The 68,039-nt window shown below is 35.0% G+C and overlaps 2 protein-coding genes across 2 annotated transcripts in view; both read left to right on the plus strand.

Annotated features, from left to right (window-relative positions):
- LOC142350760 (uncharacterized) overlaps window positions 1-8,334 on the plus strand; it is a 24,196-nt gene extending 15,862 nt beyond the window's left edge. Inside the window, exons 3-5 of the mRNA XM_075402713.1 lie at window positions 1,443-1,609; window positions 2,264-2,397; window positions 7,641-8,334. Coding sequence (XP_075258828.1) covers window positions 1,443-1,609; window positions 2,264-2,397; window positions 7,641-7,976 — 637 coding nt within the window. The 3' untranslated portion in view covers window positions 7,977-8,334. The remainder of the gene's footprint in view (window positions 1-1,442; window positions 1,610-2,263; window positions 2,398-7,640) is intronic.
- A 15,860-nt stretch (window positions 8,335-24,194) lies between these two features.
- LOC142350820 (uncharacterized) lies at window positions 24,195-60,269 on the plus strand. Its single transcript, XM_075402779.1, has 5 exons — window positions 24,195-24,282; window positions 48,072-48,207; window positions 54,786-54,952; window positions 55,727-55,857; window positions 59,761-60,269. Exons 1-5 carry the CDS (start codon window positions 24,234-24,236, stop codon window positions 60,133-60,135), a joined length of 858 nt encoding a protein of 285 aa, XP_075258894.1. The 5' UTR covers window positions 24,195-24,233; the 3' UTR covers window positions 60,136-60,269.
- The last annotated feature ends 7,770 nt before the right edge of the window (window positions 60,270-68,039 follow it).

The following is a 68,039-nucleotide window of genomic DNA, read 5'->3' on the forward strand; positions in this document are numbered from 1 at the left end:
GCAAACGCTCAAAAAGTTTTGCTAGTGAGCTTGTAATCGATATTGGTCTGTAGTTTTCAGGCAAAGGGTTTTCTCTTTTTTGGAAAATTGGAGTAACAACAGCCTTTTTAAGATCTTCAGGAAAAAGCAATTTAATTGGATCAGCTAAAAAGAAAAACCCATCTTTAAGAGCCCATTATGGGATATCTGATGGACCTGATGGCTTGTTTAAGTTTAATTTTTTTAGAGTCAGGAAGACTTCTTTTGTGGTTACGAATCTAAAATCAAAACTGTTTTGGGATGTCCTATGGTTGGTGGGAAAAAAGTTACAAGCGCTTCCAATGTAATCGCCTTATTTAGAAAAATTATAATTGAGCAATTGGGCCATTTTTTAGTTATCAGTAATAACATAATCAAAGCAATTTTTGAGGTAAAAGATATTTTGGGAGAACTTAGTAGAGTTTCTTGAGTCATTCATAATATTCCACTTTGTTGTTTCCGAATATGCTTTTTTAAAGATGCTGTTTATGAAATCATTGCCTACCAAATAATTGAAATGTCCATCAGGATACTTTGCGCATTAGAAAAACATTTTTTGATCAGCTTTTATTCATCCGACGGTTCGGAAATATTGTTCGAAAATATTGTAGAAATTTTATAATTGGCAACTTAACCAGCAGTAGGGCCAGAAGTTTCCGCTCCATATAAAACAGTATCAATATTTTAATTTTGCTAATGACAGGTCATGTGTTATTTGGTAGGCAATTTCTGCTTTCTCCGCAAAATCAAAAAGAATTGGAGTAAGTTTAACAAGGAAGAACATGAAGCCGCAGGACGTTATGAATCGTTAACAGGTAAAAATTGTTAAGTAGGAGTCATTAAAATTTCATTTATATTTTTTCTATGACCACTGTTCAAAGCATGGCATCATCAGACATTTTTTTAAAAAATCAAGTACAACTCTGAATTAATTCTGAACAAATGAACTTCAATTCCGTATTTACCATGAAAATTATGAATTCTGTGTCTGTTTTTGAACTGAACAAAAAGCCTTGGAGAAAACTCGATAAGCAATGGCAAGAATTAATTCGGCACCGATTCTGGTTAATTAGAAAGACGCACTACTGATCCTCTAGGAAGTTTAGGTACGGGCCGTGTTCACTGCTATTGTAACTTTATCGATCAAACTTTCTACTTGACCTAGTTTCCAAAATTGCTCATAATATGAAAAAATTACAGAAAAACAATGTCTCCAGAAAGCTCTACGTCTTCTCGCTGTTCTTCTTAAATTAAACCGTTCAGAAATCTTCAAATTTGCTTGTTTATATTTTATTTACTATTAAATAATAGTATTTTCATCGGAAAACATCATAGTATAGAAAACTCTTTAATATTAACAGAATAGCATATATTAAAACTAATTATAAACATTATATATTCTAGTAGAAATGTTGATATTCCAGCAAATATTACTGTCTTGACTCCTACCGCACCCAAGCGCGGGAATTGCCAGTGGGTGTGAACATAATAGAGGATACAGGGCTGGACCCGGCAGTCACCAGGGCGTGGTTCTCAGTTCTCATCAAAGAACAATGGCGACGAATCAACATGATAGATGACAAAGATCCACGTAAGATTCATTTCCCATTGCACAGGTCAAAGTTCAGACAGATTAAGTCAAAGTTCAGACTGATTAAGTCAAAGTTCAGACTGATTATTATATTACGGTTGAGACTAATAAGGTCAAAGTTCAAACTGAATAAATAGAGGCTCAGACTGATAAAGTCAAAGTTCAGAATGAATAAATAGAGGTTCAGACAGATTAAGTCAAAGTACAGACTGATTATATTACGATTGAGACTAATAAGGTCAAAGTTCAGACTGATTAGGTCAAGGATCAGACTGCAAAAGTTATGTTTCAGACTGATTTAGTCAAAGTCCAGGCTGGTTAAGTTAAGGTTCAGACTGATTATCTCGAGGTTCAGATTGAGAGTTACCTCTGATTAGACTCAAATCAAGCGCAAACTGAGGCATCTACAGGAGAACTTAGCCTCTGGCCAATTTCAGTCTCGATAATAGTTTAAATTGGGTCTTAAAGGCATGTCGTTCCTGTCTGGGTTTCATCAAATTTGATTAGAGGTCAACCCCTTATAGAGACCCTCTATTTATTTGTTAAAAATAAATATGTTGCAATATTTTTTTGTCTATTTTCTATTCGATAAATTTAAATTTACAATTATTTGCATCCAATTTTCACCGGTTATATTTTTACCAACTGTTTCAGAGAAATGTTGCCTAGCCCAATCTTCAAAGTACGTACTGAATGGTCACGTGAGGAAAAAGATGGATCCGGAGCAGTACTTGGAAAAGCTGATGGATTACCAGAATGAAGACAATAAACCTCTTAATCTCATAACAGTTAGTTCTACGCTACCAATGTCATATACCCCAGACGAACAACTTCAACGGTTATATTGCAAGATCGTGCAAGATTCCTGCAAATAACGTTTATCTTGCCAGATGTTGTGTAACAACCCAACTGTGGTATTAGCTAACTCCATTTGCTCCTAAAGATTTACAGCTTAGAGTACTCGAACCTACTATCTCCAGAACCGCGATCAGGCATGCTACCGTTGCACCAAAGCTCTACTAAATTATTAACTTTGTTAGCTTGATATACCACAAGCTGGGTTATTACAGTTGCAAAAATCTTGCCGTTTATGCGGACGCTTATCTTGACGAGAATCCTACAAGATCTTTCAAGATAACCAACTAAAAATTTTGATGGAAAAAAAAAATCAGTTTTATACTTGAAACCATTCAGAAAAATTGATCTTACGTTTTGCGTAGCGGTAAGACAGATCAAGTTCAGACATATTAAGTCAAAGTTCGGACTGATCATATTACGATTCAGACCGATAAGGTCAAAGTTCAAACTGAATAAATAGAGGTTCAGACTGATAAAGTCAAAGTTCAGAATGAATAAATAGAGGTTCAGACAGATTAAGTCAAAGTTTTGACTGAATGTGTACATGGCAAAAATCGTAAATAGTCAAATATGTTAACGTTCAATCCTTTTAAGAAACGTTCTATGACAGAACGGCACTCCTATCCAGTAATTAACAGTAAAAAATTGAAAATAGGGATTTAAGGATCAGCAACAGATGGTTTGCTGCTATTAGTACATATCCAAATTAGAGCGCATGATCCGGAGATTGATTTTCACAGCTAAATTCGGTTTGGTTGTTTTCAAAATTTTTGTTTAAATCAACACCGCTTATTGCTATTTTTGTTAGTTAAACTCCAAAAATTTAGTTTTGTAAGAACAACTGAGTCAAAGTTTTGAAATCAACATCCAAAGCACCACTGAGAGAAGGTGTGATTGCGTCGTAAAAAATGCTTTTGTCAAATCTCTTCTGAACTTCTCCAGATTCGGGACTTGTAGAGGTCTGGTAAAATTTTAGTTTCATTTCTGTTCGGGGGAATCTAGTAAAGGAAAATCGTGTAACCTTTTGTCCCTTCCCAAATGATTGAAGTTCCGTCGCGCTATGTTGACTAATTTTGTGCCTGACAGGGCTTTGGAAGAACTTAATATAACGTTGAAGAAGGTCCTGATCTAATGACGCATTCGCTCGATAAAATGAATCTTTTTGATCTCATTCTTGTAAACTCAGTTGAAGGCTCTGTCTAACCAAATGAGCTTGAAGTAGTAGCAGGTCATTGATTTCCTTTCGTTTAAATGACACCACATTTTCATCAAAATAATCTAAAATGGCTTATTTAGTAGCAGAAAGTTTGGGTCTTTCCCATTATAGCCCCCCCCCCCCCCCCCAGCTTAGTGGTAAGATAACCTATATCCCCCCAATCATGGAAAATATACCATAATGGGGGGCTATATTTTCATGGGGGGGGGGGGGGCTATAATGGGAAAGACCCGAAAGTTTAACCGTTTTTAAATTAGTACTCTTTTACTTTTTTTCAGTTTGTGAGTGCGTTCAAAAATTTTGTCATGTTTTCTCTTAATAATGTCATGATTTTTTTCTTTTTAGTTTGTTCACAGATAAATGATGTTGCAATCAGGCGTCTAAAAAATTTCAGATCCAATTCTGTCCTATTTTGTGTCGGTTGAAGTTGAATTCAGGTCAGAGGAGGTCTAAAGGGCTTATTACAATTCATATGAAACCCCTCAAAAAATTACCTTAAATCTTTCCTGGGGGACTGTAACTTTGTCCCCTTTACGTTGGTCTAACTCGTCTAACCTGAAGATCAATGACGTCTTCCTCTGTCTTATAGGTGAAATTAACTTGTCGATACCACAATGATGTCGCCAATCGAGACCAAGACCAAATTTTGACACCCTGAGTTTGCTCTTCCGTACAAATAAGTGTTTAAAACCTTTGCCACATTTCTTTGTTTTTTATTTGGAAATAGGACCACTGGATCCTTTTTCTACCTTGTATAACCAATTGTAACAAGCAGCGTTTCTCACTGCGTCCTGTCTCACCGTATGTTGAATGACGTGGCTTTGTCCTTCGTTGCCAAGCGCATTTGGCCCCTCTCACCAGAATGCGCATTTTTTATTCGCTTCCACAAGAAATTGAATTGTGACCTCTCTATAAATTTTTGGAGCATTTGTTTCACACGTTCCCAATCTTGGCTCAGCCCTGTCCATTTGGTTGTGTATCCTCACTAAAGCTAACGGTCTCAGTCAAGGTTTGTAGATAATATTGGGTCCCACCATCTCCTCATTACAGAGGATCCTTCGACCGATTTTTCTTATTCAACATCTGAGCTCCCTGTCTTTCCCTTCAATGTTGTTTGCCGTTATTGGTCTACGTTATATGCGTCATGCCATATTCCACTGCGCTTGCAGAGAAAGCACTGTGTCACTTTTTTTGCCAATTGCTCTGCAACCAACATCTGGTTGCCAGCTCTCCAGATATTTTGTATCATCTTCTAGCAGGTCAGTCGTAATTAATTTGTCAGGAGTGGTAATCATTTCAGCCTACCCACGTCTTCAATTGCAAAAACGTTGCCTGAGATGGTTACATAAAACAATTATCGCCGTTAGGTTAACTCAGAAACTTTTATATGGGTTTTGGGTTCAAATTTGCTGACGTCCCTTTTTTTTACTTCCTCATAAAGACCGTTAAACCAAAAAGGAATTCAATATAAGGAAACATTAAGGTTGGAACCTCTCATCACGCATGCTTGGACAATTTCGTCTGCTTCTACTCTCATAGTCATGGTTTTGAGACTTGATGGATGGAGAATTGCTTCTCTTAAGTGATTCATTAATTCAAGAAGTCTTGAGACAATGAGCAAGCATCTTTCTATCACCAGCAGTGTCTTGTTGCACCTATCACCTAATCCATTTGGATGTTTTGGTGTTTGCGATACACAAAACATCAGTTTGAGTAAGACCAAAAAGTAATCGAGTCATTCTATAAGACATAATTTTCAAATTCAAGCATTTTCAAAAGTTGTGAGGCGAACAGAACGAATTTTTTCTTCAACAAATTTTGTGTCGGGATCCATTATTGAATTTCATGCAGTTTTTTTTGAAAAATAGACTCCCGGAAACTATATCTTAACTGCTTGCATTTTGAAGCTGAGAGATTTTTTTTTATAGATTCATGAAGACAATTTAAAACATTTTAGTTTGGTTTTCAATGGGGGTATTCTAATGACCCTTTGCTTTAGGGCCCAGTCCCCATATTCCCGGAAAATCTGGCCATCACGCTCGATTTTCTCCGTTTCGTTCTCCGACATTAGATTGAAGTGGCAGTAAGTACATCAAAGCATCAATGTTTGTTACTTTTTGATGTCTGTAACCGCTGTTCACAAGCTTGCTTTCTGTCTTTCGCATGATAGGATGCTAGGTACTCCTCGTCTGGTGTTGTCAGTGTCGGGCCCAATGTCACTGACTCATGTTTGCTTCCTTCTATGGGTCTTCTGCACGACTGTTTGTGTCTCCTCTCTTACTCTCATCACAATTATTCTTGAAATTCTTAGTCTTTTTTCCCTATAGTCCTTTCAAAGTTTTTAGTGATCAAACACGTATCATTTTCAGCTCTTGGTTCCATATGTCACCACTCTGCTGTGCTGTGCTGTCCCGCAGGGAATTTTATTCATTCTGCGAAGTTTGTTGCTGGTTTATTGCTCTTTTTTGAACGGAGCTTCTGTACATCCTTGGCCGCATATTTAGGACCAAAATACTAATTAGGATATGTGATTCCGCGTAGCCTGCTTCTACACAACATTATATTTGAGCAGCTCCTGTCAATTGATGAAGATGCAACTCCAAATTCTGAGATTCTTCAAATTTCATTCAAATCAGCTCTGCCACCATTGTCACCACTGACGATGAGACTCTGAAGTCTCTCTTTCAAAAAGCTGCAAGTCTCAAGTGAATTATTAACTTGAAGTTAACTGTATGTAGATAGTTCCCTAGGGCAAATTTTTTTTTTGAATAACCTTGACTTCCGAACAGCATTCTCATGTGCATTCTTTTTCACTTTGTGGGCTTTTCTGATTTATCAGTCTGCTCCTTTGACTCTTTGTGGTAGTGATTGGTTTGCTCCTTCTGGCAAAAAGGTAACTTTTATGGCCTTGTTGTTTGGATCATCGACACAATTTTCTTCCTCCCGATTGAAAATTCTTATCTTTCCTGCATGGGTCAACACCTTAGCTGTCTGTAAGTCCATTGTGGTTTAAGGAGGAAGGAATGTTTGAAAGAAAAATAGTGGGAGCTCTGAAGCTGACTGAATGTCAGTAGCTGACCAAGGAATCTATTGTTGGAGAAAATTTATCAATAGAATCACCTTGTGTTGGGGAGGGAAAATTTCAACACCAGATAAAATGAAATTATAAGCAATTATTGTTTATCTAAATCAAAGCAAATGATCAGCAATATGATTGATCTACTGGACTTCTCAGCTGAACTTAGTTTGTTTTCGTTCAATTTTTCCGATACTTTTGAATCAAATTCGCTAGACATTATCTTGGAGTGTTAACTTTTAAATTTACTTTTTATGAGAGGATTTTTTAAGTTTTTTATGAGTTGGATTTCTACCTTTTTTTTGAAAAGTGCTTGAACATATTTGTAAGCAAATCTCACATTTGCGTTTTGTCGCTGGTTTTATTAATGAAACAAAATCCCATTTGGATTACATCTCCTTAAAGTTGTGATAGTAATTGTAGTTAACAAGTTTAATTAAGAGCACATGTATAAGCATGGGCTGTGATTTTCACTAAAAATCGTGTCTACAGATGCACAATTCTTTTTTTTTAATTCAAACTTTGCCATGCAGGCTGTAATGTTAATTGATTTCACAGTCTCCTGACTTGACCTGATTCTTATATCGTGAAATTTTTCAAGAAGAGTAGTTATGGGAAGTCTTTCTAGTCGGATTTACTTTTCCAACCGCAGATTTATTAATTGCTTATTTAACCGAAGAATGATTTAAGAATCCAGAGATCTGATGGAGTCCTCGTTAAAGCTATTAAGCCATTATATCAGTGATATAGTGGGTGAATGTATTCAAATCATGCAAATTCATGCAAAATGATTGAAAAATTGCAAAACAAAAATCTCACAAATGTCTCGAAAATATCACAAAGAGCTCTAATAATGCTTACTGAGAGATTGATCGTTTTAGGCTACGTATTTGCCAATGATATGCTCAAACATGATTATTGAGTTGGGATTTGGACCTGGAAATTTCCGCCACAATTTTGCAAACGTCTCGCCCGGAGATCCCTTTGTTATCCTGGGTCGGGAATACTCCGAGTTTGGATTACCATACGTCAACACTCAGTATTTCGACTACGACAATCCTGGCCAAAATCTGACTTTTCACTGGTTCAAGCATAACATAATGTGCAAAGAAAAACCCTGGATTTGCTCCGGAGGATCTTCTAGTCAGGCGTCGACAGGGTCCAAAAAAGGAAAAGGCAGCAAGAAAAATAGACGAAAACATCAAACTGCTTCTTAGCAGCAAATCAATTGCTCAAATGAAAACCTGGACTTCGATGCTACCAAATAGACAATGTAATGTGCGGTCAAATTTCTACTATCAAAATTATTAGAATTTTGGTGTGTAATCAGATCAGTGCTAACGTAGAACTTGACAAAATATTTTTGCTGTACCAAAATTACTTTCCGAAGTTTTAAATTATCCAAAGTTATAAATTTCAGTTGGTATCCGAAGGTTGAATTTCAAGTAGAGTCAGCGAACAGAAGCAAACTAGAACCCCTGGTAAAAGTAGAATTCTGATCTTCGTCATCAAATCTTCTTGTGGTCAAATTATCGGCAATTCGTTATCGGATTAGATGTTCTTGTAAGCTGCAAAACGCTCGAAATTATTGAAAAAAGTCAAACGATGGCCTGATCAGAGATCATGTGGAACTGAAAAAATCTGATCAGAATTTATTTGCATCAAAAAAAGTCTAATTTGAGATCACTTTTTTTCCTAGTTGAGATCTAGGTATAGTAGATAGACTTTGTGAAAGGACCCAAAAATCGTAGGGTACCAAACTACAGGTCAAGCATATACCTAAGAGTCAAAAAAATTTTTTTCATGGTCAATAAGCGGTCTTTTCATAGATTGAAGTCCTCGATTTCACTCTCGAGTCATGGTCTTATCATAGACTGTCATAGTCAAGAAAAAAAATTTCCAGGGTTTGCAATGCATCTAACAAATTTTTTTGCCCTGGCTGTAGGATTGGAAAGTTAAACTTTCGGAAAAGAACCAAATTAATACTGACCTTGAATTATTCCCAACACAAAAGCGAATTCTAAATTTGAAATTGTACAAAGATAATAATGGTAAAGAAATTAAAACTGATGAGAATGGTTGAACAAGTAAATATTGACTCTGATAAAGATTATATCATAGATTGAACACCAAAATTCTCACCCACGTAATATTGGATTAGAAACCCAAATTAAGGGCCTAGATTATCAAAGTCATGAATGACCTTCTGAAAACTTTTCCCAAAAAGGTATTTTTCACACAAAGATTTGGAACATGTGGTAAAAATAGGACTAAACTATCATAAACAAACATAGACAAGCAGTAAATATACGGCTCAGTTTTAGCCAATTTTTGTAACCAAAAGCAGTCTGAAGATAATTATATTGTCGTGATAATCCGAATTGCGGAGTAAAATTTATTAGACGTGTGAGTTAACAGATCTCTGTCGTGGTACTGAAAATTTTAATAATTGTTTGAATTGGTATACTCTGGTAACTATACTCTTCGTTAAATTAACTTAGCAAATTTTCCACTACTTTCTCTTTTCAGACCTTTTCCTATAACTTAGTAGAAATTAAACTGGTATCTCTTAGGTATTTGCAAAACGCTTCGATACTTTGCACTCATAGGCATTTGTAACTAATTGTTCTGAAGGAACCATAGCCTTGTAATTTTTAAGATTGGGTAAAACTTAATCGTTTCTTTCGGTTTTCTGTTAATCAACAGTGTAATTGTACAACTTTAGTAACTTCAAAATACATCTCTAAGGATCTGAAATCATACTCAATCTAGCTTCAATTTATTGGATTTAAATTAGTTTGGTGACTAGTAAAGTAGTGATCAACCAATCAATAATTAGGTTAAGTTAGTTTAACGAACTGGAGGACAGCATCGAATCCCGGAAAACATCAAGACGATTGATTTCTGAGAGTATTAATCGGCCAAGCTCCTTCTAGGAGACCGCATAGTGAAGCCAATCGGAGGGTAGGCCTGCCTGCTCGTAGAGGACTTGGCAATTTAAGTTAAACCATGTAGTATGGAATGGTGAACTAAGTAGACAATTAAAATGGTCTACAGTAACCTGAAGTACCTGATGGGCAATGTCTTAACGTTCTATCAAGTTGGTTAATACTCGTCTGGTTGGGTTGTGGAGTGAACACCGACGAGCTCTTCACGTCATCTACTATTTGCTTTAAGTATATTGTTTGATCGAATAATTAGAAAGTGAATTGAGGACCTGGTATAATTCTCAATCTTAGAGTCATTTCATTTGGTAAAACACTTCTTAGAAGCTATAATATCATACAACATAGAGAGGCATTACAAACCTATTCTAATGTCATCATTATTATTGGCAATTGACTACAGTTCTATAGCGCCTGAGAATACTTTCTTTAGGACATGAACGGAGGGCCTGGTATAACCCTTTAGTCTAGTTAAGAGTAGTAGGTTTGTAAAGTTACTATCCAGTCCAGTAGTTTTCTCTAAAGATAGATTCTAGGAACAATTGTGGAATTGTAAATAGGATAAAACATCCACCCTAAATATTCAGATTCTATATTGGCGACCTTTCATTCTTTATTGACCTTTCATTCTTGAAGAAATACGTTTCCCCTACCGTTTTTTTGAAATTGGCTCTTCAACATCGGAATCCAAAAGGATTTCGAGGGTGAAAAATAAATCAAAAGACAGGAAGCTACCTGGACAGAGAACAGAGATGTCAGACGCCACCCCCAAAGTCCCGCCAGCCTTCCACCGGAGGGGAGAGAGCTTGACAAGCTTGGCAGACAGGGCAGTAAAAGTTTGCCGGAAAACGAACCCAAACATCAGCACTCCAGAACTGGATCGGTGGTTGTTTTTGGAGGGACTTAGAGACGAACAACTCAGGCAACATCTGAGAGAGATGCCTTATATTGGATTTTCTGTAACCCTAGGCAAAGCTATGGATTTGACCATGAAGCAGGCCAAAGACGACTCGGACAAGTGGAGAACTACGGCCATTGTCCATCCTACTCCAAACAGGCCTCAAGATGCTGGAAGCTCTGATGACTTAGGTGCGAACCAGCACATAGATGAGAGCGTCAGCAGTACGGATCTTTTCCGAATGCCAGAGCTACTCCTCAAAGAACAACAGCAGCTTCGAGGGGACATGCACTGGTTGCTTTAAGGGCAACAGAATCTAATTGAACAGCAGCAATCAGCCGCAAGAAAAATAGTGCGCTGCAGCAACTGCGAGCAAATCGGCCACTAAAGTAGAGGTTGCGCCCAAGCTACATGGCAAAGTTGAGACCAGAGCAAAAGAATTGGAAAACCAAGACGTTCAGTTACTCTTTCTAAAATGCAACATCAAATAGACTGCCAAAATATTGTTGTTCGGTGATGCTTGAAAATCTAGTCGTTCAATTGTCGTTTTGTTTTAATTCATTTTAGTTATTGCTCTCAAATTTATTCAAAATAAAGGAGTTTTTATATTTTGTCATTTTTTTGAAGTATTTTCTCAGGAAAGGACCGTAAGCAATCAAAACGAAATTGTTTTTTTTTTTAAAAAAATGCTTTTGAGCAACAACAATATCCAGGAACTTAACGAACCACTTGAGAATTGTCTAAAAAAAATAACAATGAGAATTTTCGAGCCATTTTCCTATCAAGGTATTGTTTCGTTTGCCAAAAGACACAAAGAAGTTATTGCTTTTATTTTCAAAATGTGCTAAAGGCTAAATCTAGTAATAGAAGTTGTTTTCTTTTCTCCTAGGTTTTATGCACTGGCGATGATTGCAGGGCCAGAGAAAAGCAGCAAGGGAATCAGTTCAACTCTTTGGATTAGAATACTTTTTTTTGAACTCGAAAAGCCAACTCTTATCAAAAAAAATTGGAAGCGAGTATTCGACCTGAAAAAAAGAAATCCCAAACCGCAAAATAGAAACTGGATTACTTGGGTATGTAACAAGGGATTCCAAAGTCACTTTAAAAGTCTTTTCAACCGCGGTGCATTCGAACATTGTCCACACTGATTAGAGTACTTTTCCTCCCAGTACTAAACCATTTATTCTAATCAGCCAAAATTTAATATCGTTGTTAATAAATGCGAGTTTTAATAAAAAAATATAGCACGAACGAAATTAAAATGGGTTGTTTTTATTTGGATGATATTACTCCTCAAATGCAACGGTTTAAAAAATAAAAATTTTTTCAGAGAAAGGGGTAACAACTGGTAACAAAAAAAATAAGATGGCAAAACCTCTGCAGTTTTGCTGGATATACAAAAAAAGACCTCTTGCAGAACTCTGTAGTATTCTTTCTAAATATATGGAGAGAATATTACTCAATCAATTGGCGCAGTAACCAACCTAATTGATTAGATGCTTAAATTTCATTTGATTATATTTGAGTGAACGGTACCACTGTGGAAGAACATGCATTCTCCAATAAAAATCTCTCATCATTTCCTCATCTAAAACCATGGCTACGAACTTACACAGTTGACTTCGGATTTTTTTGAGCAAAGTGTAGGGAAACAGACAACCTGTTCAGTGGATCAACTTTATTTCCACTCAATATTATATCAACCTTGCATTAACTCGCATCTTCAGTGTTGTCTTGACAGTTGAGGCTTTCGATTGGTCCACTACTTTACATCAGTTGTAATACTCTACTTTCATGATGGAGGCCTAAACAAAGCTGACCTGCCTTGTCGTCTGATCACTGGAGCCTTCTGTTCGTGACGACAGCCAGATGTTATGCACAGAGAAGAAAACAACACACCACGACGTTGACCACTGATGACAGAGCAGACTAAATTGAAGTCCTGGATTGTTCTAACTTCATAACAAATGGCGTTTCCAAAATTTTATCATGGATGCGTGGATTCCTGCTTGCAACCCATTTGGAAGTGGAGAAACCTTACATTTTGAACAAAAAGAGAAATCCGATGGAGAGTCCGCCCACTGATCGAATCAAAGATGCTGGGAAGGCAACTCATACGGAAGAAAGACTTGATCTTGTAGAGAGAATGCGAACCAAAAGACTCTCAAGTCCAATAAAAGTGTTGTACCGCAAAAAAATGATGATGGTGCTTTTATATATTTTTACGTTATACTAATTTCACTGTATTGTACTATTCAGGAGAATAGTTTAGTCCGAATGGGTGGGAAGTAGGAATGGAAAGTTAAACGTAAGAGTTTTTTGGAAAAGAACCAAATTAATACTGACCTTGAACTATTCCCAACACAAAAGCGAATTCTAAATTTGAAATTGTACAAAGATAATAATGGTAAAGAAATTTATACCGATGAGAATGGTTGAACAAGTAAATATTGACTCTGATAAAGATTATATCATAGATTGAACACCAAAATTCTCACCCACGTAATATTGGATTAGAAACCCAAATTAGGAGCCTAGGTTATCGAAGTCATGAATGACCTTCTGAAAACTTTTCCCAAAAAGGTATTTTTCACACAAAGATTTGGAACATGTGGTAAAAATAGGACTAAACTATCATTAACAAACATAGACAAGCAGTAAATATACGGCTCAGTTTTAGCCAATTTTTGTAACCAAAAGCAGTCTGAAGATATTTATATTGTCGTGATAATCCGAATTGCGGAGTAAATTTTATTAGACGAGTGAGTTAACACATCTCTGTCGTGGTACTGAAAATTGTAATAATTGTTTGAATTGCTATACTCTGGTAACTATACTCTTCGTTAAATTATCTTAGCAAATTTTCCACTACTTATAACTTTTTAGACCTTTTCTTATAACTTAGTAGAGCTTAAACTGGTATCCCTCAGGTATTTGCTAAACACGTTGATACTTGGCACTCATAGGCATTTGTAACTAGTTGTTCTGAAGGAACCATAGCCTTGTAATAATTAATATTGGGTAAAACTTAATCGTTTCTTTCGGTTTTCTGTTAATCAACAGTGTAATTGTACAACTATAGTAACTTCAAAATACATCTCTAAGGATCTGAAATCATACTCAATCTAGCTTCAATTTAATGGATTTAAATTAGTTTGGTGACTAGGAAAGTAGTGATCAACCAATCAATAATTAGGTTAAGTTAGTTTAACGAACTGGAGGACAGCATCGAATCCCGGAAAACATCAAGACGATTGATTTCTGAGAGTATTAATCGGCCAAGCTCCTTCTAGGATACCGCATAGTGAAGCCAATCGGAGGGTAGGCCTGCCTGCTCGTAGAGGACTTGGCAATTTAAGTTAACCCATGTAGTATGGAATGGTGAACTAAGTAGACAATTAAAATGGTCTACAGTAACCTGAAGTACCTGATGGGCAATGTCTTAACGTTCTATCAAGTTGGTTAATACTCGTCTGGTTGGGTTGTGGAGTGAACATCGACGAGCTCTTCACGTCATCTACTATTTGCTTTAAGTATATTGTTTGATCGAATAATTAGAAAGTGAATTGAGGACTGTGAAGTTACTAAAGAGTAGTAGGTTTGTGAAGTTACTATCCAGTCCAGTAGTTTTCTCTAACTACAGGTCAAACTACAGGTCAAGCATATACCTAAGAGTCAAAAAAATTCTTTTCATGGTCAGTACGCGGTCTTTTCATAGATTGAAATTGTCGATTTCACTCTCGAGTCATGGTCTTATCATAGACTATCATAGTGAAGAAAAAATATTTCCAGGGGTCGCAATGCATCAAACAAATTTCTTTGCCCGGGCTCTAGGAATGGAAAGTTAAACTTAATGGTTTTTCGGAAAAGAACCAAATTAATACTGACCTTGAATTATTCCCAACACAAAAGCGAATTCTAAATTTGAAATTGTACAAATATAATAATGGTAAAGAAATTTAAGATGATGAGAATGGTTGAACAAGTAAATATTGACTTTGATAAAGATTATATCATAGATTGGTCTAACGTATCTAACGAAACCCTTCTCGTGAATCAATATAAGGTCTTTTCAAGGGCTTTACTTGGCTGCATTCGGCGACTGGTTGAATTGAAATAGTTAATCAGCTGTCGTAAAATCAGAGTTAAAAACCGACTTACGAGATTTTCCTGTAAAAGGTTTGTAATTTTACCTCCTCTTTCGTTCTTCCGGTTTTGCAATCGATAACGGAAGAGTTACTAAATTGAATTACAAGTAAAACTGATGCATTCATAGTTTCTCACAACAAAGAGACAAGAATTGATAAAAAGGCACAACAAATTAAAACAAAAATGTAATATAGTTAAATAATTTTCGGAAATGTTTTCGGCGTTTTGCTCGAACTCAGAAGCTACTTTGGTCAGGGAAAGAGCAATCAGGTCTCTACTCGGTTGGAAAAAGTTTGCATAATGGTAACACAAAAATTGTTTAAACACGCTCATACAAGTTTTAATTTGAAGACAGTCTCCAGTGCCATTAGCAATAAAAGTACGTGCATGCTTAGCTAAAGGTTGAAATATTTGTCGTGGTGTCGAGCACTAATAACAAGAATATTATTAATTTAATAATTGAATTCGAAATGGCCTAAATGTACAAAATTTCACAGGTATTTATAATCCGTATCAGTATGAAAATTTACAGATCCGTCTAGATATAGATAAACTGATATGTGTTAATTTACACCTTAGTTGTGAACAAGTTTTTCCCCTTGCCGTATATGGCAAGTACTAATGCAGTTTTTTGCACTTAACACATTGTTCTCCACACTCTAGAACATATCATTGCTATCTACTGGGAGGGTCGGAGAGTTGGTTACTGATCGAGTTTGGTGGTGGGAAGGTCGAATCTATCTCACAAATTTATGGTTTATGTACATTGATAAACTTGTGGTATGAACAAATTTGAATCGACGATTCGGTTCGAATTAGAAGCCATTATTCAATTTCACTTCACCAAACATCAGGTAAGAAAGTTTTCTTTATATATCGAAGTTTTAACTTAGGTTGCTAAGTTCGCTACTTCTCGATATATCACATCCTCCCTTCTTTTTTAAGCAAGTTTGTAGGAATAGCTTCTCCAAATCTTTCTGACTGTTTTTTATTTCTGCTTGAAGTTCTCGTGGCCACTGAAAGTTGTTCCCCTTCAACTACTGAGGTTTCTTCAGTAGAGTTGGGTGATGCCACGTCTATGTCGTCCCTACTGCTCTCAGACTGTGAGTCAGTAGATTCAGTCTTGATGTCGTCAGGTTCCAACCGTGCAATTTGGTTGTCACTAACAAGAACTGTCTTGTTTGAATTCTCCGGCTGGATGAACGAAGTGGTCATTCCTTTGCGGATAATGAAAGTAGCTGGAACCGTTGGTGAACTGTTCGTCGGTTTGAAGAGGACTCGTTCACACAGATCAAAATCAGTGACTGCTGGAAGTCTTATTTTGCGTCTCACTAGCAGTTCTACAGGAGTTTTGCCCCGCGTCTTGGAAGTATTCCGATGTGTTATTAAAGGCCGCTGTAGGAAAGCGCGAAATGACACATTCAGATTTGGACTCCAGGCTTGAGTAGACCGTTTCACTGTTTGGACCGCTCGTTCAGCAATCCCATTTGCTCTTGGATGGTAGATGGGAGATTCCATCTTTTTAATCCCAAGTGATTCACACCATTGCTTTAGGTCACTGCTCACAAACTCAGGACCATTGTCTGATACTAATGTTCTTGGTATCCCAAATCTTGCAAAGATTTGACTCAAGTACACTTTCACTGTTTGTGAGGTTCTTTTTCCCGCAGGGAAGGCTTCTATCCAACCTGATCCCACGTCTACTATCACTAAGATATTACCTTGATCCTTAACGTAGCCCCAGTCCATGTGGAGTCTCTCCCAAATTTCAGCTTCCGGCCAAGTAGATACTGTTTTCCCCAGGCTAGGCCTGTTTTCTTGGCATTCCTTAAATTTACTAACATATCGAAGAACATCTTGACTGATGCCGGGCCACCAAGCCATCATTCGAACTGCTGATTCAGTTGCATTTTCGCCTGAGTGAGTCTCATGAGCTTTGGCCATCACCATGGGTCTTAGTTTGGGTGGAATGAAAGGCACAAGTCCTCGAAAGATGATTCCATTGTGAATGGTCAAGGCGTCTTTCTGTTGTTCAAATCCTTTCTCTGCTTCTGAGCACTGTTTCCAGATGGCACTTTTTATTCGTTTGATGACATCTTGAAAGAGTCGATTCGATTCCAGCTGAGTTTTGATGTCTGACTGTGTCACCAGGTCTGATTGGACGAAGTATATAATTTCAAGAGCAAAGCAGACTCAATCATTGTCATCGTCATCATCAAAGTCTAGTCTGCTCAGAGCGTCAGCGTGGGGGATCTTTTCTCCAGGTGTATACTTCAATTCGAAGTCAAATCCCATCAGCGATATTGCCCATCTTGTAATTCTTGCTGATGCTGTTTTCGGAATTTCTTCGTCTGGGGCGAAGAGATATTTGAGAGGTTTGTGGTCAGTCTGTAGAGTGAACCTTCTTCCGAGTAGGAAATGTTTCAATCTTGTGACCACAAAGAGGATTGCAAGTGCCTCTCGCTCAGTATTAGAGTAATTTTGTTCGGCTTGTGACAACTTTCTCGATATGTAGAGCACAGGATGTCCTTCTTGTGAGAGTACCCCGCCTATAGCTTTCTCTGAGGCGTCTGTTGTCACGGTTGCTTCCTATGTCAAGCTGTAAGGCCGTACAAGAGGGTTAGCACATAACTCGTTTTTGATGTTTTCAAAAGCATTTTGCTCTTCCTTGTCCCATCTGGATTCTTCTTTTCGAATTTCGTTTAGGGGTAGCATTTTGGTTGCAAAATCCGGTATCATTCGACCATAAAATTTTGCTAAGCCGACAAAAGACTCGAGTTGTTTCATATTTGATGGCGGTTTTGCATGTTTGATTTTCTCAACATTTTTAGGATCGGGTGCTATTCCTTCTTTGGAAACAGAGTAACCAAGAAAATTTACGCTTGAAACTGGTTTTGAGTTGGATTTATTCTCAGTGATGGTGAAATTTTTTTCACGTAGCCGAATGTTGACTTCAATCATTCGTTTCTCGTATTAATCCTTTGTATTTCCATATACCAGAACGTCGTCTTGGAATATGACCACACCCTTGATTTCTTTGAGACTTGACTCAATGAAATTCTGGAAGATTGATGAAGAGTTCTTTAGGCCCTGGGGAAGCCTGCACATCTTGAACAATCCTTGCGATGTGTCGATTGTGCATATTTCTTTTGCATCCTCGTCCAGCTCAATTTGATAATATGCATCTGATAAGTCAATTTTTCCAAAGTAAGAGGCCCCATGGAGATTATGAAAAATAGTCTCCATGTCTGGGATTGGATAGTCCTTGTCCATAACTTTGCCATTGATGTGAACTTTGAGGTCCACGCATAGTCTCATAGCTCTATTTTTCTTCCGCTGCCACACTACTGGTGATGCATTTGTGACCCCACCAGGTTGTACTGGCTCCAAGATGCCCTGTCGTACCATTGTCTCAAGCTTCTCTTTGACCCTGTCTCGGAGAGGTAGAGGTATCTTTCTGGCTTTGCAGAACATTGGCTGTATGAGACATTGGATCCCGGTATGAGTTTCACATGCGCTTTGTATCCTTTGACTGCAGGTAGTCTTTCATCACTCACTGCATTGATGCCTTCTTGGGTTAGTATGTCTCTCCCAGGTAGCCCAATTTTTTTGTCATCTGCTAGTTGTTGTTGCCTATACTTGCTTCCGTTCCACTCAACATCACATGTTAGTGATCCCAGAAACGTCAGTTGATGACCATCATAGGCCTCAAGACGTCTGACTTTCCCATTTAACTGATGTTTACCAAGCTCAGTCCAGATTAAGGATGATATCACGGTGCTATCAGCACCGGTATCAACTTGCTTTTTTATGGTCTTATACACGTTTTCCCGTGTATAGTACATTCCCATCTCCATTTCGGATGATGATTGACCAGGCAACTTACCCTCTTCCTCGCAGAAATGGTTGTGCTGGTCAGACTTACCTGACTTAGGCTGGGTTTTACTTCTGCACATTTTTGAAAAGTGCCTTACTTTTTCACAGGTGTTACATTTCTTGTTCAAGGCCGGACACGGCTTGCTGCTGCGTGGCTTACCTCCACATCTATTACACAAGTTACCATTGCCTTTATTACCAGTGAAATTTTCACTAGGTTTTCTGAAGGTCTTTTTGAAGTTGTATCCCACTTCTTCTTTTATTACAAATGGTCTATTACCTGTTGAGGAACTCGCAAAAGCCATTGCTTGACTTCTGAACTGTAAGTTTTCTGTCATATCAGACAGAGACATCGTTGGCTTATTTTTAATGCCGTCTAATAGTCTTAATTTGGTCTCAGGGTCTCTCAAATCTGAGATAAATTTTATTTTCACCAACTCTTCCTCAGGGTTGGTTACTGTTTTAAGTTTTTCGAAGTCATAATAACGTGCTTCATCTCTGAGGCGCGCTAGAAAATTGTCGTCAGATTCTCCAACGCCTTGGACAACGGACAGAAATTTAGACCTTTCTGCCGTTACTACTCTCTCCTTAGGTGAAATATAGTTTTGAACAGCTAGTCTGATCTCTTTAAAAGGAGTGTCTAACAATTTTTTAGGGCTCATAAGGCTCCTAAGTTTAAGAAGTGCGTCCTGGCCGCATATACTAAGAAAGAGGTTTGTTACCTGTAGGTCCACGATCGCACCGTCGTTGTTGACTTTATCTTCTTTCTTCTCTGTGCGAGATTTCGCCACAAAAGACATGATCCACGCAGTAGAGGATTCAGCATTCTGCAGATCTCAGGTTTGTCGGTCGTTTGGTGGTCTGGACACCATTGTCGTGGTCTCGAGCACGAATAACAAGAATTTTATTATTTTAATAATTAAATTCGAAATGGCCTAAATGTACAAAATTATAAATGTATAATCCGTATCAGTATGAAAATTTACAGATCCGTCTAGATATAGATAAACTGATATGTGTTAATTTACACCTTAGTTGTGAACAAGTTTTTCCACTTGCCGTATATGGCAAGTACTAGTGCAGTTTTTGCACTTAACACATTGTTCTCCCTACCTGAGAACATGTCATTGCTATCTACTGGGAGGGTCGGAGAGTATCGAGTTTGGTGGTGGGAAGGTCGAATCTATCTCACAAATTTATGGTTTATGTACATTGATATCTATCTCACAAATTTATGGTTTATGTACATTGATAAACTTGTGGTATGAACAAATTTGAATCGACGATTTGGTTCGAATTAGAAGCCATTATTCAATTTCACTTCACCAAACATCAGTTAAGAAAAATTTCTTTATATATCGAAGTTTTAACTTAAGTTGCTAAGTTCGCTACTTCTCGATATATCACAATATTCAAAGCTTTTAATTAGGTAACTTTGAAATAGCCAAATGTGTCTTTCAAATAGGTATTTCTATGATTGGATGTTCGAAAGTGACTATACTTGAAGTCACTAAAATCTTCAGGCATTTATAAAGGAACTCACAGCTTTGATGCTCAGTCAACAGCGACTAATAGTTAATGTCCTTAAGAGCAATAGCGAATCAACATATATGTTAATCGATATGAACTGTTTCTGGTTTTTATGACTTGAATCGAGCAGCCATAAGAAAAATTGCATCAAAAGTAGTGGAAAGTTGAAATGATTAGATAAAACTCTGCATCAAAACAAAACTCAAAAACAATTAATTTAGGCAGAAAATATAGATAACTAATTTTATTATAAATGTTAGATAAACGAAATTTGGAACAAAACAACAAAAATTACTCTTTAAACATCCAAAATATCATGTTAGTACGAGAAGTACTTTCCGAAAAGTCTGAAATACTTGGTGTAATTATTAATGTCAAAATTTTTGAAACAAACAAAATGTTGTTGAGTGGCAATCTAATAAATCGGGAGAGCTGCTATAAGTTGCGACCAGCATCACTGGTTCAACATATTTATGCTTGCTATTATTATTTAATTATAAAGTACTGTACCTAGACTGAGTTCCACAAGTTTAATCAGTCTATTTTGATTCCTTTTGTTTTTTTGCTTTTGGGTTGCTACGCGTTTTTGTTTTATTATCCGTATTAACGGATTTCAATGATTCATATTCGTCGTTTGAATTTGATTACAAATCCATAGGATAGCGGGGATAGATTAATATCTGACGTGCAGAAAAGTTCAAGAGATTTTTAGACGTTATCAAGAACCACAGTTAGTGATTTTGTAACAAATAACATCGAAATCTCTAATACCAAGACAAATGATACATAAATATTGGATCAACATCTTTGTGACAAAATGGTAGGAAAAACAAAAAACCCAAATTTTGTTAAGATTGGACAAACAACATCACCATTTTTGCTAAAGTTTTCAATAAAAAACGTGCAAAGCTTGAACTGTAATCGTTTATTCAACTTTCCTCGTGACGCAGTGCTCAGAATAACCAGAAAAAATTGAGACATGTGCTGTAGGAAGTGTTCAACCAGTGTTTTTTATGCGCGCTTAGCCCAACAGTAGGAGACAAAAATGTTTTTTGTGCTTGTGATAAACATTTAAAAAAAATTGTCTTTAAAATAAATCTGAAATAGTTTTTAAGCAAATCAATCAATTGAAACAGAATAAAAATGAAAGCATATAAATTGTATTTTAAAACTATTTCGATCTCGATTAATGAAAATAATGGTGGAATGCTTCTATTATTGCTGTTAAACTCAATCTGTAGCACTTAAGTAGTAGTAGTAGTAGTAGTAGTAGTAGTAGTAGTAGTAGTAGTAGTAGTAGTAGTAGTAGTAGTAGTAGTAGTAGTAGTAGTAGTAGTAGTAGTAGTAGTAGTAGTAGTAGTAGTAGTAGTAGTAGTAGTAGTAGTAGTAGTAGTAGTAGTAGTAGTAGTAGTAGTAGTAGTAGTAGTAGTAGTAGTAGTAGTAGTAGTAGTAGTAGTAGTAGTAGTAGTAGTAGTAGTAGTAGTAGTAGTAGTAGTAGTAGTAGTAGTAGTAGTAGTAGTAGTAGTAGTAGTAGTAGTAGTAGTAGTAGTAGTAGTAGTAGTAGTAGTAGTAGTAGTAGTAGTAGTAGTAGTAGTAGTAGTAGTAGTAGTAGTAGTAGTAGTAGTAGTAGTAGTAGTAGTAGTAGTAGTAGTAGTAGGAGTTGGATTTTTCGCTTATTTGAAAATTTTATTTTAAAACGTCTTTTTTTTCAATCGGATCTTAGAGTTGTCGAAAGCTAACGAAAAGCAACGTAGGAGTCCCACTTTTTGTGTGGGTCGTAGTGCAAAAACAATTTTTGGTTTAGCTTGTATAGAAAAAAAGTTAGTCTCTTAGTTGTTTTGGAGAGAGCTTTTCGAGCCTAGTTTTTTTGCTAGTGCTCTGCTCAATTCTCCTATAGTTGTTTGTTTGTAACTCCGCCGTAGCCGGTCCCCAGCCTGGTTGAGAAAAGGAGGAGGGGAACACACCCAGAACATATTGGAAAATCTCAAAAAGTTGATTTTTTTAATCAACTTGAGACAATTTTCCGACAGTACTTCTATAAAAAGATGTTTAAAAAGTGTATGGTGCAGACTATAGCTCGCCTATGATAAAGTTTCTAGCTCGTCTATGTTGCAGAAGTGGTGCGTCTATGGGACAGTTTTTGGCTCGTCTATGTTGCAGAGTTGGTGCGTCTATGGGGCAGTTTTTGGCTCGTCTATGGGGCAGACTTTGGCTCGTCCGTAATTACTTGGTGCGTTTATGTTGCTCGTTCAAAAAAATTCCTCGCCTGTGTATGTTTGAACGCACCATACCCCCTGTGTGCGTTCAAAAACGGTCTGCGTCATAAACGAGCACAAACGATAACCTCGACCTGGGTTGGTATCAAAAAATGATTGATCAAACAAAAATATTCAAACAATGATCAAACAAATGGTCAAACAAAACATTCAATGCAAAATTGGAACTAGATTGGAATAAGGGCCAAAATTGACTAAAACTTGGCAGTAAGTAAAATCGAATTTTGAAGAAAAAGTTAAATTTACCATAATGTGACAAAAAGGCATGGAGTAATCGAAATATTCAGCTTTCGACTGGATTTCGAGCGAAATTGAACAGATTATTGAATGTTGATAAAAATCTGGCCAGAAAATAAATACTTTTTAATGAAATACAAATAATGGAAGATTTTAGAATATTGGCAGTCTGGCAGTCAACAGGCCCAAAATTGAGCAGATAACAATTCAACCGAAAAATAAAGCAAACTAAAGTTTCTATTTTCGGTTTCTGGTTGAAGTACGTAGATTTTTTGATGGATCAACGTATATTCATAGATATTCAACTATTCGGCAATAAAAATCAACTATTCGGCATCTTGAAATTAAAAATTCAAATAAATGATTTTGGTTAATTCATGAAAGCCAAGTTTCATTGACGACTCAGTGTAACAGCTAAGAAGGGTATTCCTTTTACCAAAAACTAAAACACGCAGGCGCTGCTGCTGTTCCCTTCAGCGTATTCCCAACAATAATAAACATAATAATAACAACGTAAAAAACTCCCTAGCCAAGAAGATCAAACAAAAACGACGCAAAAACGTTCGGCATGTTCGCTAGCTGTAATGAAAAATATTAGAAGGAAACTCGATATGACGGAAGGTAGGACGTAGAGGTATTTTGTTCAACGCGAAGTCCTGAATTGTCAAGGGGGGAATCAAAAGGAAAAGAACAAAATTTTGAAATATAAATTTAGTTTCTAAGATTCAGAGTAAACCATCAAAAAACCATAGCATGACACAGAAGTGTTAGCCGTTATTTCATTGCATTTCTTGGGACACTTTTTCGTTAAAGTGGAAGGCTAATGAAGCCCATTATGATCAATCGCTAGGCTTTTAAGATATTTCAATGATTCAAAAATGGGAATCGATGTTGGATCTAAAACCTGCCCAATATTGTCTTGGTTACTCATCTATTTTATATGCGTTACAACTTTCAATTATGTTTTATAAGAAATGCCGGTGCAAATGCTCGCAGAGGTCACCATCTGAGAGTAAGAAGAAAGGTGCTGAAATAAATCACTTTTGATTGAACAAATAAGGCAACTTTAAAATTTTATTTTGTTTGTTTTCCAATCTTATCCGTTCAAGAGAAATGCTTCCAATCTCTCTCCAGTTTGTCTGATCAAAAAGATAAAAAGGACTTGACTAGATTCTGTCAACCTACCGGATGAAATTCCGTTCATTTTTTTCTTTTCAACTTTTCTCTATGCTTAGAGCATGACATGTTTTTGAAAAGTTCAATACTTCTCTAGCATTTTATTTATTTTTTGAAAGAAATATTTTCTGTTTAAGTCGAACTGGAATAAAAATCATGATCTCATATATTGCAACAAGTTGTACGTATCTGGATTGAAATTCAACAGAGAATATTCAAATATTAATTGAACTGAAGACTGATTGACTCTATCGAGTAACGACAAATGGAGGTCGAACTAGTTATTCGGTTCAGCAAACATAACCACGGAAGACTAGGTCTTGTATTATTTACTTTTTATGTTATTATTTATTATGTAATTCTTGTTAATAAACAACTCTTTTAGCAATGGACAACTCAGTTTGGCTGCTGTTTTCTCTACTGGCTCTAAAAACAGGTAAATGACCAAATAATTCAGTCAGTCTTCGTTATCCTTCATGGCGGAGACCGGATTAATTGCCAAACGAATCTGTTCATACTACTTTCTGCGGAAAGCGGTCTCGAAGCCTTATTTGGCGAGTATTTTTTACCAGCTTATACGTCAGGGTATACGTAAATGCTGATCTTCCTATGGTCGTTTTAATCAGCTATTAGTAATCCGAGATATTTTGCAATTATTTACCAATAGGGGTTTTTTTCTGTCAATTTGACACTGTCGAAGATCATTACAGCTAGGAGTGACAAGAGCGAGTAATGTGGATATTAAACCTGCAAAATCTTGCTATAAAATGATATCGTTACGATGTTGCAATACAATGATAATCGGGCAAGGTTTTGCATGACTAATTTATGATTAATTTTTAATGAATTTAAAAGGGCAAAACAATTGAGCTGACAAAATCTTTCAACGCATTTCAACAAGAAAAAGGAACAATAAACAGAAAAGCACATCAGTTACCACAACTCAATGTCTTTTAAAAGAATTTTTAGTAGAAAAACCAAAAGAGCATCAGATAAAACTTAAAGCAAACAAACTAATTAGTACTTCAATAAAAAGCAAAGCGAACTAATTTTTAGAGTGGCCAGAAAAAAGAGGACAACAAAACGAATAAAAATGGGCAGAGTTCAAAAATCCTTGGGAAAATTTGAAACAAAACAACTTTAAATTCCAAAACAACAAACAAATTCTAACTAAAAATGGCAGATGTGTACTGAAGTGTGCTACACTCAGTAACACTATTTGATAATCTTAGTGCTATTTTGAGAATTTACGTTATAGTGCGTGAAGCACAAACTTGAATTGGACAAAGTCCATTTTAACGTGTGAACAAATTACTAAGTAGTTTTGAATAAGCTACTATTTTAAGATCACTAACTAAAACTGAGAATACTATGACGTGATATTATCACGCCACACAGATAACACCAAGTTAACCTTGGTAACTCTGTCGACACTGTTATCTCTATCCAATAGGATACTAGAGAACCACGTGTCCGCAAGTATAAAAGGAGCTTGCACGCTCAACTACCAACACTTTTTGGTCCCTGATAACTTCTGAATAAAAATCAAACTCCCGTATTGCCCCCTTGCTCAATCTCAGCTTACTTGAGATATTTTTCTAACTTAGCATATTTTGTGACTTGTTCTTAACTAAGAACTCTCTAAGTCATAAAATATTAACTTAGCACAAATTTGGAAATCAGGTAAGTTCAACTTAACTACTCTAAGTTATAATTTAACATCTCTTAAACTCTATCTAAGCTAAAAGTTAACTTAGAATATTTCAACCTGTGCTAACTTGTACTTTCTCAGTCTTAATAACCTTAACTATTCTATCCCTTCATGCTCGGTTCATATTTGATGCTGTTTAACATAACTTATTAATTCATATTTGCATTTAACTTTCTTTAATACTTAACTATATACCAAGAGTAGAACTAGGGGTTGAACTCTCAAGTTATACATGTGGTCCCGCGATTAACCCCGTCGTTTAAGTATCTAATGTACGGACCAGCAGTATAAATGGTGGTCCCAGAGAGGCTACTTCAATTTAACTTGTTCGAATAATATAGAGAGGCTACTTCAATTTAACTTGTTCGAATAATATAGAGAGGCGACTTCAATTTAACTTGTTCATTTAATATAGAGAGGCGACTTCAATTTAACTTGTTCATTTAAACTATCAGAGAAGCCTGCCTAAATTTAACTTGTTCACTTATTGTAGAAAAGCCATTAAATTAACTTGTGTAAGTTAACTAGTCAAAGGGCTTCTCACTAAAATCCTTTTTTGATTTTGATTTAAACTATTCCTCTGTTATTAATAATTCTAATACAATAACTTCAATCCTTCAAACAATGGCCAGTCCTGGTGGTAGTACTCCTCCACCTGCCGTTACTCCCCCACCTGAAACTCCCATAACACATCCAAATCTTTCACTTGTATCTTTTTCAGGCAATGATCCTAATCAGGATGCCACTTCTTTTTGGAACTCTGTAGAAAACAAAATACTCTTTTCACTAGGAACTAGGCCTACAGCACCCGCTGCACAAACTAGCTATGATAAAAGGCAACAATCCTTATTTGGCTCACTTTTAACTGATACAGCACTAGAATGGTTTGAAAGTGAAGTCACAGATACCACAGATTGGAATACTTTAAAAGATGAATTTATAAAAAGATTCACAGACGGTAGAGACCAATTTAGATTTAGACTTGAGGTTGAGAACACATTCAGGCAGGAAGGAGAATTATTAAAGAACTATCTACATAGAATAAAAAGTGGTGTTGATAAAGGTTGGCCAGAAAAGATACCAACAAGTATTGAAGGTGATGACAATATAAGAAGGGAGAAAGAAATCCAACAAAGACAACGAAGTCAGAAATACATAGATTTTGCTATAAGAGGACTAAGACCACAAGGTTTAAAACGCAAAGCGCACGAGAAACTTATTGAAAATCCTTCAATAACTTGGACACAATTTGTTGATCACTTAGTCGTAAAAGACTTAACATTTTCTGTAACAACAGAGTCTAGTGGAGCTACAGGAATAGATAAACTTAAAACACTCGAGAGCAAAATTAACGATTTAACCAGTCTTTTCAAAAGCAACGAAGTGAATGCTATAGATACTTCTAGGCCAAGAGACCCTAATATAAAAGGCAGACCTAACAGTACTAGATTCTGTGATTATTGCAGAAGCAATGGTCATTCCATCTCTAGATGCACAAAGAAACAGATAGATGATAGCGTTAACAAATTGAGAAAGGAACTTGTTGAACCAAGAAGGCCAAATATAACATTCTCCAATGATTACAGAAAGAATAACCGAGGCAATACAAGATTCAATGGTCCTAGAAACCAAGGCTATCAACCAAGAGGTGGCTACTCAAACTATAATCCTAGGTTCAACAAGCCTAACTATCAACAACAAAATACATCTTTTAGCAGCTATGGCAATAGATTCACTCAACCATACGAACAAACCTTCCCTCAGCAAAACACCTATAGAAATAATGAACCAAATCTTGAACAACAATCACCATCACCACAACAACAGCAACAGCCACAACAAAGTGCTAGCTTCTATACACCAAGTAGAAATAACAATCTACAACAAAGACAATCAAAACCCAACAATATTCAGCAACAACCAAATCAAATAAGTTTCGTTGAAGGCGACGATGACTACGTAAATGCTATAACGGACTTCTTTCCTTTAAACTTTTGAAGTCTCCGAACGCTACTAAAGAAAGTAGTACTAAGTCAAGAATTTATCTCAACTTATGTCACTTTGCCACCGGAGACATTAAAAATAATAGTGGTTTAGAAGTAGAATTCATGATTGACCCAGGATCAGCCTGCACTATTATCAATCATCCTACATACCTTGCACTAGTAAACCTTGGACAAAATTTGCATTTACAAAATACAAATTGTGATTCAAAAACATATACTGGTTCATCAATCAGAATGCTTGGCTACACAACTATTCAATCTAGCTTCGAAACTGACGGTAAATATACAGTCCCCCATAAAGTATTCGTTACTAAAGAACAGAGACAGAACATAATAGGTATCGATTTTTGTCATTTGTTTTTAAAAGCACTTCACTTCGATATCCCCGCAGTAGAGTTAAAAACTGAGAGAAACCTAATTTGCTACGGCTCACTCAACAGTGAGAAAGATTACCCATACATAACTGAGATGACTGCTTTAAACATAGCTCAACCAATCTTTCTACAACAGAAAAGTACACAATTGCACAAGCAAAAGCACCCCAGTCAACCCTTATTTCCACCAGGAACATATTTCATGCCCCATATTAACGTTGCAAAAACTGACCTAGTCTTTGTGAACACACTTTGTCCACAACCTGAAGAATTTCTACCCATATTTATGGAGAATCAAAAGAATCACCCAATACAGATAAATAGAGGAATAATAGGTTATGCTATGTGCGATATAACTGACAAACCTATACAAAGATACAATATCAAAAACTGTGCCAAATTTACAAGTACAATACTAAATGAAAGTGAGGACTATAACAATTGCTTCATACTGAACACAGTAGTAAACAATTTACAAGAAGGACAGCAAATCCAAACTAATTCTTGCATTAGATATGTAGACTTTCGTACCCAATCTATATTTGACTCTAATATGCCTATAGCGCACACGATATCCTCAGATGCAGAAATGAAAAAAGGTTTTGCTAACACAATCTCCAAAAGAATACCCTTATTAAAGGACTACTGTAAAAGTAGAAACTGTGATATAGGTGACATAATAACTTTCAGAGCAGATAATAACTTAGTATATAATCTCATCACTAAGGCTAATCATTATGAAAAGCCAACAATTGACACAATCAAAACAACACTACTGGCCATGAGAGATCATGCACTAGGACTAAATTTACGCTGTATAGCGATGCCAAAAATAGCTTGTGGTTTAGACGGAATGGATTGGAGAGAGATATCTTCTCTAATTGAACAAATCTTTAAGAATTCAGGAATAACTATCTATGTGTATACAAGCAAGGATGATATTGATAAACTACAGAAAGTAGAGACTAATACACTAGAACAGGAAGAGGTGCTCGAAATTATTGAAAGTGAGTTAATAGAAAAATGCAAAGAAGATGAGAGAGAACTAGCCACAGACTTCTCTACCGAAGCAAAAGAGTTATGTAGACCTAAAGTCAACGAACAGTTTCCTAAGTTCAGAGATAAACTACAAAGCAACCGAATCATAAATAAAGCAGTGAGTGATTTTGTAATTAAGCAAAACAGAAATACAGTTCAAGACATAGAGTATCTAGAAAGGTTCTTAGATAACTTTGATTTCACGCAAAGTGATTTGACTGATGATGAATTGTTTGAGTTGATAGAAATAATACTTCAGGATAATGATGTCTATTCACATCATAAGTATGATATTGGCAGAACTAAACATAAGTTCCATTTACCCTTAAAAAAAGACGCAACCTTTAAAAAGCAACGACCAAGCAAAATACCCATTCATCTCAGAGATAAATTAGAAAGACTAATGGATGAATTAATTCAAGCAGGGATAATCAGAGAGCTCAATGAGAACGATGATATGAATAGTTGGTTTGTCAATCCCGTCATCATATTACCTAAGAAGGATTATGTAAAACTAGTCATTGATGCTAGATACCTAAACTCTATAACTGATACAAGTAATTCTAGTTGGCCACTCGAACCACTAAATGTTCCAATGACAAGAATAACTGGAACTATATTTACAAGTAGTGATTTATCATCGGCTTATAATCAAGTACCACTAACTGAAGATACACAGAAGGTTACAAGTTTTATTGTAGGAGGCAGACAGTACACCTATCAAGTAGGATTTTATGGTCTCAAGCCATTACCCAGTTTCTTTAGCAAACTAATGCGTTATGCATTTGGACCCCTTATAAAACGTAAACAAGCCATAACATATATAGACGATACTTTATTACAAGCTAAAGATAAACAAGAAAAGTTCACAATAGTAAAAGAGTATCACTCTTTGCTTCGAAAGGCAAACCTTAAAGCAGCCCCCGATAAAACAATGTTTTTCCTACGAAAAGTGAGATTTCTAGGACATGTTATATCTAAGAACGGACTATCGCCTATTGCTTCGCGCATAGATGATATTAGAAACCTAAAAACGCCAGAATCGAAAACAGAAGTTTTAAGAGTTTTAGGAATGATGATTTTCTATCATACCTATATTTTGAACTTTCAAATTGATGCAAAACCTCTATATGACTTAACTAAAGATACAACACTATTCAAGTGGTTACCAGAACACGAAAAGGTATTCACAGACCTTAAACAAAGATTCTGTCACGATATTTCTAACGCGTTTCCTTCTAATGACTATCCCTTTCATATACATGCTGATTCATCTAATTTAGGAACAGGTTGTGTTCTTATACAAGATTTTCCTGATAGAAAACGTATGATTTCAGCAAACTCGAGAGTATTTGACAAAGCTGAACAAAAGATGTCCCCTCAACATAGAGAGCTATGCGGAATAATATCTGCATTACAAACTTATGAATTTTATGTTATTGGATCCCCTTTTCCAATTTACCTATACTGTGATCACAGACCAATTCTATTTCTTTGGTCACGACGAGGACAAATGTCACATCGTTTCTTTAAGTATCAAGTTGTAATAACTAAGTTCCAAAACTTGCAAATTATATACACTGAAGGCAAAAACTTAGCGTTCCCTGACATTCTTAGCCGAAACGTTTCTTTAGCAGATGCTAAACTTTATCAACTAGAACACAAAGTGATACCTAAAGATATAAAGTTTCATATTAACGGAAAAGAAGTTAACTATTCTGTATTGCATCAAGACGATAAGGACGCAACCGCTAACGACTGTTATCCAATTATTGCTCAAGTCACAGGCGAAAGAAAGAAACTTATTAATATAAATGATGAAGGTGACTTTAGCGTAGATGATGCACCAGACTACATAAATGAACACTGTAATGCTATACACAGTTTCTCTGATTGTTTTCGCTACGGCACACAAATAAATCAAATAAAGAAATTAACTTCAGAACTAACTAGCGAGTATGATAATCACTACTATTCCGAGATAGAAGAAATAGCTGAAATAAGTGATGACCGAGAAGGTTATGATGACCAAGATTGGTTAGATCTAGTAGAAGGAAATATTGAAAATTCACTTATTGAACAATTAGAATCTGCTAAAGCCGACTATATCAGACGGACAAAATTTAAGAAACTTATTGAACCAGAAGCTTTTCAAAACATCTCAGAAAAGGATGTCCACACAGATACATTAGATTTAATAGCTAAAGTTACAGATTTTGCAAAAAACGCTAATCTTGACACCGATAATATTCTTGAAGAACAAGCAAACGACTCCGTGATAAATAAAGTTAGAGATTGGCTAAAAGTAGGCAAAGCTCCAGAAAAGGACTACATTATTAAACAATCTAAAGCACTACAGACCTATAGAAATAATTTCAACTTGTTGTTTTTAGAAAGTCAATATGATTTACTCTGTTATTCCGAACCTTGTGAGGACGGCTCTTTTGACGTTAGGATATGTGCACCACTTTCGCTATTTATAAAGATATTCGAAGTCGCACATACGCATGAACTTAGTGGTCATAGAGCAGAAAGCACAACTTACAATAGAGTTAAGCGATATTTCTATTGGCCCGGTATGTTTAAATGGATTGAAATGTTAATGTTAGATTTCTTAAGTTGCCAAACTAATAAGTCAGCACGCAAAGACTTGAACGAAGCACCCTTAGAACCATGGGGACAATTAGAAGCTATACCCCTACATACACTTCATATTGATCACAAAGGTCCACTACGACCACTTAGTAAAGGAAATAGATTTTGTCTTGTAATAGTAGACGCTTTCTCTAGATTTATACAAGTATACCCTAGCAAGGATGCTGATGCTCTCGAAACAGTAAATCAACTAGAGAAATTTATAACTTCTTTTGGTATACCGCAACAAATAGTACATGATAACGGCAAGGCTTTTATTAGTAATGATTTCGTTCACTACACAAATGAAATGGGAATTACACTATGCCCCCGAACTGCATATTCACCGTGGACTAACGGCAAAGTAGAAGTACAAAATAAACATTTGACTAATTACCTAAGACATTTTATTAGTAAAAGTGGATCTAATTGGTCCGAGTACACTAGTAAATTTGCATTCTCACACAATACTGCAGTAAATTACAGTACGGGATATACCCCTTATGAAATACTATTCGGAACGAAACCACAAATACCCTTATCACTAAAGTTAGGACTACTACGAGATAATCAAAAGAAATGCACATCAGAGTATTGTAATAATCTACCGCCACACTCACATAGTGAAGAAACTTGTAATAACAAAAAGATAGAGAAATTATTACAAAACAGATTATCTAACGAAATGTTAAAGCGAGAGAATACATTTAAAACTATATACTCGAATACCTATACTAAATGTAGACAAACTACGAATAAAGCGCACAAGTATAGAAATAGATTTAAACTCTGAAAGCCTATACCTGAAGGTAGAAAAGTACTACTAGAAAATCACTCTAAAGGACTACTAAAGTCTAAAAAGCTACAAGAGCTACGCTCAGGCCCTTACACCGTGAAACGAATGCTAACTAATACTACATATGAAATACAACATGATAAAACAAATGAGAAGAAAACCGTGCATAGAAATCATATAGTACCTTATTACCCGAAAGAAGAAAAAATACAAGAGTTAGTTGAGAACTATATAGTCCCAGATGATACGGATGATTATTATACTCAATATAATAAACATAATATATCCAAATCTAATGCTTATAGAGGCGCACAACATATTGCTATTTCGCAGTGGCCCTTAGTAGAAACACAACCTACTATAAATCCTAATACTACACTACAGCCACCTTATAATGTTGAGGCTACCCCAACAAAGGACTCAGGCTTAGAATCGCTACAAACACGAGCAGATAATACTACGCATATACAAGGCACAAGCTCTTCTAATTTTCTACCCCCACGCATTTCAACCCCCTACCCTATGCAAAATATGTATTCACCTAATAGCCCACAGCAAGAAAATTTTTCTACACCACCTGATAATACTAGTAAATTTAAAGCTACACGCAAATTATTCCCCCAAGCATCGCATAATAGCCCCACATCATCACCTCATAATTCTACAGCTACAGCTTCACCTAATGTTTCTAATTTACCAGACGCAAATGAAGTATTAAGCAGACCTCAACGTAATAGAAAAGCACCTACATTCTTTGGTGAACCTATTCCTTCTGACTTGATACAGAAACTCAAAAAGAAATAGAGACACAAAATCTCTTTCAAATAATACCTTTTATATTGAAAAGCGCCACCGCGCACAAAAAAACAATAAAAATAATAAAGTTAAAATATACAAAAATAATAAAGGCGCAAACCAATAGTAAATGCGCAGAAGTTAACAAAAATATTTTATTGAGCGATTTTTTGTTTCTCTCCCCTTTTCAATTGCTTAGATGCTGCATGATTACACCTCTCACGGTTCTGGCAACTAAGCTCTCCGTCTCAAAGACCAGACACTCCTTGTAATTGAGCTGTATCATTTTCAAATACAGCTCCTGTAGAGTGGGCCCTGTCTTTGGATCCCACCACGCATCCCTCAAGGTCCATAATTGGTTTTCCCATTTCTCGTGCTTGTCGCACCACTTTGTCATGTCTTCTTCCCCCCTCTTAGCATATAGTTTTTCACAAAACTAAAATAACAAATTTTTATTACTAAAAGAAAACTACTCAGTCATAATCTCCGGACCCCACTTTTATAGTTAAATTCTTGCAACCCCGATAAAGACCTAAATTAACTGCTAGTTAATTTGAGTAAAATTAACACTCACTTTTTTTCCGAAGAAGAACTCGATGACTTCTACAGTGTGCTTAGAGACACACTGAGTACACCTCATTTCCCATGGACTGTAGCTCCCACGTGCCCTCAGTATTCCCCACACCTCGTCGTCAGATAACACGAGAAACATATATTTATAACTTTGAGAAAAGAAATAAATAAATTCCACTGGCCCTAAACCAGAAGTATCTTCATAAATAAAATGAAGATACTGAGAGCGTCGAATTCGCTCTAGAGCTCCCGAAACAGGTTCCAACATCACTCCGCTCGAACTACATTTCCATCTGGCATTATCCAGATCCTCGCTGTTTTCAGCATTATCTCTAAGATAATTCTTAGTTTCCCAATTCATAGTTCTTGAGAACGAAGGAGTACAAATAGAATATATAAACGGAAATTGAAGAAGAAATGCAAAGTTTAAAATAAATTAAAGATTGAAAGTGAAATTAATGGTCAAGAACAAAATAAAAATCAAAGAATGAAATAAAGAAAGAAAATTAAGAAGAAACAAATTAAAGAAGGAACTAAGATTAAGAAAATAAAAGTTAAGGAAAGGCTGAAAGAACTAAAATTGAAATTAATGGTCAAGAACGAAATAAAGAAAGAGAGTTAAGAAGAAGTTAAAGGATTGAAATTTAATAGTCAAGAGAGATGAACTGTATAGTATGAACGTTTAAGGCAAAAAGCAAATAGCCCACTCAACACAAATCTTACATAAAGTACGCAATTAATCACCATTGCAAGCTGTTACACACACATAAACTTCTATACATGTTCAAAACTCATAAACTTTCACAATTTACGCATACCTTTTATTGCAAACTAACGCTGAAAACACATGTTACCCAAAACAAAACTAAGTACAAGTTATTCCCCCATGAGCAACTACCTTATCTAAGTTGAATACCTTAAGTACAGAAATTTGTCCCTTGCAAACTATTTTACCACACTGAATCGCATATTTGTCAGGAAACGCACAATTAAGCAACCCACATAGTCATCAAATAGAGCTAACTTTACTAGCTTAAGGACCCAAGGAATGTTTAAAATAAACATTAGAGCACTTATAAACAAACAGCTAACCGCAATTTTAAATTCTCAAAGTAGGAATTATGTCAACTATGTGCAGACCTTAAGCATCTGTTAGAAAGAGCTTGAGCTTGATAAACTTATCCGCTCAACAACCCATGCCACAACTGTTTAGAATGCATGCTTGAAGAATATAAGCTTGGAACGGATAAATATATTTATTTACGAATTTTACATTAAAAATACTACTTTTTCAGTTTCTAAGCGTTCTTGCAATCTCCACACGAAAACAATTATAAAAAAAAATTATTGTGTCTGAGTGCTACATCAATTTACTACCAGATATCCCAAAAACAATTTTGAATTTTGCTCTCCACACAAAGAGAATTAATCAGATTTAGTGAGAAAAATATGTCTAACAAAAATTAACACTTTTTGTTCTTCTAAGTGCGACCTTTTCTCAACAACATATTACAAGCGCGCAAAATTTTGTCCAAAGATAGACAAGAACCAAGTGTGTAAAATGGCGGAAACAGAATTCTAATATTGCCAATCAATAGTTTATTATGGTCCCTAAAACATCTCAGAGAGTTGAAAATACAATATAAATTCCGTTGGTCAAAAACTGATTTACACAGCCAAACTAGACACATCTATACCCAACATCATCGTGTAGCCAAGAGCCACACCAAGAGTCTTTTGATTCAACCTTTTTCGAATTTTTCACTTAATTCATAGTTTTTTTTGAAAAACCTTCCAATTTTGAGCTGATGAATAAGATTTTTAATTGTTTCTCCCAAGAATTTAGCTGGCTTTGTTCAGAAAAATTAGTTATCCCTGTCTGACTAATTACAAATTGTCTCAAATCCCATCAGAAATAATTCTGCTACTCAAAAAATTAGGGGAATGCAACGAAAAACACATTATATTCGCCCATATTCTAATATAGTTTGATATAATGATATAAATAGAAAACTTAACGTGACAATTTAGTTATATGATCAGTTTAATACTATGCTACATGGCACTAGTCAGAGCTAGTGATTAGCCAATCAGAATTGAGCACACAAATTTTGGTGACTTAACCCTGAGAATCACTATTTAAGAGTCCTACCAAAATTTAAAATCACTTTTCTCAGTTACCTTCTGAAATCAATTACTTCTTTCGCTTTCAAATTCAGTTCTAATTCATCTCTCTCTCTCTCTCTCTCTCTCTCTCTTTCTCTCTGTCCCAAATTCTATCTTCACATTTTGCCCCTTTCAAATAATAACTTAGAAAACTTAGAAAACTTTTCAAGCATCTCAATTTGTGACCTGCAAATACTTGTCACAAAACATCTCCGCAACACATATATCAGGTATCTCAGTTCAATATTAATTTAATTCTCAGTCAGCTACTATAGAAGGAGTACATAACCCTTCAGATCGAACATAGTACAAGACTGACAATTGAGAAAGTTTCTAAATTCTAACAAACACTACTCATATTGAACACATTCATCACCAGTAAACACATTGCATAACACAATTAAAACCCCCTTAAAGCTGATCAAGTCTAATTTATGACAGAAGTCTCATTCGACCAAAACGGTTTTCTTGTTTCTCTTTCTATCAACCCTGATACACTTGTGAAAGTTTCTATTAAGGCAAATCAAAGGTTGAAATTTAATAGTGAGTTTAACACCTTAACCAGTTGTCAAATTTCTAACGAAGTTAGAACTCTAGTTTTTTTTGCTACTAACTCTAACGAAGACCCTATTGCTGTCTTCTGGGGAAAATATAACCCTCAACAACTTAACAGTTAATTACTTCAAATTCATTCTTCAAGCCTAGTTGACTTAGACATTTTAAATGTCCCTTGTTTGGTTTTAGAACCACCAACTGATCAATGAATATTCCGCTAAACGATTATTGGGTTATAGCTTCAAGAACAACTTTCTCAACTTCTTACAGTCCTTATAACATCCCACATAAAATTCTGAAATATAATAACAAGTCAGCAAAAATTGATCGATCATATATTTCATATAAAGAAAACATTGTTATTTTCTTCGTTAAAGACCAGTTTGTAAACTTAGAAATAATTGTTTGTTGGACCCCTAACAAACCAGAACATATTGAACGCTTTCATTTCCAATTGAACAACAGAGACGAAATAGACCTTGATATCATCGAAGCTCCCTTTACTGTGGACCCTTAATCTATGTTACCACCTTCCCTTGAAACACAAGTTCTTACTGCCCTTGCATTCGACCCGCTATCGTACATTAGAATATTCCTCTTACAGAAAATATTGAAATTCGGAAATAAAACTGTAACACTTGACAAGTGTTTTGTTTCTAATCAACAGAGAACAGTTGCATTCTTCGTAACATCAGAAAATAACGCAAAATTTGTCATATTTTGGGTACCCTATAATTCCGCTCACGTTCACGAGCTAAAATATCAGATTACTTTCACGGATAATATTAACTTGAATTTGTTTGACTCACCTTATACTGTCTTCGTTTATTAAATGGAAGACGGCGAAATCAAGAAATCACCAGCGATAGACGAAGTAATAAACGTAAGTTACAAAATGCTTATTTTTACATCACTTTGCTTAACTCTGTTCCTACCTGTAGCAACTGATATTGAATCTGAAATTGCTCAGCGTATTGCAGAATTAAAATTCCTAGTTGAATATAACAATTCTCACCCACACTTCATAGAATGTGTCGTAAATAGAAATAATTGTCTACCTGAAGAAATTCCGTACCTTAAATTACTAGAGCCTCCTGAAAAGCTAATAATTTGGTCAAAACGCAACGTCCATATGCCACTATCACTGATTAAAGACCAGTTCTTTAAAGAAAAACTTACTGATAAGAAAGCGTTTCTTTCAAAAGTAGAATATTTTTTAACTTACATAGGAAACCAAATTCGTTCTGTTCAGTTTCTTAAGATTATTGCTATAATACCTCTCGCACTTCTCTGTGTTATAACTGCTTGCACTGCAAAATATTTGATCTTTGTTATATTTCTTGCATTATTACTCTTAACGTCTTTCACTGACGCCAGACCAATTGAAAAGATGAGTATCTATGAAAACACAGCTCCTAACCTTCATGTTAACCACTTTGATTGCTCAAAAATGATCTCAAACCAGATGTATTCTCTCAACAAAGTAGCACCCTGCGAAATTCGCGCCGATAAAATTAGCACTAATCAAGCACGAGTCACTCTCTACCAAAGAAATTATAAAGTTAAGCTAGAAGCAACTATGTGTAAAGCAACCCAACAGCAATTACGTTGGTTTTGCGATTCTTTTGACTCTAGCGGCATAGATGCCAGACATAATACTATTACTACTTCAGTTAAGCTTGATGCTCAGAAATGCAAACTTGCAAAGGAAAGAAAAAAGATAAAGCTTTCCCCTTCTTCTAATTCAGTAGAATTCGACTTTGACAAATCTTTATTCTCAAACTTTAACTCAGGCGATGTTGGAACTGGGAACAATGAATGTAACTCCCGAGGTTGGATTACACATTACACTTATGAAACATATATGCAAAATGTTAGCCTGAATGTAAACCTTAGAGATGGCACAGTTAATAACTGGCAAAATATACCTCTACCTTGTCCTTTATCAGCCGGAGGCTGCGATTCTACATCTACTGATCCATTTGCATACACTTGGGATGAACCCAATAATTGTCTTTTCACTATAATTCGCACTTTTGACGCTCAAATGATTAAAGCTAATGACAAATACTACATAGTAAAGGATCCTAAATTTACTTCAGCTCAGTCAGATTTCGACTTACAAAGCTTTATGTTCCAAGTTTATAATAAACCACAGTCTTTATGTAGTCATCCACGAATAGTATATCCTACGCCATATGACTCTCTATACATTAGTCTTCGTGACGGATTTGATATGAACACTGGAGAACCCATTCACAAATTTAAACCCGATACTGGTGCTATAATTATGAAAAATAAATTCTATTCCAGTGACAACAAAACAGTTGATACAACATATTCTCAAGTTTATGAAAATATTGATTTCGAAGCACATCTTGGAACAAAAATTGACTATTTGCACTTTAATAATCTTCGGCAACTTCAAACTTCTACTCTAGAGCTATTAAGAAATGACTGTGAATTAGAGCGCTCAACTATTCTTAACACTTTAATGATTTCTCATGAAAATCCGCGCTTAGCTGGATATACCTTAACAAGAAACAGATCTATGTTTCTCAAAACAAATGGCAATGCTGCCTGGCTATATAATTGTCCTGAATTTCATTCACCCATACAGATTCTTAATAAGTGCTATAATCGAATACCAATTCTTTATGAAGATGAAATTCATTTTGTTGATCCCATTTCTAGACAAACCTTCATTGAAGCCGAAGAACAATTGTGCTCTGATAAACATTCAAACTTATTTCAACTAGATGTTGACGATGACAATTCATGGGTTGAGCTAACCCCACAAATCACAAAAGTAAGAGGACCTGCACTTTTCAAACCACACATAGTTATTCAACAAATTGCGAATGCTATTACTGCAAGTATTTATGCTTCTATCTACACATATAAAGAAATGATGTCTTTCTGGAATTCAATAACTTTCAACTCCAATATGAAAGGAGTTCTCAAGCACTTTACTAAGTCATTAATAGATAGCAGAGAATCATTTTCAAATATTTCAGGCACAAATTATTATAACTCTAGAACTATTTATCTAGATTCATTCATTTCACCGGACATCTTTAATAATCAATTTGTTGAAACCTTTGGTAAAATACAATATATAATTGAGCGATGCGGAATATTCTTTGCCGCTTTCTTATTCATTAAGCTACTCATCGACATAGTCTTATGCTTAATTCGAGCAATGCAAATTAACAAAATTACAGATGCATCTATTCACTTTGGTAAGGCACTCTTTGCTGCCACATTTGACTTAATGTCAGTTCCAATTTTGACTTCTATCTATCAAGCAACTAATTCTGATAATAATAACACTGATGAAAATAGAGAACGGACAATGCAAGTTCCAAAAACCGAAAATATTAATATTAGAGAACGAGTTATTCAAACTCCACCTTATGCAGAGAATATAGGCTTACAAGCTTTAAGATTTGAGAATAAAAGTGGTTACCCAAACCTACATGATGAGAATAATAAAGACGAAAATAGAAACGATCACAACGTTCCTACGTCTCCAGTATAGGATTAATTCCTCTATTACTTTCATATCATCAAACTATATGATGATAATACAGACTGACTTCAAAATTACTACTGATTTACTTTGAAAGAGAATACCAAAAAAAAATAATAAGAAAAAGAGAATACTAGCAAAATAACTTCAAAAAATATACTCTTAGAATAGAATAAGAGTAGAGAATACTTGATATTTCAGGAACTTTCTTCAATCCCTAACGAACTGATACCAGTCTTTCAGAAGGAACCTTCAAGTGGTTGGCCCGAATACAATACACCATCAACTTCTAAACCTCAATCTGGAGTTAAACAACTCGACAGACTAGTACAACCCACAATTCACGTTACCCCATCTACAACCTTTCTTTCAGCTATCAAGATTTCAGCAGTACAAACTCAAACAACTAGTGCAAATTCATCAACGACGGTTACATCATCCAAGAAGAGAACTAAAACTGCAGATACAATTGCAAAGAAACAACCACGTAAACAATTCATTAGAGAGACATTCAACCCAGCGACACCGCTAGAAGTAAACATACCCAAGACAAACAGTACAGTACCCAACGTCTTAGCAAACACTACAACTACTCAATCGTCACGACCAAACTTTCTTAATCTTCATCATTACACAACTACCCCCTTGCAAGACCGCCTACAAAAACAACATCAAGCTGAGATACAAGCTAAAACCCCCGGTTTTAGTGGACACCCGAACTACGATACGAATTTAATCTACCAGTTGCAACCCAACATCAATAGATTCAATCTCATTGGCTATTTGTCAAACAAAAATTCTTATCTACTAACTAATCACAACCTTCAAGGACAAACAATACAAGTCCCGTTTGATAATATTACAGCAAACCTCACTCCTCAGCTTGATACCTTCACTTATCAGGTACAGCAAAACTTTCTAACAGAAAGACAACGCTCTCAACAGCTCGAACAACGGATTACTGAGCTCCAATTGGAGATCGCAAATCTGAAGCATCAACTCCACATCCTCCGCTCATCACGTTGAGCACTCACGGAATGGAATAGATAAATTTGTGGTTGTTGATGTTCAGTACTTCCTTCATTACTTCTTCTTCTTTCTCCCGCGGTGAGGAAAATTATTCGTTAGTTTAAACGCCTAATTATTAGCCATTTTGATTACCTTACTCTCCTTCATTACATTACTTACATCAAGTAAAGTAATCCGCATTTCTTCAATCTTCATTGAAACAATCTTCAATGATTACACTTAGCGCAATTTATGGTGAACAAGGAGTCCATTCTTATCTTTAGATTGCAGATTTGATTTGTTCTCGCTTCTCTAATAAAATTTATTCTTTACCGATTTATCTTGCTTATGACATCATTCGATTGTTCCATCGAATTCCATAATTTATTTGATGTCTTACAACCTTTCAATAGACGTTAAGTATTTCAAAACATATTGCGATCTCGCTGAATTTATTCAATCTCAAGTTATTAAAACTTCGAAAACATTCTTAGTTGGAAATAAATTCTATACACCATTGTCAGTTCATTGGACATTTGAGTTACAAGAGATTATCTTATTCTTACAAGATAACAATTCTAATGAAATTGTAGTTTATTTTCATCAAGTTCCTGAGTACGATTTATTTGAAATTCTAAAGCTTATTCATACAGAAGACATTCTTAACATCAATAATCTAAACTTTCGACCGCTCACTTATTTCAATTAAAATGTTAGTCTTCAATATTTTAGTGATCACGGATATAGAAATGTTACAACCTTTCGTTAACAGGTATGCATTCATCGCCATCCGCCATTTATAGTTTAAGTACTATTTGGATCTTCCTGTTAATTTCTTTCAAAGATTAAATGGTCTTCCATTCTCCCCATTGACACAAAAATTGAATTACTATTTTATTCAAAATGAACACATATTTTGAAGGAGGTGTTGATATCGAATGGTTTAAAGACTATTGTCAATTCTCTGATCATGTTGAATCCGCATGGGTTAACTTTTCTAAACAGATTATTTTTAACGATAAAGTTTTCAGAATCTCCGAATTATATTATTCTGAATTTCAATGCGAAGTTATTTTATTTCTTGAAGACTTTGAACAAAAAGAAATTGTTATTTATTTTGAACTAATGACAAAAAGCAAGATTAATTATTTCATGAAGCTAATTCATAATGATCAACCAAGCCTAAATATTAATTCCTTAAACTATAGCTACAAAGCTTACTTCAATTGATTTATTCTTCAACAAGACTCAAATAATGATGAATTACGAAACGGAATTCTTTATTTGGGGGTTATTTCAACAACACTGGCCCTTATGGTGTTGTGCGCAGTCATTTTAATTTCCCTATTCATTTACCTCGCTTGTCATTATAGACCATTAACTTAACCAGTATATTCCTCAACTTATATTATTCTATTATTCAACGTCAGATGTATTGACAGCACAATCTTATGGAAAAACTTCAAAAGGTCTAGTATAACGGCCACCCAAAAAAAAATTGGATCTATTATTTTGTAAAGCCTTTTATCTTAGGACATCGTCAACCCTTCTTCAAGAGAGAACTCAGAAACAAGAAGATACGATGAACTTTAGAACTTTAACCACGTAATCTACCTCACAAACTTTAAATGCTTAATTATTATAAAATTAAGCTAAACAATTTTTTCGATTATGTAAAATTTGATGTTTTGATTTAATACCTATGGACCGTGATGGGATGTACTGAAGTGTGCTACACTCAGTAACACTATTTGATAATCTTAGTGCTATTTTGAGAATTTACGTTATAGTGCGTGAAGCACAAACTTGAATTGGACAAAGTCCATTTTAACGTGTGAACAAATTACTAAGTAGTTTTGAATAAGCTACTATTTTAAGATCACTAACTAAAACTGAGAATACTATGACGTGATATTATCACGCCACACAGATAACACCAAGTTAACCTTGGTAACTCTGTCGACACTGTTATCTCTATCCAATAGGATACTAGAGAACCACGTGTCCGCAAGTATAAAAGGAGCTTGCACGCTCAACTACCAACACTTTTTGGTCCCTGATAACTTCTGAATAAAAATCAAACTCCCGTATTGCCCCCTTGCTCAATCTCAGCTTACTTGAGATACTTTTCTAACTTAGCATATTTTGTGACTTGTTCTTAACTAAGAACTCTCTAAGTCATAAAATATTAACTTAGCACAAATTTGGAAATCAGGTAAGTTCAACTTAACTACTCTAAGTTATAATTTAACATCTCTTAAACTCTATCTAAGTTAAAAGTTAACTTAGAATATTTCAACCTGTGCTAACTTGTACTTTCTCAGTCTTAATAACCTTAACTATTCTATCCCTTCATGCTCGGTTCATATTTGATGCTGTTTAACATAACTTATTAATTCATATTTGCATTTAACTTTCTTTAATACTTAACTATATACCAAGAGTAGAACTAGGGGTTGAACTCTCAAGTTATACATGTGGTCCCGCGATTAACCCCGTCGTTTAAGTATCTAATGTACGGACCAGCAGTATAGATGGTTCACCGATAGCTTATTAGGAAGCAATTGAACCAGTCACTAGTGAGACTATTTTACCTGTCATTAGCGAGAACAAGCCATAAGACTACAATATAGCAGCAAATACAGGCAAAGCTCAATAATTCTCCAACAGGGTACGAAAACAAAGCGTTGAAGCCATTAAACCCATATTTGAAATTGATATAGATTGTCAACAGGACCTCTTTCAAGCAACAAAAAGCATGGATTTAAACGGGTTATGCAAATGATCAACAAAAATATTTACAGATTACACGAACAGTATCAAAAAGGCCCGAAACTTGCTTTTTCGAAACTCATTGAATATCAAAATAAAGAAGTCAATTAATATGTGCGAGACAAAAATCACAGCGTTTAAAACCTTAAGATTATTAATAAAGATTTATGTTTGTCTAGATGGAAGGTTTTGCAATGCTAATGGTTCTAATTGTAAATGGGATGAAAGTGCAACATATGCGTCAAAAAATGCTTCAAAATCTGTCGTAACAAAGCCAGAAAACGATACTTTAAAATCATAAACTACAATATGTAAATCACAAACTATTCTGAAAAGTTGTTATTTGTAAATTTGGCTATAGTTGAACGTGAATGGCATCTCTCGTTATTTGAACATTTCTATGAAAATTGAGTAGTCTTTAACTGGCATGAAAAACAACAACTGCAAAAAGATTTTAAAACATCCCCAATACAATCCGAAGACTTTTGAATGTAAAATTTAACATTGAGAGGGCCATGGTTTAACTGTGCTTCTACTAAAAACTAGTAACTGCTTCAAATTTGGCTAGAGAATGCCTTAGTATATAAAAACAAAGTATCGTTTTTTTGACAACATTTTTTATTAATTTAGCCCCAATTTGGGCCAAATTTGAATCAAACAATTCCAGAAATTTTTTGAACAATAGCAACCGAAAGTGGCCAAATGTTCACAAAATTTTTAAATTTCAAAAACTCCTAGAGAAAAAAATCCAGAACAAATTTTCTGAATTGATCAATTGGACAAAATTGACCGAAAAACCAGCTGAGCATATAGCTCCTTCCCCTCTAAGGTGTTGTTTATTTTCGACGACTTAGCCCAACAACAGTTTTCTCAAGAAAATCAGTTTTCTTTTGGTCTTTTCACGTATACCCCTCCGGCTTACTGGTTAAATAGCGTTTAGTCCCCCGGAAGTTACCGTAAACATGCCATAATGGGTATAATAGGAACACCCGTGTTACTACTACTAATTCAAGTTGTTATAACTCATTCTAAATAAAGATCTAACATCCCTATAATCCCAAACTCATACCGAATTTGCAAACATCTGCAAAGTTTTCCAGATAATGCCAAGTTTTTAAATTTTTCCAGTTTTTTTCTTAACAAGTTCAAACTTACCAATATTTTAAAAATAATGTCAAATTTGAATATCAGCCGAGTTCAATTCGGCCGAGCTCGGATTGAATTAGCAACCGTGGCCATATTCCTAACCATGACTATACAGCTGGTTTTTTTCAATTTTTAAAAAAACAAGGCGGCTCGGTAATGTGCGATGGCACATAAGGTTCCGAACCCGCTCATCCACAATTTTGGCTTAATTGTCTACCAAATGAGGAACAGATAGAAAAACCCAAAAAATATTTTTTGCGAATCCCAAAAAAGTCCAAGTCTTTTTCAAAAAATTCTGTATGAACGATAAGATAGCCTCCAAAGCAAATAACTCAGTGGAGTAAAAATTGATGCATTAGATTGCTGTAATATGTCAATATTAAGAAAGCGAGTCAAAACGAATAGCAAAATCAAACAACAACAACAACAAACATTAATTAGATCAAAAAATTTATGTCCCTCTTAAAAACTAAATTTAATAAAAAAGTCAACATCAGATAAACCGTCAGATAAACCGTCAGATAAAAAGTCAACCGTCAGATAAACCTAAAACTAAAGAAAAATAACTTCTAAATCACCAGAAAACATATGCGACCAGTCCATAAAAAGGTTTTGTAACAATTATACAAAAAAGAACAAAAACAGTAAAGTAAAAAAATTAACTTATTTTTTTGAAACAGTTAACTACAAAGTAATAAATACCATTATGAGTCAATTAATATTACCACAAATTTGCGATAACCACTGATTCTATAGAAGGGCATTAGGACCTGTCCTTATTCATTTTTTAAAGCGGCTAAAAAGAACAACAAAAAAAAAACAAACAAAATTTCAAATGAAACTTGCCAGAAAAGGCTGTCATAACCGTCAAGCCATATTTTGGTCCTCAGAATATATTCGATTGCGCCTTCTTGAAACAGCGATAATGCATTACATGCCCATTCATTAGTAAGACTAAGTAACAAGTAGACAAAAAGCGAAGTGCTAAAGTAATACTTTTAATTTTTTTTGGGAAACAAAATTACATTCAATGTCATGAAAGGCATTAATTACAAAAAGAACTATTTAAATAGGGTCGTTTATTCATAAAAGAGAAGCCCTCGAGACCTGCAATTATCCAGAATATTTCTTGCTTCTACAAAAAGAACGTCAAATATGACAAAAATCAAATTAAATTACTTTTTTTTGTGAAAAACCGGTGTCGAAGCCAGTAAGGTCATAACAAATTCTTTAAAAAAAGATTTTGGGACACCAATCCCTTTTATTCCCTTGACACCCATAATGTCATATTTGACCTGTAATTAACTAACGAGATTAGCTAACAAAAAGAAACATAAAAAGAACAAAATTGCGAAATTGAAAAGTTTTTTTTTAAATTTTGGAAAACGATTGTTTTCAAAATCATGAAAGCCACCAGCTATCTACTAATATCAGAATATCGGTTCTTCTATTTTTCCATGAAAAGCCAATGAAAGCTATCACTATACAGGAAATTTCACACGACCGAAACGACAAAGTATAAATGACAGTTAGACAAAAATTAAAAAATTCAATTGGTTTCTTCAAGAAAGAGGCGTCGAAGCCGTTAAAACGATGATGTCTATCTTTTACGGTTTTAATATGTGCATTATTTTGAACGCTAATAATGTGACATGAGAACTGTGATAATGTGATAATGTGACAAAATATGTGACATGAGAACTGTGATAATGTGATAATGTGACAAAATTAGAAAACGTGAAAAACTGGCAGATATCAAAACAAACAAAAATCTAAAATCTTGTAGTATCAAAGCCAGAAAACAATAACTTCAGGCTTAAAACTGCAACCGAGAATAAATGTTAAATCAGTAGAAAGAAGATGCAATCTTTCTTTGCTGAAACTAAGCTGGAAGTTGAACAAATTAAGAAAAAAATAGAAGAAAAGTTAATTAAGCCATTATTTATTTAAAAGTCAATTATTTTTTTTTAAAAAAGAAACGACCATAAACTTTCAAGTAAAAAACTAAATGCAATAGCTTCGACGTGCTTAGTAAGCGAATTGGTTGGACCTATCACTCCTGAGCTTTGATTTGATATGTTTTGTTCTTTAATATTAAAAAAAAGGTCTTTTTTTTTTTAAAAAAAAGACCGACTGATTACAACCCGATTTTTTTTTGATTGTAACAGTCCACGAACGGCCCAAAACTATCCCTGCTAATGCTTATTTTACGTTAGGAACAACTGATTTTTCGAATGTTGTAGATAGAGATAATTTGTTAGTTGAAAACTCAAAATAAATTCTGCATTTTTGATAATCAACGAGTAAAGTTAGCAAAAAAGGCAAAGTTTTAACTACAGAGCACTGTCAGCGGACTCTGAAGTAAAAATAGCCCCCCTCTTAGTCTACAAAGACTGTATGAGTGTTGTTTGGGGATGTACTGTCGGCAAACTTAATCAAAGTGGACTAAAGTAGCTTATTTCGTGCTGTTTTTGATGAAAAAGGCTAAATTTTGAAATGTTTATCCGGATTTTTTGACCAAAAAAATTAAGTTAAAACAATCAACAATGCTTGTTCGTCTTCAAAAATAAAATAAACGACACTATTCTTAAAAATTATAGCAAATTTTAGCAAAATTGACAAAAATTTAGGCAAAATTCCGGAAAATGTGAATAAAAACAACGTGAATTCACTCTTCTTTTCTCAGAAGTTTAAACCTCGATAACTCCCTGTAGAAAACGAAAATTAAAAAATCTTTTTAATTCCATATTCTACGCTGGACGAGCTTTCTGATGATACCAGTCTCAACTCTCTACGATGAATATATCGATCGGCGAAAATTCACGGAACAAAAAAAACCCATTTGAGTATATAGTTCCTCCCCCCTCAAGAGGGTCGGAACAATTAAAAAGCCCTACTCTACAGATGTGTGCAATGGATTTCCCCCTACTGGACCTTACCGTTTAGCAGATATTTTTTCAAAAAAATAATACATTTTTTTACAAAACTTAAAAAATAATTGATAAATAATAGCAAATTAGGCATTAAGTTGAAACTATGTGATGAGGCATCATATATTAATCTTTTAATTCACTCAGTTAAAACTGAACTTTCGTACAGCGGCCTTAAAATCATTTTAGACATCCGACCTGCTGGATGTTCTATTGCTCAACCACCCAGTCCTGACAGCGAAGGACGAATGCCAGATATTGAATCTCTTGTCTTCTGGATTTCAAATGCAATTGAACCCTTTGGAAAAGCATGCCGAAAGCACAGGTAAAGATACCCATTGTCACCTTAGTGGAGAGATCGATTTTCGAAAAGACCCATGGTAGAGCGATATTGGGTATGGAAAGACCACGGTCGTCTGATATTAGATATGAACAGACTTTGTGACGACAATATTGGTCGGGGTAGACCATTTGTCGACGAATATTGGCCACGGCCGACCATGGGTGGAACGATTTTGGTCAATGTCGACCATGCTTTGACCGATGCGAGTCAGGGTCGTCCATGAGTCAACCGATATTTACCAGGGTTGACGGTGCCTCAGAAAATTTCTTGGGAATAGTTTGTTTATAGTTTCATATAGACAAACAAATTTTAGATCCAAATTATCAAAAGCAAGTTTTAAATTCAAAACACCTTGTTTATGGGTACTCTAAGATACTAAAAGTTTTTTTCTTTATCAGGACTAAGAAAGAAATAAACTTTTCATGCATTTAAGCAAAAAAGTTTCACAAACAAGGGTTTTTTATTGGACCAAATAGGCGATGAAATCAAACTAAACTTTAGGTCCTAAGAAAACTGAGTTCAGGAAGTCAAACCTCCAGAAGTTTTTTGTGTAGCTTGACTGGAAAAGATTTTTCTCATTTTTTTGTTGTATTTAGGCAATTAAAACTTCCAGAAGTAGTGGATTTTAATTAGTTGTTCAAATCAGACCTCGTTTTATTGGTTGTCTCAAATTTATTGGTCTTTTCATAAATGGTCGAACTCTCGATATAGCTGAACTCTTTGGTTCCACTTAGGTTCGGTCATACTTGATTTAGTCTGGGACCTCAACGTGAGTTACAAGCTTGCAGAAAATTAAAGCAAAGTTACAAGTAGAATGATTTTGCATGTCACAACTGTTTTTTAACTAGTAATCCCTGCTCTACAGATCTGAAAGGGTGCGATCTGAAAGGTTCGGTCATACTTGATTTAGTCTGGGACCTCAACGTGAGTTACAAGCTTGCAGAAAATTAAAGCAAAGTTACAAGTAGAATGATTTTGCATGTCACAACTGTTTTTTAACTAGTAATCCCTGCTCTTCAGATCTGAAAGGGTGCATTTTTAACCTAGGACGCCCCCCTCAATGTTAACGTTTGATCTGGACTTAATTGAATTCGTCTGGGACACCAGCTGAGTTCTCCTATCCAGAAATGGATTTCACAAAGCATTCTACATTTTTTAAATTTTAATACGCCTGCGAAAAGGCTATAATTTTTTAATGATATTATTTCCCCAGGTATAACTATTTTGATTTACCTTTTCAAAAGTGAGATAAAAATCAATCATATAGTATTGTAGAATTTAAAATTCAGCTAAGGTGGTTCGGGGCCTTAGCCTCTAAATTCCAACAAGTTTTGAAAATAATTCCTAAGTTTTGTTTTTCTCTAAGTTAGCCCTCTAGGCGATTTTAATTCTCTTAAAGACCTTCTGCCCAAACTAACTCATAAAGGAAAACGGGCACACTTCTATACTTAGCAAAAGTTAACTTACACCAATTAACTTCTAGTACTTATGCCTACTAAGAAAACTATAACAAAAACACGCCGAAATCTAGCTAAGAACTCTCTGTCTTACCAACAGAAAGGAGAGACTTCACTTACAAAATTAAATTCAAGAAGAAGCTCTAAGAAAGTACAAAAATCAAGCGGTATATGTACTCCGCAAAAGTAAATAAAAGAGATATAATCAAGTCCGATTTCTTTTTATAAATTAATCTCATGCGAAAAGTCCCAAAAAATCCCATGGTTAAAACAAGTTCATCCCCAATTTAGTAAGTAACCTCTAATTTGAGCTGAGAAATCTTAAGTTTCATCAAAGGTTATGAATCCGTTCAGTTCAGACAAAGTCAGAAAAGTCAGTACTTATCAAAATCAATATTTGTTGAATAAACCGCCTCTAAAGTCCTAACTTACTTAGCCATTATTCTTTCAATCTAATTTAATTCGAAACTTCTGAGAAATAACCCAATCTTAGTACTTTGCCATAATTTCTTAAGTTTTCTTAAATTTCTTAAGACAGCTTAAGTTAGAAATTTCATTTCTACAAGTATTCTTGAAAGGCTGCTTATAATGTATGACCTTGGTAATTACGTCACCCTGTACAAAATCTCCAGGAGTCAAGAAGCATTATCAGGTGTTGAGTACCTGATGTGATCAACAGCACCTTCGGTTGAAGTTTCTTTGAAATATTGCAAAGATTATATATGATTTAGCTTTGTTGATCTGAGTTAGCTTTGTTGATCAAAGATTATATATGAGTTAGCTCTGTTTTTAGAAAGATCCTAATGTGGAAGCAAAGAAATCTTTTATGATCTTTGTATAACTAATAAGAAGTTATAATCGTCATTTATGCAACTTAGTATGATTATTAGCAATCATACAGGACATAGTATGAAATCAAGGAAAGTTTTATCATGAGTGAGCCGAGATAATATCATGATTCCAGAAAACAATTTACGAGAATTTGAATCGGATTATGAATCCGATTTGAGTTGAACTCGGAGATTTTGAACCGAAATTTGAATCGCATTCGGAGATTTTGAATCGAAATTGGGATCGACTTCGGCGATTTTGAATCGAAATTTGGATCGGAGTCTAAGATTTTTAATCAAATTTTAAATCGGATTCGGAATTTTTGGATCAAATATTGAATGTGATTCAAAGACTTGGAGATCTTCAATCGATTTTTGAATATGACTCGGAGATTCAGAGGTCGAATTTTATGAGTCTGAGTTTTGACTCAATCTAGACAAATAAAATTTTCAGACTGCTGCACTTAAGTTAAGCTCATCCCCGTGCAGAATCGTCTATCCTTAGAGCCTATAGTATGCCAATTTGCAAAATTTTTGAGTGCCATTGTGCAAACAAAACACAAAAACTCAAATTGACTGCATTGTGCACTTTTGTGCTTTCGTACTCTTTGCTGAGCTTTAGTGTGTAAACTTTAATACGTTTATGCTCAGGATTTTGCATTTTTTCCGTGTTTCATTTGTTTGTGTATGCATTTCATTTTAAGCTCTAGCCTAAAATCTTTGTTCATTATGTAAAAAAGATAAAGTTTCAATTTTTCCGAAATTAATTTCAGCTTTTAAATTACACAAAGACCGGAACAAATAAAATATGAGAAAATTTTCTTCATATTACTTCGCCTTGGCAGCACCTAATTGCTGGAACACTTTCGAACGCATACACATCATTTGAACTTCCGATTTATTAAGTTGGCTCTCAAAATTTTCTGTGGTAGCTATTCTTTTGAACGATTGAAAGTTAGGGCCACTTAAGTTTTTTAGGTTAGGATGATAACATGCTTTATTTCAGCCCAGACAGGAGTAATAGAAAAAAAAAATGTAATCAAACTCACTCAATTTTAAAGCAAGAATCCAACCCATTGTTGAAATTTCTCTTCAAATATCTCATGGATTTACCGTAATTCAAAACATTTTTCAACTTATAAAGCATTTCAAAAGGTTACTTATTAAAGCAGCAAAAATGGCGGTTTTTTGCTAGGTAACTTTTTCTTTTGTATAAGCACGTCTTACGCGGGTGGGTATCTTTTCCAAATCGTAAACCAAATCATATTTTGAAGGCTGTCAAACTCAGCTCAAAAGGTTTAAAGCTAGGGCTACAAATCTTTTCTGCATTTTCCTGAACATCGATTGAGTTCAATCTTTTTTGTAGAAGGGAATTTTCCTCAAAAAACACAATAAAAAAATCAGGTCTGCTTGTTGTTTCTGCATTGATATGAGAACTGGCGCGATCGCTGTTCCAAACAGGTTACTGCTGTTTCCGATATCATAAACGCAACAAATCAACTTTTTCATTGGATTTTACAAAGCATTTTTAAAAAGATTCCATCTTTTTTAAATTCTAATACCATTGCGAAAAGGCTATATTTTTTTACTGATATAATTTTCTCGGGAATAGCAATTTTGATTTACCGGTTCAAAAACGAGATAAAAATTAATCATATAGTAGTCTTGAAAGGCTGCTTATAGCGTATGACCTTGGGAGATACGTCACCCTGTACAAAGTCTCCAGGAGTCAAGAAGCATTATCAGGCGTTGATTACCTGATGTGGTCAACAGCTTCTTCGGTTGAAGTTTCTTTGAAATATTGCAAAGATTATATATGATTTATATTTGTTCATACTTAATTTTTTAGAAAGATCCTATTGTGAAAGCAAAGAAATCATTGGTTATAACCGTCATATATACAACTTAGTATGATTATTAGCAATCATATATGACATAGTATGAAATCAAGGAAAGTTTTATGATGAGTGAGCCGAGATATTATCATCATTCTAGAAAAAAAATTATGAGAATTTATATCGGATTATGAATCGGATTTGAATTGAACTCGGAGATTTTGAATCGAAATTGGGATCGGATTCGGAGATTTTTAATAAAATTTTGAATTGGGTTCGGAAAGTTTCGATCAAATATTGAATGTGATTCGAAGATTTGGAGATTTTCAATCGATTTTTGAATATGACTCGGAGATTTAGAGGTCGAAATTTATGAGTCTGAGTTTTGACTCTAACAAGACTAATAAAATTTTCAGAATGCTGCACTTTCGTTTAGCTCATCCTCCTGCAGAATCGTCTATCCTTAGAGCTTATAGTATGAAAATTTGCAGAATTTTTGAGTGCCAATGTGGAACAAAACACAAACTCAAATTGACTGAATTGTCCACTTTTGTGCTTTCTTACTCTTTGCTGAGCATTAGTGTGTAAACTTCATGCGTTTATGCTCAGGCTTTTGCATTTTTTCCGTGTTTCATTTGTTCGTATTTGAATTTCATTCTAAGCTCTAGCCTAAAATCTTTGCTCATTATGTGAAAAAGATAAAGTTTCAATTTTTCCAAAATTAATTTCAGATTTTAAATTACACAAAGACCGGAACAAATAGAATATGAGAAAAATTTCATGTTAGTTCGCCGCGCCTAATTTCTGGAACACTTTCGAACGTTTGAACACTTTCGAACTATCATTTGAAGTTCCGATTCTTTAAGTTAGCACTCCAGATTTTCTGTGCAAGCTATTCTTTTGAACGATTGAAAGACAGGGCCACTTATGTTTTATAGGTCATGCTGATAACATGCTTTATTTCAGCCGAGACAGGAGTTATAGAAAAATGGTAATTAAACTCACCCAACTTTTAAGCAAGAAACCACCCAATTGTTGGAATTTCTCTACAAATATCTCATGGATTTACCGTAATTCAAAATTTTTTTTCTCCTTATTGTTAAGCTTACTATTAAAGCAGCAAAAATTTGTGGTTACTTTACTAGGTAACTTTTCCCATTGAATAAGAACGTCTTACGGGGGTTGATATCTTTTCCAAATCGTAAACCAAATAACTTTTTGAAGGCTGTCATACTCTGCTCAAGAGGTTTAAAACTAGGTCTACAAATCTTTTCTGCATTTTCCTGAACATCAATTGAGTTCAAAATTTTGTATAGAAGACAATTTTCCTCACAAAAAGTAATCAAAAAGACAGGTTTGCTTGTTGTTTCTGCATTGATATGAAAACTGGCGCGATAGCTGTTCCAAAGAGGTTACTGCTGTTTCCGATATTATAAACGCAACAGCTCAACTTTTTCATTGGGTTTCGCAGAATATTTTAAAAGTGATTCTACATTTTTTTTAAATTCTAATACGATTGCGAAAAGGCTACATTTTGTACTGATATAATTTCCTCAGGAATAACAATTTTGATTTAACTGTTCAAAAACGAGATAAAAATTAATTATATAGTGTTCTTGAAAAGCTGCTACTGAATACAATTTGCTACTGAAAAACCCTTTCCCCCATCTTTCTCATTCTACAGCAATTCCCTGGATCAGCATGCACTACGGTACCAAAGATTTTTTTGCAGCGCAGTAAATGCCACCTTTTAAGCTTCTATTTTGCTCATTGAGTGTGATTTGCGCTCAAACGTACAAAAAGGCTCGAAATTCTAAAGTTACAAACGAGATTTCATTCTCATGAAGAAACATTACACAAAAATTTGAGTTTGGAAAAGCAATCAAATATGTTTTGGGGTGCACTAAAAACAGATGATAGAAAAGGTTTGTTCGATGTCGAGACAAGCTGATCTAGTGTACCTGGAAATTTGGATAACAATTATATTTTCAGGAGCCTATTTTTTGACAAGATAAATCAAAATTGCCACTGGATAATATTCAAAGATCTTATATGAGGACTGGGAGGTACTGCAATGGCTGACATTTAGTCCCGATCTGAAACCAATTGAAAACTAAGGGCGATTTTGAAGCAATGGTTAGAAAAACAGAAAGTTTTTCCGGGAAAATTTAAAGCTAAAAAATTGTCCGAAGTTTGGATCGAAGTTAAAGCAAATGTTGTTACAACTTGCTGCAAGGCAATGTGGCTTTTCTTTAAAAATTATTCAGGTGTGCGTAGCTTTTTCATACCATAGAGAAAAAAATATTATTATTATTTTCTGCTACCAACATTTTTGGTAAGTAGAAGCAATAAAGCAACTAATGCAACCCTAACTCTGTTGAAATACATACAATAATTCACGCTACATGTTCACGGAAAACTAATTGTATATCTTATAGCAACTACTACTGCCTGGAATCGTACAGGACTCCAGCTGGAGACAGCAGCGTCAACCTGAACAGAAGTCTGTTGGCCGGGATGGCCCCAAGTGCAAACAAGGCTTGGTTTGGAATCTTGATCAGAGACAAATGGCAGATTATCAACATGATAGACCCTGTAGGACAAAGTTAGTAAAGAATACGGAAACTAGGTTTTGCCATTTTTTATCCATCTATTTCAGTTTTGCGCACATTTGTTGATTTCCACATTTGCTGCAGAAAATGTATTAAGTGCACTAAAAACAACAAAATAAAAGCAGCTAAAATAACTGAATTAGTTGAATTTGGGTAGATGCATACATTTCCTGTATTTACAGAATGATAAGCACAACAATAATCTGTAACCCATACATTTTTTGAATAGTTACAGATTATTTCCTGAAGAATTTCTCCACAAAGACATGGACATTAGACCTCATTTGTACATGGAGTCACAAAAGCACACGAACAAAACAGCGGTATGATTCAAGCAATTTTACGTTTAGGAGCCTGAAAAGAAGAACTTAAGAACTAAGAATCTTAAATTTTCTATTATATTAACAAAACGTGTTCTTGTGCTTATGATATTACAATATTTTCTATGCTCGTTAATAATATTTTTTTCTGAAATCTTCTTTCTGTTTTAATCAACTTGATCAATGCGGTCTTTGATCACTAATAATTTTTGCACTCGTTCCAAATTTTTCAATCAGTTCTTTAAAATATTAGAGAACCGAATTAAATCATAATCTGAAAGTGATACTTTATTCAGAATACAGCAGCTGGAATTACTTTGTTATCAAACTTGCTGCAAACCTTGACAGTTTTTGTCGCAAAACATATCTAGTTATCACATTTTTGCATGAATTTTATCAATCTAGATGACTCTGTAAGCGCAAGAGAGCTATTTCAACTCATTTCAGCTTTGTGTTGTGAGGCTCAATCGCAGAAGTACATACTCTACGGTCATATGCGAAAGAGGTGGAACCCTGAACAGTACATGGAAAAATTGATGGAATATTGGGACGAGGACAAAAACCTTAACCTCATAACTGTTAGTAGAGGAGTAATGTTTAGGAATGTCGAATGGTCTGGAACTTCGACAAATTTAAAAAAAAACACGAATTAAAGTGACGAAATTTGATTGGGATTTTTCAGAATTTTCAGATCTCGTTATTAATACACTATGGTACCAAAAAGCTACGGACAGTATGATTTCTGCGTTTAAAGCATGATTCGTGCTTCATAAGCATGATTTGCGCTAAGGAGTGAAAAAGGTGTGAAATTTAGAAGTTTCAAGAGAAATTTCATTACCATTTTCTCTGCTTACACAGAAAAGATGGTTAAACCACTTTGTTCTTTTACCGTTTGCCAAGTTTTTACGCTACGAGATGTCGGATTTTCATGGTATAAAATACAGAAGCATCTCAACTTGAAATCAAGATCCAGTGCACAGTATGCATACAAAGGTTACCTGAAAAACAACAGTTTTGAGGCCCAAAAGTCGAGCGGAATACGCCCGAATTGTCAAAAAAAATCAGAAAAAAAATTAATTAACGATGTTTTGAAAGATCCCAAAACCTCACTGGAGCGCACTCAAGTGGCTCATAACGCTTTCTTTTGCAACGATACAATTTCCAGAGGTACAGTTAGACGAATTTCCAAAAAATATGGCGTTTTTTTAACAAATGCTTTAAAAAAGTCAGTTTGAAGAAGAGAAGCAAATGTTTTCGTTCAAAATGGTGTATCAATATGCTCAAGAAGCCGTTTCATTTCCAGCCGAATGTTGTTTTTACTGATGAAACAAGGGTGAGCATCTCCAGCGACGGAATTGTTAGAGTTTTTCGAAGAAATGGAACGAGATTTCTTGCAAAAAACACAAAAAATTTGAGTTCGGACAAACGATCATTTATGTTTTGGGGTGCAATACAATCAAATGGAGGAGAATTGCTCGTTAAATGCCCAAACAAGCTAAATGCTGTCGGTTATTTGAAAACTTTGAAAATTTACGAAGAAAAATAGCATTTCCTGGAGAATATTTTTCAACAAGATAATGCTCCTGTGCATAAATCAAAGATCATCGGCATTTTTTTCCAAGAAAATGAATGGAAAGTTCTAGAATGGCCAGCATACAGTCCAGATCTGAATCCTATTGAAAATTTATGGGCAATTTTGAAGCAAAGAATACGAAAACAGACAGTTTTTTGGTAGAATTTAGAAGAAAAAGTGTATGAAATTTGGAATGAAATTGACGCAGACGTCGTGAGAAACATACATGAAAACTATGCGAACCGTATGGTAGACGTTAAAAAAGCAAAAAGAGTAATGACGCGTTATTAGAGAACAAATTTAATTTGAACTCAAAATGGTATACTATTTGATGTTTGTATTGCTTTTTTAAAAAATCTTTAGGTGTACGTAGCTTTTTGGTACCATAGTGTATCAATCGGTTAGTAGATAATTTTCTGAACAAATTAAACAATTTTTGCAAGACCCTCTCCACACTTCTGTATGATTGGGCATCAACATTGAAGACTGCGGAACTCTTCGAAAAACCTTTGCCTGCAGATAAACGTTCATATGACTGACTCATAGCATATCATTGACCCCGCAAGTCTCTTGTTTTAAAAATATCAACTTTGTTGAACTGATCAGAATAATAAGAAGTTTTCAGGTTCATTTTCTTGCGTTATTTATGTACGCTAAGTAAATTTTGAGTTTTTCAACCCGAACAAACTAAACGCTTTCCAAACACTCTATTTTACTAGTTCTGCGTTTTTATTTTCTCTGGCTCTTTTTTGTCAATCTCTGCTTTGCAAATTAATGATTGCTAGCTTAAACTGGTTAGATTTATTAGATTTTGCTTCTACTGATTATGTCTATTAAGAGAGGTTTTTTCTCTTTTTGCCCGCAATCTTATATAACGAGTTTGTGTGCAATCTCCAATCATGTGCTTTTTGGTCCATAGAGATCCGTTTTTTAGTCATAATATTTTGCCGGCACCGATAAGAAACTGCTGGTCAGATGTTTGTTTCTGGTTTTCAAACAAATTAGTGTCATAAAACTAATCTTATTAACGATACCCGTACTTTACCTTAAGAGCAGATCAGAACTGGAAAAGAGTAAATTCAGAGAAACTCTCAGAGCTAGATCAGAGCTTGATCAAGTCTTTTTTTACGCTTGACAGAGTAGCTCCAGAATAGAAGTATGTGGTTGCACTTGAGAGAAGAGCACCCACAGTAGCCCTATTCTGGGCTATCTTTGACAGAGCTGGGCACAGAGCAGGCCTACCCTGGGACAACTCTTGACAGAGCTGTCTCAGAGACGTTGCCTCTGCTAAGCAGCAACAAAAAAGCAACATTCCGATGAGAGGCACAACTAGAGTCTGATGGATTTGATCAGAACCAAAGAGGTCCAGCTGAAAGAAAATGCTGGCCCACTTAAGAGGAGAAATTGATTTACCTGACTATTATTATGGAAAGCTGTCTAAGTTCATCCATTTAGTCAGAAACATGCACTAACGGTATAAAATTTTTTTTTCACAGCGGTTGAGTTTTTTTTTCATCCGCAATACTTTTAGAATTGTCTTTTCTTTGGATAAAATTAATACTTCAAACATCATTATTTAAGAAATGGGTATATTATAGCAATATCTTTAGTTTTTTCTGTGATTAACTCTGTCAAGACTGACACCAGAGTAGACTTACTCTGTGAGCAACACTGGCAAAACAGACTCCAGAGTAGACCTATTCCGAGTTCTACTCTGTCAAGGCAAATTCTAAAATAGACTTACTCTGTGTTCTACTCTGATAAGACAAAACCCAGAGTGGAGATGTCTCGTACTCTGGGGGAGCTCTGATAGCGCACCTAACGCTGGAATTACCATGCTCCCGCTCTGATCTTTTCTAGAGGTTCGGCACGGGTGCGCCCAAAAATAGCAAGAGCACGGATTATTTTTTGCTAATATTATACGCAAACTTTAATGACCGTGTTTGTCTTAAGTTCAAAACTTCACTGAACCAATAGTTTGTGAATGCCACTTGTTCATTTGAAATTTATATGTTATGTGAAAATGTATGAAATGCAAACAAGATCCTATGACATGAATAATTGGGGGTGCGAATGGACATGTGCGGAAATAACAAATAGATACTTGTATGCTAGTAAATTGCCATCAATTGAAAGAGCTTGACCAGCACTTAATAGGCAACTGTTCCATATCGTGTACGGACATTAAAGTGTAAATCAAAACAACAAAATTTGAAGCAAAGTAAATCTATCCGAAAGTATAATCTAAACGTGCTAACAATCTGCGAGCTGTTTAAAATATGCATTATAAACTGTTTTCTTAAAATTCTTGTTTTGTTTAAACGTTTTTGTGTTTTTTTCTTAATTCTAAGGGTGTTTGAAGTTGTTTGTATTTTTATAAGAGACGGCAGGGAATCCAACTTCAATGCGCTCTGCTTGCATACTTCTTGGAATTTTTCTGAAAATTTTGATGTCGATTTTGAGATTTTTCTCTTAAGTTTTCCAAAGTTAATTTAGTCTTCAGTCTGTCGGTTTTTAAGTCAGTTGTTTTGAGTTATTGTTGTAGAAGGGTTGAAGTTTCGGGTTTTTTCCAATTTTTGTTTGGCTATGATTTGCTTCCCAATCAAAGTTCTCAGATTTAAAATATAAATCATATTTTAATTCATAAATGCAAAAAGTACTTGTCGTTTTTTTTTTGAAAAAAAAAACTGCTTTAAGACAACTGAGCAACCGCTGTGCTTTTTCTCCAATTTTTCTGCCTCACAAAGCAAAAATTAGCTTTTGTTTGCCAAGCAAGACATCTTCTCTTTGTTTTAACCAAATTGATGCAGTATTTGATCAATTTTCAAACTGAAATATGTGTCATCAGTCGGGGTTTTGATATATAATTATTCTACCGCTTCGATATATAGTGATTTTGAATCTTCAGGCAACCTACATACCAATGTTGTGCAAAAATATGATAGTCGAGATTGGCTTCGGACCAGGTCCCCTGCACCGGAACCCAAGAACAATTTCCCTGGGCGCTCCGTATGTCATCCTGGGACATGAATACTCTGACTACGGGATTCCAGGAGTCGAATCTGCAACTTTTGATTTCGAGAACCCTGGTCAAAATTTGACGTTCCACTGGTTCAAACATAACATTATGTGTAAAGAGCACCCCTGGATTTGTGGATATATTGCTGAAGAGCCTTCCAGAAATTACGAGGAAGGGGAGAGCAGTAGGCGCCGAGGAAGCAAAAAAAGTCAGAGGAAAACTTCGGCGAAGGGTGGAAAAGCTAAGAAAGGCTCAAGAACTTGAAGACCAAAATTCTCTTTTTTGTCTTTGTTTCATTCGATTATAGTTTGCATAATATATTGACAGCATTATTTTCAATATATTTTATAGATGGATTGAGACTAAAACTGTACTGTAAAAGGAGGCGCGAAAGGAGAAATCTCATTAACGAGTAACTAGTTCTTTTAGTGGTTCATTAGTTGGCAAAAAAGAAAGAAAAATGATCTGTCAAATTTATAATCGAGTCATAACCTCTCTTATGAATATTGATTCAGTTTTTAAGGAATAATTGAAACTGTCAACCTTCAGATTCAGCTCTGATATGGTAACTAAACACATGATCGATCTGCAGTTTCTTTCTCTCCGCCTTTTTCGATATTGTTGTTCTCCGCGTGCAGTTACAATAAAAACAACATAGCCGTAAAAGGTCGGATAGTCGCTTTAATTTTTTTGGTAAGTAGAAAACAACCGAAACAACAATAACACCAGAGGAATTTATAGCCTATCGAACAGTGCTACAACCAAAACCGAGAAGAGGTATTAATAAAGAAACACATTTGTTTCACAATCCCATTGATAAGATAGGCACACATATGAAACATCTTAATCTACGTAAAAAAAGATAGCGGAAAAAATGCGCAACATGTGAATGAGATTATACACCATTTTTTGAAGAAAGGTCTACGAAAAGAGAACGGAAAGCTCTCGACTGATACAAGCATACAAAACAACCGACAAAATCATATCGACTAACTGACTAACTTTTATTTTGCGTTAACACCTCGACTTTAAAGTTATTTCAAAAATTTCCAAGGTATGAATGACCATCCCATCGAATATAGAACCTCTCTAATACCTCTCTTTTCATTGAGAAAATAAATATAAGCTGAAAATATAACTCTCCTATCCAGGGTTTAATTTCTATAATTAACAAAATTAGTTGCCATAGCTATACCCAATGTATCTGATTCAACGTTGTTAGAAAATTAATGACAATTTTTCTGTAAGTGAGAACATTAGAGACTGTGAGACCCTGTTTGTCAGACAAGTTTCCATTGGGTATCTAGGATCAAACTATACGGCAAACATGCTAATAGGTAAATCATGGCATGTTTAATATATTATGACACCATCATAGGATTATTCAAATAAATTTATCACTGAAAAAACCTACTTGTTGCGACATTTATGTCTTCGTCACACCAGAATTCAGTTTTGATCTTCCCAGGCTCAGAATCCAGAGCATTTTAGCACTGAAGCAGTGTAAAATCTAGAAACTGTTAATAGACACTTTTTACAATTGTACATATTCTGTTCATAAAAAAATATACACTAAGCAGTCTCTTTTTCGGAATAAAAATTATCCTCTATTCCAATTTTATCCTGTTTTTTAATCTGTCCATAACTATGATCATGCCTAGAAAACATTCTGTTTTTAACCTATTTCAGCAGTGATTTTGCGTCACATGCCAGACAATTTCACACCATATATCACACCGCAGGCATGTTCACATCATATTAAATCACACGATAGGCCCTGAATACATCTGCTAAGTTACTCGGGAGATTGTGAATACACCTGCTAAGTGACCCGGGAGATCACGAAAACAACTTACAATTTACCGTGAGAAGGTCAAAAAGAACGCTTGCTCTAGTCATACAGTTATGCAAACACCCGCACCACGTTGCACCAGAAAGAGAACCCTCGCGCACCTCTTGCGCACCCCAAGAGCAATAGTTTCGCCCAAATCAGTATCCAGTGTCAGTATCACCAGCAGTTTGCTCTGAGCATGCAGATGTATGTTTCCATTTTAAGTGGTAACGTATCCATACAAAATGCATGCTTTTTACATGTTTCTCTGACATGCTCAAGAAGTTTCAACGTTTGCGAAAATTTCACAGATTGGTTTCAACTAGGGAGTTTCTTTGGAGAGTATCAATAATTGTTCTTTTTTTCTAGTCTTAATGCCCAATTTTTTTACGGTATAGGAGAACGTATTGTATTGAAGGTATTAAGAGAACACTATATCTGCTCTAATTATTGAAATAAACTCATGGGAACTCTCTTGAATGATAGTTTACACATGAAAATTTTCCAGATAGTCAAAATTACAAAAATGGGCGCGTTTCAAATGATGAGAATCCTCGTCTATACCAAACAAATTTTAAAAAGTTTTTCAATTACGTTTTGTTATCGACCTAACACTTCAGGTTTAACCACCTATACTTAAATGATAATTTTTCATCACTATTGTGTTTATATTTCACTAATAATTTCCTACCGTAACACATCAGTGGTTGTCTGTGGATACAGTGCTATTATAATGAGAGAGGAAAAGTCCTGGACTTAATTAAATCTTGTATATAGAAAAAATTGAATTCTTTTTTTGAAAAACAAAAATTACGCATAATAAGTGAGCTACCTAGTGAGGAAATTAAAATTTTTCAAGAAGAAAACCTCGATTGGGCAAAGTAAATAAAAATTACAACTTTTATTAGGAGAGTTGAGTCTAAGTTAGAGTATACTTTAATAAAGAATATTATCAAAGTTTTTAGGGAACATTGCTTTGTTCATTGTTTCAAAACCCTTCATTGATGACCAATTAACTGTTCAATAAAACAATATACATTTTTTGCAAACATATAAGCTATTGATTGTTTATATTTAAAACCCAAAAAATGTTGACAAATTTTCTACATTAATTTTTCATTAGTGTCAAGATGTGAGTTTTATGTGATAAAATACAGTTTGTTTTCCAACTCCAAAAGTCGCCTTCATGCATATATTAACAAAAAAGACAAAAAAATGTCTATAATTATCCCAGGGTTCTAGTATGTATCACGCTCAACAGTGACAGTCATGAATGAATATAATTGATACAAATGAGCGGTTTTTTTAAAAAAAATTTCTTCAAATTATCTCCAGCTCTAGCTTGATTTCGCATTTCAATGAAAAAAATAGTAATAAAAGAGTGTTACGAATTCTAATTATTGTTTTTGTTTCAAAAATGTTTCAATAAAAATAACGGTTCCTTTTTGTTGCCTAATATGTTTAATAGCAAGAAGCCAATTCACAAAAAATAATCTCTATTAAGTTCTTTTCAACATTCATTTTTAGAACAATGAAATAGCTGCATCTTTAAAAATGTTTCAAGCTTTATTGTGATGAAAATTTTGACCAAACTTGTCTTTTGTTTGCAAGTATGATCTTAGAATGGGACAATTGAAAAAAAGGGGCAAAGCAAATAAAACGTTTTGTCTTGAAAAACGTTAGACAACTGCGGGCATTTTTTGATAAAATAGAGTTCACCCTATTAGAAGCATAAGTTCAGATATTTTTCATTAAGTTTTCTTCAGAAAGCGTTTCCAAGTTTATGGATCAGGTTCTAGGTCACTAAGAAATAATTAAAAATTTATTTCAGCTTGATCTATTTACATCTAACAATTTCCAAAAAATTTTTTTACTGTGCCATATTTTTCCAGGTTTTCACGATAGTTTTTCGTCGCTTTTGGGGGAAAAACCTAAAACAACTGTATACAGGTAGTAAAAAACATGAGTAATCAGCTGTGTACGAGGACAGTTAGGGGCTCTTTCTGTGGAGTTTGCATCAGCTTTCCGCAACTTTTATAAATTTCACGAAGTAAAATTATGTTTTTTCGGAGCAAATGTTGAACATTACTAACCAAAGAAAGATAGTTAAAAGCTACCAGCAGTGCAAATTCCTGTGCGCTCCTTGCGCCGAGTTATTCAGAAATCGATAATTGTAGACTATTAAAGTCCTTAATGCTCAACCCTAGTCCAAACGCAATGTCAAAATTGCAAATATTTGCAACTTTTTCAGGATTAATGTCAAACTTGCAAATATTTGCAAACTTTCACTGCTGACGGTCAAATTTGCAAATTTTTGCAAACAAGGCGAAAATTAAAAATAATTGGAAATTCGTTAAAAAAATGATAGGAACCACCCGTTGCTGCACCCAGCGCTACTTCATGACACATACAATTAAAATTTCAGGCAATTTTAATTAATAACAACTTAACCAATCTCAATTGTTAAAGTTGATATGAAACATTCTGTTTAGGCCCGAGAAAAAATTGGTTTAAGGCGAAAGAAATTCGGGACCCCAGTTTTCAGTTTTTAGTGGTGTGTTAACCTCAGTAGGAGTGCTGTTTTGCTAGAGAACGCTTTTCAGATGGATTGGAAGGTTAACAAAATTGACACTTTACTATTTTCTAAATTTACACATTTAACCAACAAAAACGTATATTAAACGCTACGCAAAACGTAATGCCTGCTTTTCTGCCTCTCATACTTTTATATCCAGTTCAACGCACAACTGCTGAGTTGTTTTCAGGGTACTTGAACACTTTTCATCTTTCAAGTTCACTCGGGTCAGTGGAAAGTCTTATTTCAATAGACAAACATCGTAAAAAACATTACAAACACCAAGCTGTAAGTCTCTGGAGGCTTTAATACTACATCTTTTGGTGCCCACTAAATTAGTCACGCTTCGCATAGGCAAATGCGTGAAAAAACACTTGAAAAATTTTTCTGGAAACCGTTGTTTCAAATAAGTTAAAGTACATATGAAACTTTTTGTATAGGCCCGCGAAAAAAATTGGTTAAAGGCAAAATTTGGAACCCAAATTTTTAGTTTTTAGCTGTATGTTACCAACATTAGGAGTGCTGTTTTGCTATATCACGCTTTTTAGATGGATTGGAAGGCTAACAAAATTGACACTTTACCTTTTTCGAAATTTACACATTTAATAAGCAAAAGCGTTTATTTATTGCTACAAAAAACGTAAAGCCTACTTTTCTGCCTCCCTACCGTTTATATCCAATTGAACGCACTACTAGCAATTTTTTTCACGGTACTTGAACAATTTTTATCTTTCAATGTGACTCGGGTCAGTGAAAAGACTTATTTCAAGAGAGAAAAATCGTAAAAAAAATTATAAACACCAAGCTGTAAGTCTCTGGAGGCTTTAATATTACATCTTTTGGTGCCCATTCAACTAGTCACGCTCTGCATAGGCAACATAAACTAAAAAAACAACAATTGAATACTTTTTCTTGAAACCGGTGTTTCAAATAAGTTATCGCAGTTAAATTTTATTTGAAACTTTCTGTTTAGTCCCGCGAAAAAAATTGGTTTAAAACGAGAAAAATTTCGGCCCCATTTTTAAGTTTTAAGCTGCGTGTTACTCTCAGTAGAAGTGCTGTTTTGCTAGAGCACGCTTTTTAGATGGATTGGAAGGCTAACAAATTTGACACTTTACTAATTTCGAAATTAACACATTTAAAAAAAACGTATATTTATTGCTACGCAAAACGTAATGCCTACTTTTCTGCCTCCTTTACGTTTAAATCCATTTCAACGCACAATCGTCAATTTTTTTTTCAAGGTACTTGAACACTTTCCATCTATCAAGTTCACTCGGGTCAGTGGAAAGTCTTATTTCAATAGACAAACATCGTAAAAAACATTACAAACACCAAGCTGTAAGTCTCTGGAGGCTTTAATATTACATCTTTTGGTGCCCACTCAACTAGTCACGCTTCGCATAGGCAAATGCGTGAAAAAACACTTGAAAAATTTTTCTGGAAACCGTTGTTTCAAATAAGTTACCGCCGTTAAAGTACATATGAAACTTTCTGTATAGGCCCGCGAAAAAAATTGGTTAAAGGCAAAATTTGGAACCCAAATTTTTAGTTTTTAGCTGTATGTTACCAACATTAGGCGTGCTGTTTTGCTATAGCACGCTTTATAGATGGATTGGAAAACTAACAAAATTGACACTTTACTATTTTCTAAATTTACACATTTAACCAACAAAAACGTATATTAAACGCTACGCAAAACGTAATGCCTGCTTTTCTGCCTCTCATACTTTTATATCCAGTTCAACGCACAACTGCTGAGTTGTTTTCAGGGTACTTGAACACTTTTCATCTTTCAAGTTCACTCGGGTCAGTGGAAAGTCTTATTTCAATAGACAAACATCGTAAAAAACATTACAAACACCAAGCTGTAAGTCTCTGGAGGCTTTAATATTCTATCTGTTGGTGCCCACTAAATTAGTCACGCTTCGCATAGGCAAATGCGTGAAAAAACACTTGAAAAATTTTTCTGGAAACCGTTGTTTCAAATAAGTTACCGCCGTTAAAGTACATATGAAACTTTTTGTATAGGCCCGCGAAAAAAGTTGGTTCAAGGCAAAATTTGGAACCCAAATTTTTAGTTTTTGGCTGTATGTTAGCAACATTAGGAGTGCTGTTTTGCTATAGCACGCATTATAGATGGTTTGGAAGGCTAACAAAATTGACACTTTACTATTTTCTAAATTTACACATTTAACCAACAAAAACGTATTTTAATTGCTACGCAAAACGTAATGCCTGCTTTTTTGCCTCTCTTACTTTTATAACCAGTTCAACGCACTACTGCTGAGTTGTTTTCATGGTACTTGACAATTTTTTAATCTTTCCAGTTCACTCGGGTCAGTGGAAAGTCTAAAATCAAGAGAGAAACATCGTAAAAAAACATTATAAACACCAAGCTGTAAGTCTCTAGAGGCTTTAATATTACATCTTTTGGTGCCCACTCAACTAGTCACGCTCTGCATAGGCAACATAAACTAAAAAAACAACACTTGAATACTTTTTCTTGAAACCGTTGTTTCAAATAAGTTATCGCCGTTAATGTACATACGAAACTTTCTGTATAGGCCCGCGAAAAAAGTTGGTTTAAGGCAAAATTTGGGACCCCAATTTTTAGTTTCTAGCTGTGTGTTACCATCATTAGGAGTGCTGTTTAGCTATAGCACGCATTATAGATGGATTGGAAGGCTAACAAAATTAAACACTTTACTATTTTCTAAATTTACACATTTAACCAACAAAAACGTATATTAATTGCTACGCAAAACGTCTGCTTTTCTGCCTCTCATACTTTTATATCCAGTTCAACGCACAACTGCTGAGTGGTTTTCAGGATACTTGAACACTTTTCATCTTTCAAGCTCACTCGGGTCAGTGGAAAGTCTTATTTCAATAGACAAACATCGTAAAAAACATTACAAACACCAAGCTGTAAGTCTCTGGAGGCTTAAATATTACATCTTTTGGTGCCCACTAAATTAGTCACGCTTCGCATAGGCGAATGCGTGAAAAAACACTTGAAAAATTTTTCTGGAAACCGTTGTTTCAAATAAGTTACCGCCGTTAAAGTACATATGAAACTTTCTGTATAGGCCCGCGAAAAAAATTGTTTAAAGGCAAAATTTGGAACCCAAATTTTTAGTTTTTAGCTGTATGTTACCAACATTAGGAGTGCTGTTTTGCTATAGCACGCTTTATAGATGGATTGGAAAACTAACAAAATTGACACTTTACTATTTTCTAAATTTACACATTTAACCAACAAAAACGTATATTAATTGCTACGCAAAACGTAATGCCTGCTTTTCTGCCTCTCTTACTTTTATATCCAGTTCAACGCACAACTGCTGAGTTGTTTTCAGGGTACTTGAACATTTTTAATCTTTCAAGTTCACTCGGGTCAGTGGAAAGTCTAAAATCAAGAGCGAAACATCGTAAAAAAACATTATAAACACCAAGCTGTAGGTCTCTGGAGGCTTTAATATTACACCTTTTGGTGCCCACTCAACTAGTCAAGCTTTGCATAGGCAAATACGTTAAAAAACACTTGAAAAATTTTTCTGGAAACCGTTAACTCATTTAAGTTACCGCCGTTAAAGTACATATGAAACTTTCTGTATAGGCCCGCGAAAAACATTGGTTTAAGGCGAAATTTGGAACCCCAATTTTTAGTTTTCAACTGGGTGTTACCATTGTTAGGAGTGCTGTTTTGCTATAGCCGGCTTTATAGATGGATTGGAAGGCTAACAAAAGTGACACTTT

The sequence above is a fragment of the Convolutriloba macropyga genome, chromosome 12 (assembly GCF_964194025.1).
Source record: "Convolutriloba macropyga chromosome 12, txConMacr16.3, whole genome shotgun sequence".
Lineage (NCBI taxonomy): Eukaryota > Metazoa > Xenacoelomorpha > Acoela > Convolutidae > Convolutriloba > Convolutriloba macropyga.

Excerpts from the sequence above, each read along its gene's own strand:
- LOC142350820 (XM_075402779.1), top strand. The coding sequence starts at position 24,234 with ATGGACAACTCAGTTTGGCTGCTGTTTTCTCTACTGGCTCTAAAAACA. Across the intron at positions 48,208-54,785 it reads AAAGCATGCCGAAAGCACAG|CAACTACTACTGCCTGGAAT; the intron begins GTAAAGATACCC and ends TATATCTTATAG. Across the intron at positions 55,858-59,760 it reads AAAACCTTAACCTCATAACT|GCAACCTACATACCAATGTT; the intron begins GTTAGTAGAGGA and ends TTGAATCTTCAG.